This window comes from Talpa europaea (genome assembly GCF_964194135.1).
Source record: "Talpa europaea genome assembly, chromosome: 11".
NCBI lineage: Eukaryota > Metazoa > Chordata > Mammalia > Eulipotyphla > Talpidae > Talpa > Talpa europaea.
In genome coordinates this window covers 102957809-103027141 of record NC_140078.1, presented here as the reverse complement: position 1 = coordinate 103027141, position 69333 = coordinate 102957809, and the positions used below count along the sequence as shown (strand labels likewise).

The following is a 69333-nucleotide window of genomic DNA, read 5'->3' as shown; positions in this document are numbered from 1 at the left end:
AGAGAGCCCCAGAGCTGTGGGAAAACCGGACCCGGCCCGTGCCCCGGCGAGCGCCTGGCTGGGTGACTTGGCGATCACCCGGATCCCGGAGCTCACTGCAGAGCTCGAGCGTCATTTCACAGTAGCCGGGGGTGGGCCCGACGGCCCCGTGCCTTATGCTTACACGGTGGCGGACGGCGACTGCTGCTCAGTACACCGGGGGAAAATCCCTGGAAATCTCACATGCTGCACTGCCTCCTGCCCTGCTCTCCGTCGCCGCGGCGCTGAGCCTTCTGGAAACCCACCACCGCCGTGTCAGGGCTGCTCCACACAGGGGAGAGACTCAGAGCGTGGTGTCAACTGTCATTTTCTCCCTTTCACCCTTAATAATATCTGTGAGATGCTGAGAGGCAGCTAGGTTTAACGGGAAGATCTTGAGTTTAGGGTTACAAAAAAAAAATGAAGCGATAGGTTTATTACTGGAAGAGAACTTCATGATATATTTTGGAGCAAAGAAAAGCAGATACAGCCTATTTTGGGACGGTGATCATAAAAGAGACGACTTTCATTCAACCCCCGCCGCACCGCTCACCGTGTGATCTTACACAACTGAACTTTGCTGAGTCTGTTTTCCAAACTATAAAATTGGGATAACGAAAGGCAACACCCCATGGGTTGTGGCAGGAGGAGGCAAAGGCTCCCCATACCGCACAGACCCAGCAGCGCAGCGTGCTTGAGACGCTCGGCGATGAAGCTGAGACGGCGAGGTCACAGAGAAGAAAGTCGGGGTCCATAGACATCAAGACAGCACCGCGGCCTCTCCCGGGGAGACGGGATGACGGATGGCTCTAGTTGGCTTTCTGCATGCCTGCATGCCCTAAATTGCCACCGTGAACAGCAACGGCTGGTATAGACATAAAATAAAATCCGCCTTGATTATTGTCCTGCTCTATGGCAAGACCACAGCAAATATTTCTAGAACAAGTGGAAGGACATTCATCTGGCCGGGTCCTATCATGTGGGAGATTTCATTCCAATCCAAGCACAGTTCTTTACCTTATGAAGGGTCACCACCCTTCAAGTCTTATAAGCAAGCGGTCCCCTACATGCTCTCAGAATTGTTTCATGAATCGCCGAGAACTGAAACCTTCCCGTTCATGCCGTCTCTCTATCACAGATCACATTTCAAAAACTAAGGCTCATTGACTCCCAGGCGCGAGGGGAGGAGGAGCCGGTGATTCTGCAGAGGACGCAGGCCCGAGGCTGAGTTATCCAGAAGGAATTGGGCTTTTCACATCACAAAGACGAGCCTTTCCTTGGCACCTCTCTCGTGACCCTGTCTCCTTCTCTGTGGGGTCTCAGCCTGTTCTTTGAGCACCGCCATCCGGAAGTCTACGCTGTGTTGCCATCACAAACACCCCCACGTCTCACAGCACAACCCCGTTTAGTTCTCGTGTCGGTTACAGACGCCTGGGTCTGTCGTGGTCACGGGAAGCAAGCTGGGGAGCTCCGTCTCCGCGTCCTTGATGGCTCACCTAGGGCAGAGGGAGCCCAACTCATCTCTGATTTTAAGACAGAAGGGGACAGAAGGGGCTGGAATGACAAAACCCCAGGGCCTGCTGTCTGGCTGGGGGCATGGGGAGGGTCGGGGTGAGCGTGCGGGGCGGGGTGAGGGAGCATTCCCCACAGCCCTGCTTGCTGCGCTTGGCCTGACCGTCCATCGCCACAGCTATAGCGGACTCTCAGGCTTAAAAATAACAGTAAGAAGCCCTTTGAGGAAGGCAGACGGGAAGAGGTGACTCTCCACTTTCCGTGCCTCAACCACTGGCTCTGGGGCTGGAAGCTCTGGCCCATGTCAAGCAGAGCTCCCTTTTAAGCGGCAGTAGTGCCCACTTTGTGGGGGGCAGGAGAACAGGTGCGTTGTTTATCTGCAGCTTTTTCCAGGACTAAATTTACCTGGGAAAGGGATGTGTCCACGCTGTCTTGGAAGCAGCCGCCCATGACTGCAGGCCCAGGCAAGCTCTGCTGGGATCCTCTCCCCACCAACTCTTTTAAGAGCCTCTGGCCAGAAGGAAAATGGGAATCGGATGAAAATGTAGGCCTGCCCCAGACTTTGTGGCTCGATGCACCGATGTCCTAAAAGCCCAAACCTACGAATCCAGAAAGGAGGCAGCAGCTCCTAGCAGGCCAAGGGGGTCTGGCCAAGTGCCCACTGACCTGGGCCCCACCGCTGACCCTCAGTTCCGTCGCCGACTCCAGGCTGGGGCCATGACCTCACACCTCTGACCAGATCTCAGGAAAGCCAGGGTGTGGGGCTGCCGCTGGTGGGTAGGACCCCCGTTTCGGGAGTCTCCTAAGTGCCAGGCCCAAAGTCAAGCGCACTTGCAATGCCGTGGCCGGCATTCTTCCGCCGGTCTTCTGAGCAGGTGACCTCCCCAAGGACGAGTCATCGGCAGGTCAGGGAGCCGAGCCACTGTCCAGAGTCACAGGAGACAGCAGAGCTGGGCCTGATCTCAGGCCTGGCTGTAAAAGAAAAGATCTCAGCAGCCCTGTCTCACGCGCTCTGCTGGCCTAAGGAATTTGTTTTAAAATTCCAAGCAGACCCCGTTCCCGGGGCTATGTCTGTGCAGTGTTGGTTCAGAGAAGTAAAGAACACGCCCAAGTCCTATAGCCAGTTAGTCTCGTGGCCAGGACTTGGGCCCAGGACTGAATGGTCCCACCCCCAGAGCGCCGAGCCCCCCCAACTTGTCTGCCTGTCCAAGGAGACAACCCCATCCCTAGTGACCTTCCACTCAAATTGCACCTTCTTTATAATCAAGCTTTGCCCTGTTTTTGTGTGTTTTTTGTTTTTTTTAAAAGCAGCGTCTGACACTCAGGGCCAGCTTCGAGGCCTGGACGTGTATAAATATCCCCTTCTCTGAGGCAGCTCCGGGGCCTCTGGCGGAGCCTCGGGGTGAAGACGCATCTTCCCCAGGTCTCTTCAGGTCGGCAGAGTTAAAAAAAGACTTGAACTTGCCGCTGAGCTCTGGCTTCGCGTGAATCATAACAGGACTCTTCGTGGGGAGACAGCCGAGTTCTTGGAACCGTAATAGAAGCTGGGGTTTGTCACCTCCGCAGACGCGTCTCAAATCCCCCTCGGCTGCTTGTTTGGGGGCCACGTGATGCTGTCGGAGGGGGGGCTCAGCAGCTGTGTTGCGGCCGACTCAGCGGCCAGACGCCCAGTGGCGTGCACAGCTGCCCGGCCGGGCCGGAGAGGGCCAGAGCGCGGAGGAGGGTCTCCCAAGGGAGGGTCTTGCCTCCCTGCGAGATGGTATCCCAATGACTCACTGACTAAGCAGGCAAAGGGCCCCAGGAGTGGGGGGTGCGGTGACCATATGGGAGCTGTGCAGCCCCAGGACTGGGCTGCGGAGCAGAGGCCGGGCCTGCCTCTGCACTGTCCTCCCCTGCTCCCGGGCTGACTGTGCTTGCTGGCCATTTTTCCTGCCTGGGAGGGGGCAGGGAGGGCGTCCACTGCGCAACGTGACCGGAAGACCCCCAGGGCTCCGTGTGAAGGGTCTGAGAGGAGCAGAGGCTTTGCCCGGAGCGTCGTGTGGGGGAGCTGCCTTCTCCGCCGACCCAAGAGCTGGCCTTCGGGGCCAAAGGTCCTCTGCCCCTGTCGGCACCTAAGAGGACCTGAGCGCCCGTAGTGACCATGGACTCTTGCATGTGAGCTGGATGGTGAAGGGGCTGCGGGGCCCTCGAAGATGGATGAGGCTTTCCAGGCGGGGTAGCGGGGCACACCAGACATTTGAAAGCATGAACTTTTGGCTCTCATCACGCCTGGGATACAGTGCCCAAAGTATTTTCTCACCAGGAAGATCAACAGAGTGGAAAGACCTCAGGCCTGCCCCCGACATGCAGGCGGCATCCTGCTGGGAGCTGGGAGGAGGGATGTGGAGTCAGCCTGGGGCAGCAGAGGGGCGGGCGGGCGAGAGGAGGTCAACTCTGGGAGCGAGGCCCAGCCAGAGGTGGGGCCTCCTGCAATGCAAGGACGTTCCAACGAGGAACGTCAGTGCCTGGTTTTCTTCTTCTTTTAGTTTTTGAACCTTTTTTTATTGCGTGATTTATTGAGGTGACAATGGTTTACAACACTGCACATGATTCAGGGGGTGCAGGTTCACCCTCTTCGGATGTTTGTCCCCACACCCTGTCCACCACCAGAGCCCCACCCCCGCCCCGGTTTTCTTGAGTTTAATCTGCTGATCCAGGCATTTCTTAGGACACACCCAGGAGCTCTACTTTGAGTTTGGGGCACTGTCCCCCTTCTCACTGGCCTCCCAGGGGCTGGCCCTGCCCCAGGCAGAGGGGGTGGAGCCACCCCAGAGTGTCCAGTCTAGTGGGAGAGACGCCACCAACAGTAAGTGGGACCGCGCTGGATGCGGCGCGTGAAGGCTCAGTGGGGAAGCGGGCCCCGCACCCGGCTGGGGGCCTGGGGCTGCCTCTCTGAGGAAGGACTGTTTGGAGGGGACCCGAGGGCAGGTAGAAGTTAGCCCGGCAGCGCCGTGGCAGTGTGCGGGGAGGAAGCTCAGCATTTTCGAGAAACGAGGAAATGGCCAGCGTGGCAGGAGGTGAAACGCCAGAGGGGAGCGGCTCTGGGCGCTGAGGTGGGAGCCGCCAGGGCTGGCCTACTTCCCCTCCTTCCTCTGACGCCCCTCGGTCCTGACGTGCCCAGTGTCTGGGGCAAAGGCAGGCGGCTCCTCCCTGTGGCCCCAGGCCCTTGGCTTCCTTCTCTCCTGGCCACTGAGACCACCACCGTCCAGCCCAGAGGGCTCGGGGAAGGTCCAGGCCCCAGGCCCTTTATGACCTGCTTTCCTCTGATCTCACTTCCTGTGAAGAAATCACCCCACTCGTGACCCCAGCTCCTTAACCCAGTGACTCGAGGTCTCTCACCAGAGTAGGGGCAGACGGACCTCACTGGGGCCACGTGGGGGCGGGCACACGCCCAGGGCCCCAGCTACAGAGGAGCAAAGGACAGGCCCCCCGCAGCAGCTGCAGCACCCCACCCTGCACCACCTCACGCCAAGCACCTTCCTGTGACTCTCCCCCAGCACCCTGTGGGAGGGACTGTTACCAGCGCCGTTTACTCAGGAAACTGAGTCAGAGAGAGGTCAAGCCACTGGCCAAAGGTCACACTTCTTATCCGCATGGGGCTTGGATGAAGCCCGTCTGGCGCGAGCCCAGCTCCTGACCAGGACCCGCTGCCCCCTCGTCTGTCTCTGCTTCTGTCTCTGCGTTGCTCTGTCTGTGTCTCTGTCTCTGCCTGTCTCTGCCTCTGCGTCTCTGGACGTTCGCTCAGACTCCTACGTGGGGCCTGGTCTCGAGGGCGGAACCGGCTTGCCACCCCCTCTTCCTGCGGCCTCAGCGCCCCGGCAGCCCCTCCCCACCGCCTCCCGGGGCCAAGGCCTGCAGCTGGAGCCCCCCACAGCCTGTCACCGGAGGTTTCCCTTTCCCTTCTCTGGGTCTGTCATTCTGTCCCAGGGTACCCCGCTGGCCTGCTGCCACCCCCTGACTCCCAGCCGGGGGGCCGGGCCCCCGCAGGCACTGTGGACACCCAAGGACTGGAGGTCCCTGTCCAAGCTGTGACTCCAGGGATGGGTTCTCTCCTGGAGGACTTCTCACGGGGTGGGGGGGTGGGGTGGAGGTGGCCGGCTTCGCCGTGCCCCACTGGACGTCTCCGCAGGCGGAGAACTCCGTCGTCAGGGCCTGAGCATGCATCTGCCTCCTTTCCTGTTTGGTTTCTCACATCCGAACACGCGCCAGCAGGGCTTGAACCGTCACGGAGCCGCCCAGGGGGCCTGCTACTGCGTAGAGGCGAGGAGGCCCCCAGACGGTGCTCCCCATTCTGGAAAGTGACATCCTCTATGGCATGGCACCCTTGGGGTCTGAGCCACAGGTGCCACCGCAGCCTCGTCTCTCATCGCTCCCTTCACAGAGGCTCCGTGAGGCCCAGGGGAGGCCAGGCCCGGCTGCTCAGCCGGTCCAAGATGGCGCGGCCCAAGGCCCCCGGGGCCTGTCTCCTCAGTGTCCAGGACGCGTTTCCATGGGACCACGGCGCTGCCACTTACCTGGTTTCTCCCTAAAACAGCTGGGACATGACGTGGAGCCTTAGAATTTTTTTGTAAGTAGATCCTACTATCCGTGCGTTTCAATTCAGCACGCAACAGGAACGCGGCAGAAACACTTGCTTTGAGAAACAGGGGGTGTGATGGGCTCAGAGCGATAGGCCAAGGAAATGACAGTGACCACCCCTCGCTTTGGGGCCGGAGTTTACACACCAGATGAACGAAGCCCCCGCCGAGCCCTGTGGGCGTCCGGGGCCTGTTTTATTGGAGATCTCGGCTCCCGCGGTGTTTGGTTCTTTCCTTGGAATTATCTTCAGAAGCAACGTCGGGTCTGACGGTCCTCTCCCAGCCTGAGAATGGCCGAGGTTTCTGTTCTCAAACAAGATTTTGATTTTGGGAGAGTGGACGGTTTTTCAGCGCACATTTGGATGACCAGGGAGGGTGACAATTGTTGGTAAGGGGCTGTGCTGCTCCGGCGCCTGGGATGGGGGGGTGGTATGTATCTGTCCTCCGCACCTGCCGTCGAGGTGGCTCAGCAGTGAGCAGAGCTGAATTTTGTCAAGGGCTGAGGCGAGGAAAGGGCGCCAATGCCTGGCATCATACCAACTTGGAAAAACGTGAAGGGGGCCCTCCCCCGGTGGCGCAGGCGGTTGAGTGCAGCGCTGTGAAGCCGTCCGCCGGCCGGCGAGGGTCCCACAGGGTACTGCAGACCTCTCCTGTCTCCCCACTGGTCCCCTCAGCAGTGGACTTCAGTCAGTCTGCCTGTTCTGCTCCCCACTCTGTCTCTGGGGAGTCTTCTCACCCTCCCGCACATCTGGCCTGTACCCTGGTTCCTGCATAAATAAATAAATATTTAAAAAGAAACAAAACCAGAAGGGCATGCGCTGGCAGAGAGCCTGTTCCTGGTGTCCGTGAAGACAGGTCATAGCAGCCCTGCACAGACTGCCCAGTGAGAGTGGATGCTGGCCGCGGCCCTTGGTGTGGTCCCCCAGAAATGCACCAGCTCCACCCTGCCCATTCCTGGGCATCTTGCTCCCAGATCCAACACTGAGGAGCAGTGGTGGGTTTGGAAAATTCTCCTGTCCTTGTAGTAAACACCCTCAGCAGTTTGGTGAATCTCCTTCCAGACTTAAAACGCATCCACGGAAGGTGTTGGGATGTGGGCTTTACCTTCTGTGTTTGCGGAGGGCGAGAGGTAGTTTATGTGCTGCTCCACTTCAGAAACAGAGAGCACAGCCCACTGCCGTTCTAAATGTATCACCGCACATTTAGCAGCAGTTTGAGTCCAAGCGTTCTGAGTACCTGGGCTCTGGAGGAAATCCCAAGGCAGGAATACCAAAGGTAAGTCCACAAAAATAACACAGAGGACAATTTTTATGGAAAATATGCTTTCATATGTATGGATTCCTATAAATGTATTTTCCCCTTGTTTGAAATGTCCTGGGAGTTTGGTGGATTTGAGTTGGAATCCTAGAGGGGAACAGAGCTTCTATTCCAGCACAGGAGAGCCACACTAAGCCAACCCAGGAGAATGTCAGCACCGGGGTAAACGACCCCCTAGATCCAGGGAGGTGGTGCTTTAGAGGCCAGAAGGGGAAGAGTGATCAGGAAAGGCCTCTCTGAGGAGGTGACCCCTGATTGTGAGACCCGAGATTGTGCAGAGGCCCTGAGGCAGCAGTGACCAGGTGGCCAGGCGACCCTGAGAAGTGAGTCGGAGAGGCAGGCGGGGTCAGAGCTCCTTCGTCACGCAGGTAGCCAGAAGTCCCGGGGCAGGAGTCTGCATTTTATCTAAAGGGAGCGACTTGTTTTGATTTGGTTTTAAACAGCCTCTGTCGAGAATGGGCAGGAGAAGGAAAAGGGCTGAAGCAGGGAGACCAGTCAGGAGCCTCCGATTGTCCATGCAAGAGGGCGTGAGGGTTTGGACCAGGGTCTGTGAAGGAGGGAAGCAAAAGCGTTCAAGATCGCTTTCCCAGGTGGGACCTGGGAGTGATGCTGTGTGTGTGTGTGTGTGTGTGCGCGCATGTGTGTGTGTGTGTGTGTGTGTGTGTGTGTGTGTGTGAGAGAGAGAGAGAGAGAGAGAGAGAGAGAGACCAATGCAGATCATGCCCAGCATTTGCAGTGTGGGTGCCGGTGCCATTTATAGAAACAGAGAAAGAGGGCAAAGAACACGTTAGGTCAGCAGAGGGGTCAGCAAGGCGAGACTGTCTTTTTGGTCCATTTCCCTCTGAAATGACGACGCGGAGCAGGATGTCCGGTCGGCAGTTGGAGACAGGCGTTGAGAGTTTCAAGGACGAGTCTGCCTGAGATGTAAATTTCAAAGTAATCCACACGGAGCTATATTTAAAGCCGAGGGAGCTGACATTGGAAGGTGGCTGTATTTTCCAGTTCTTAAACATCTTGATTGCAAAGTGTCTGAGTGATAAGAAAAAGAACTTAAAGAGAGAGGGGACGGGGGAGAGCAAGCTCCGTTCCAATTTTATCTGCAAGGAGACAAGGTTTTGGCTTCTGCGAGCACTTCTTGAGCGTGTCCCGGAGGTGGCGGCTCCGTGAGCCGCGGGACGTGCACACCACCTGCTGGTCACTTCTGAGCATTCTTCATCGTGCGCTTCAGGGCAGAAGTTTTAGTTCAGGAGTATGAGCTGGCCTGGGAATTCCAAAGAAACAAGGGTCCAGTTGTTGATCTGCTGGCAGGAAGCTCACACCTGTCGCAGGTGCGGTGAAGAGTGAGGAGCAGCAGAGCCAGCGGACTTCAGGCCAGCAGAAGCAAAGGGCCCGTCTGCGCCTCCAGGCTCTCAAGCGACGTGTCCCACAAAAGGCTCTAGGATGGGAATGCTGAGACCCTGCTGTCCACACGGCAGCCCCAAGCCAGCCCTGTGTGCTGGGAGGGCTTGAAGTGCGGCTAAGGGACTGGCTTTCAATTTTTAATTCGTTTCAGTCTAAACAGCCACCTGCAGCCAGTGACCTTCCGGACCATGCAGTTCTGAAGATGAGCTTCCCCAAAGCAGATGACAACCCTAAAACCAACAAGGCGCTGTGCCAGCCAGATGAGATTTTTGGGGGCCTCTAGCACCGAGCAGCTTCCAACAGGTAGTTATGTGCGCTTGGGGACACACCCCGTGGAATCGGTAGAACATTCCACCCTCCATCCTCACTCAATTTTTCATTAATCTCCTGCTGTGAATTCAAAAGGAAAAGCAGGGAATATTCATTAGTAGTGCAAGGCTGTCTCTCTTGAAAACATTCTGTTGGGGATGAATCAGTCAACGTGGTGTTTCGGGTTCTTTACCCCGCCCCCCTTTCTGAGACGGGAGACGGTATCAGCTTATGGTAAGAAAGTGATCCCAGTCAATGAATAATCAAAGGCAAAGCCAAGCAGATGATAAATCCTGGCCCCCAGCCCGCGAAACCACCCACCAAGCAAAGTTGAATAAATCTGTTCGGGCTTAGCATATTTCTCGGGGTAATTGGTTGCAGTTTTCTCAGACTCTTTGCGTGGTGAACCTTCACCGGGGCCGATTCCAAGCTAATGAAACCAAGAATGAAGGAAGTTCTGGCGTCGGTTTGAGTTTCAGGGAAGGCCGTAGCATGGGCCTCGGCAGTGCTGGGAGCAAAATAAGTCGTTCGCGCTCCCGGATCCTGGCTGCGGGCAGCATCTGGCACCTGTTATTTCCCCGATGCAGGTGACTCAGAGGGGGCACTGCAGACTAGCATGTGCGCACACCCGTGGGGTCTCTGTGAGGCGGATGTTGTCACTTTAGAGCACAGGCTTAGGATGAGGAAACACCCTCGGCGTGGTTAGCTGTGTGGGTGCAGAGCCGGGTGGTCTGGGGGTGAGTCTCCGTGACCTTGCTGTGTGTCTCTGTGACCTTGAACAAGGACGTCCTAGCATCTCCGGGCCTCTGGGTTCTTGTCAGTGTGGTGGATGTGAGGCCGTCTGCGCCCTCTGGTGGTGGGGTGTCTGGGGGTGCCGGGGCGCAGCCAGCTGCTACTGTGGTCACCCTGCCCTCGAGAGAGGGAAGACGATTTCGACACAGGTTTTGAGTTCCCCCTGCCGTGGGGTATATCGTGTCCTCCCCATCCTTCCGGACCCACGCGGCGGAAGCCCCGCACTCCAGCATGGGGCCATTCAGAGTCTGTATAGAGGGTTAAGTCGAGGCCGCCAGGACGGCCCTAGTTCGTGGGGTGGACGTCCTGTGAGACAAGGAGGCGTGGACATGGCACAGAGGGGACACCTGTGCCAACCGAGGGCAAGACAGCCCCTGCCGCCGAGGACTGGGCCGGGAGCACCCTCCTGCAGACTCACCCAGGGCCTGCCAGGGCCTCAAGGACGTCGCACGCTTCCGGGGTGCTTGGCTGCAGCACCCACTCTGCCCGGCTCCTCAGCAGGTATTTTATCCTATGCCTTTCCAGACCGGGGTGCGGGGGAAGCTGAGCAGCAGAGTCCTGCACAGGTGAGAGAATCCCCCTGAGCAGAGGCCAGGAGGAGGGACTGGGGCCCCTGTCTCCAGGGCTGGGGGGAGGACCCTGGCGTGTGGGGAGGCAGGGGGCACCCAGCTCTCCAACTGCAAGTCCTGTGTGTGGTTTTCGGACGTTTAAGTGCTGACTGGAGCTCAGCTCTGGCCCTGTCCCCACAGTCCTCAAGAAAGCCAGGGTGCTGTAGAGCCACCCAGGATGTGGTGGGCCCTGGGGTCAGTGCAGGTCCCTCAGGAGGGAAGATTATTCCCCAGGACGCTGGGAGGGGGGCTGCTGGCCGACAGACTCCTGGGCAGCTGGCTTGGGGACTGGCTGCACTGCCTGCCCAGCTCCCTCCAAGGCCACACTTCCCTGGGGTGGGCAGCCCCATCCAGCAACTGGAAGGAGCCTCGATGGCTCTTGTGGCAGCAGCTCAGGACAACGCTGAGGGCCCCCGCAGCCCTGGGGCGGCCACTGGTGCTGGCTGGGACTGGGGTGCAGACACAAATTCGAAGGATCCCGAGGCTTCCACATTGGGGGTGGCGGAGCAGCAGGCCTCGAGGGATGACACAGGATTTTATTTATTTATTCTACGTCTCAGTCTAGCTTTTAGACACCAATCACAGAAACTTTATATTATTTTTTAATTAAATTTTTGTAGATTGCATCATTTTCTGTGGCAGGAGCATTGGTTTACAACACTGGGTGTGATTCAGGGGAAGTCACACTCCTTCCTCCGTGATGCCATGCCTGCTCCAACCCCCGAATCCCCGATTGCTTTCTGTCCACTGGACCCCCCACCCCCTAGGAGTCTGGACTCTGCAGTCAGACTTGTAGGTTCTGATGTGGTTCAGTTTTGTCTGTCCTCTAGTTTCTGTGTGCCCCAGAGGCGCGAGCATGCTTCCCAGAGGCGGCCATGGTCATGGCAGGGAGCTTCCGTCTCTGCTCTGTCGCCTCTGCAGGGAGGCCTGAAGTAGCCGCAGGTTGGGTTTCAGGAGGGGCTGCCTGAGGGGATTGGCGGAAGGGCTGCTGAGAATGGGCACTGTCGGGACGTGGTCCGAGCTAGCCCTCTGCCCTCGGTGTCCCTGGGGCTGGCAGGCAGGAGGGGGTACCCTATTCCTCTGGTGTGGCTCTGGGCCAACTGCCTGCTCTTGTTTTCCGGACCCTCAGCATCCTGGCACAGATGGGGGGCAGCTTCCTCTTTGAGAGTCCTGGTGCTAAGCGAGGGTGACCGAGGCCAGCAGGGAGGCTGCACCCTGGACTTCTCCAGGACAAAGGCAAATGCCTGGGGCCCCAGGCGCCCACCGCATCATCGTGACCGCCTCACCCTGGGCTCGTGGCGGAGGCCCCCCAGCCTTCTCCTGGCGCGGCGCATCCTTTCCCACGTTGCTCCAGAGCATCTCCGAGGCGCGCCCGCGACACAGGAGAGGGTGTGCCGAGGCCCGCTGGGAGAGCAGCCGGCACGATCCCCTCGCATTGCCGGCGGTGCCCCTGGGTCGGAGACCACAGCGCCGGCGCTGTCCCTGCTGCCCGGCTCGCGGGACTCTCAGTGGCCAGACACCCACACGGGTCTCTCAGGAGCCTGGACCCGAGTCTGCTGGGATGCCTGGTCCAGTCGCAGCCCCACATCCAGTTTTCTAAGGTCCCGATACCCAGTAGGGAAGCCATCTGTAGCCCCAAGTTCCTCCATCCTGGCAGGTGACTGATGACCGCCAGACCTGCAAGCTGACCTCTTGACTAGGGCCGGCAGCGCCGGTGGGTGGCCACTGGCGGAAGCGGAGCAGACACTCTGCCGGGCACTGGGAGAGCTGCTGTGCTAATGGGCTCGCTCACTCCTTGCAACACGAGCACTGTCTCATGCCCATTTCACAGGTAAGAAAACCACGGCCCAAGAACATGCAGCGAGTTTAGTGTTGAAAATGGAATTCCAGTCCTACACCGACCAGCCACCACTGTCCGTGATCTTGACCGCCGGACACCGGTCATCCCCACACAGAGGTGTGACGAGGATGGATGCACGAGCAGGAGGCAGGCGTGGAAGCTGGGTGTGTGTTAATAGGGGAACGCAGGCACTAGAACGATGACAGCCTATGTCAAGGGCGTAACCCAGCAAAGACGATTTTGCTCCTCACCTAGCGATCTGACGAAGCGCTCCTGGTGGCTCGCGGCCTTGCGGTGATTCAGGAAGCAAGGTCGTCTCTTCCCAGGGCTCTGCCGTCTCTCTGGGCCCGGGGACCTCACTTCCAGGAGGAAAGGGACAGAAGGAAAAGGATGCCCTCTCTTCTCATCTGCCTTGGCTCAGGAGAGACACCTGTCACTTCTGCACCCATCCCACCGGCCAGCGCTACTCACGTGCCCGCGCACAAGCTGGCCCTGAGTTCTCTCCTGGAAAGACACTTCTCAGCATCAGCTTTGCACCGTGGCATGGACGCGGGTGCATACAATATTTGCTAAGAAGTTCATCCTCTCTCACTGACCGTAAGTTCCTTCAGTGGTTTCACAAAGTAATGTCTGAAACACGTGAGGTCCTTCCAATATGGCGGGTTCCTTCCACTATGACGGGGTTCCCATGGCAACCGCTCCAGGCAGAGCATGTGTGGGGTGCAGATGCTCCACAGCCTGATGTTTTCATCATCTGAAAAGTGAAGGTGTCTGTGGCTCTTTCCTTCATGTCCAGTGTGTGTGTGTGGAGGGCCCATCTCGGCCTTCCCGCAGGCAGGCGGTCCCGAGGGCTCCGGAGGCAGCAGCCCCACGCAGACGCCCACGACTCCCTGGAGAGAGGCTCTCAGAGACACGGTTTCCACACACTGTTTAGAAATACACGGCTGAGAAGTGTGGAAACATGCTGTCCTGGTTTACTCAGCTCGCTCGGTGAGCGCTGCCATTGCCACCAGCTGCTGGGTGTGGAAGTCGTTGAAAAGTGAATCACCCGGCACTGCCGCCACCAGCTCCCAGCAGAAGCTCCCCTGCCCATCTCTTGGTATCATCAGAAAGTTGCTGCTGCTCCAAAAGTTCTAAGAAGCCTAAGAGGGCACCGGTCCCCTCCCCCAGGGGCATTATTCATCCTCTGGCACACGGATCCCCTCTCCTTGCTTGGCAGTATATTGTCGTTTGAAGTCAGGGAGTGTGATGCTGCCATTTTGGTTCTTGTCAGGATTGTGTTGTCTCTTTGGGGCCTTTCATAGTTGCAAAGAAATGTTATGATTTTTTTGGTTCTATTTATGTGAATAAATAGTTTGAAAGAAATAGATTGCCATTGGGATTTTTAAAAAAGATTTATTTTATCATGCATACAAGAGCTGGGGTACAGGCCAGAGGTGCAGGGGTGAGAGATTCACCAGAGACAGAGTGGGGAGCAGAACAGGCAGATCCACTGAAATCCACTGCTGACAGGAGTAGCAGGGAGACAGGAGAGGTCTGCTGTGCCATGTGGGCAGCTCCCTGGCCGCAGATGGAACTCGTGCTGCAGAGACTGCAGACAGCTTCATGGTGCTGAGACTTAACCCCGGGCACCTCCAGGGAGGCCTGCCATTGAGATTTTTGACAGGGATTGTATTGAATCTGTGTATTGCTTTAGGTTACCAATTGTTAACAATGTTGACTCTTCCGATTTATAAGCATGGGGTATCTTTCCATTTCATTGTAGCTTCTATTTATTTTAAAAATGCCAGTGGTTTTCATTGTACAGGTCTTCTACCTCCTAGGTTAACTTTATTTATTCCCAGATGTTTTCTCTGTATTTGGGTGCATTTGTAAATGGTGTTGTTTTCTTAATTTCTCTTTCTGATGGCTCATCGTGTACAGAAATACACCTTGTTTCTGTATATTGATTTTGTAGCCTGCGGCTTTTCTGCATTTATTTCTAATATTTTTTTGTGGAGTCTTAAGGGTTTCCTGTGCAAAAAATCATGTCTGCAAACACTGGTAGTTTTACTTCTTCTTTTCCCGAATGAATGCCTTTTATTTCTCGTTCTTACTCTGGTTAGCACTTTACTATGATGAATGGTTGTTATGAGAGTGTACACCCTTGTCTTGTTCAAGATCTTGGGGAGAAAGCTTTCAGCTTTTCACCATTGGGTATGATGTGGGTTTGTTACATGTGGCTTTTCTTATGTTAAGGTACGTCCCTTTTATAACCCATTTTATTGAGTTTTCTTGAGTTAAATCATAAACGGTTGTTGACTCTTGTCAAATGCCTTTTCTCTATCTATTGAGATGATAATGCAGCATTTTATCCTTCACTTAGTTGACGTGGTATGTCATGTTGACTGATTTGTGTATGTTGAACTAGCCTTGCATCCCATTTGATCATAATAAATGATCCTTTTTATGTATTGTTGAATTTGACTTGCTAAAATTTTGTCAAGGATTTTTGCATCTATGTTCATTGGAGATATTGGTCTGTAGTTTTCCTTTTTTTTAAAAAAATATTTATTTTATTTATATAAGAACCAGGGTACAGGATGCGCGGGAGGGTGAGAGGACTCACCAGAGACAGAGTGGGGAGCAGAACAGGCAGAAGGACTGAAAATACTGCTGAGGGGAGCAGCGGGGAGACAGGAGAGGTCTGCTGCACCATGTGGGTAGCTCCCTGGCTGGCGGGAATGGAACCGGTGCTGCAGAGGCTGCGAACAACTTCACAGTACTGCGCTCAACCGCCTGCACCACCAGGGAGGCCCTAGTTTTCCTTTTGTTGTGGTGTGTTTGTCTCGTTTTAGATTCAGGGTTATGTTGTCTTCATAAAACAAGTTAGGAAATTTTCCATCTTCAGTTTTTTTTTGAAGTGTTTGGATGTTTTTCTCCTATTAACCTCAGTTCTGTGAATTAGAATTTAATACCCTGCTCTCACATAGAGTTATAACTTTCTGGTTCTTTCTATTTACCACCTGCTCAATTTTTGTGAACATTTTTTTAAACTCACATAGGAAAGCTTCTCTCAACATTCCTTTTAAAGTAGGCCTGGCAGGGCTTCCCCGGGGGCGCAACGGTTGAACGCTGGGTTGCGAAGCTGCCGGCGCCGGTTCGATCCCCAGCTGCTCCCCTGCCACCGGAGGAGGGTCCCACATGGCGCGCAGACCTCTCCTGCCGCCCGCTGCTCCCCTCAGCAGTGTCCTTCGGTCCTTCTGCCTGCTCTGCTCCCCGCTCTGGCTCTGGTGATTTCTCTCACCCTCCCGCTCTTCTGACTGTACCCAGTGCTTGTATAAATAAATAAAATAAATAAATAAAAATAAATCTTAAAAAAAATAAATAAAGTAGGCCTGGCGAACTTCAGCTTTTGTTTGTCTGGGAAAACCTGTATTTCTCTGTCATATCTGAAAGATAGCTTTGCTAGATAGAATATTCTTCACAGTGTTGATCTTTGAGTATTTTGAATATATTGTTCCACTCTCTCCTGGCCTGTAGAGTTTCTGCTGAGGTGTCTCGTGATAGCCTGATGGAGTGCCTTTATAGGCTGCATGCTTCCCACGCCCAGCTCACAATCCCTTTAATATTCTTTCTTTGTCACTGACTTGAGTTTCGCTGTTATGCATCTTGGTATAGGTCTCTTTGCACTTAGGTAACTATGCAGCTAAGCTTCATAGACTTGCTCATGCAGTTTCTCCCCAAGTTTGGAAAGTTCTCAGCTATTTTTATTTCTTTTTTTTTTTTTAAGATTTATTTATTTATTTATTTATACATGCACTGGGTACAGTCAGAAGCGCGGGAGGGTGAGAGAATCCACCAGAGCCAGAGCGGGGAGCAGAGCAGGCAGAGGGACCGAAGTACACTGCTGAGGGGAGCAGCGGGCAGCAGGAGAGGTCTGCGCGCCACGCGGGACCCTCCTCCGGTGGCCGGGGAGCAGCCGGGGATCGAACTGGCGCCGCAGAGGCCGCGGGCAGCTTCGCAACCCAGCGCTCAACTGCTGCGCCACCGGGGAGGCCCTCAGCTGTTATTTCTTTGAATAAGTTTTTTTCTCCCTTCTCTCTCTCTTCACCCTCTGGGATCCTCATCATCCTTATGGTGCCTTTCCTAATGGAACTGGATAGATCTTGTAGCACTTCTTCTTCTTTTGTAAATCTTATTTCTCTTTTGCCACCTGATGACTGTCTATGTTTCTAAATTTGAGTTCATCCCTCCATTGGGTCTATTCTAGTACAAAAACTTTCCATAGCATTCTTCATATAATTTATGATGTTGTTCCCATGCTGAACCTCTGTTAATTTTTTATAGTTTAATCTCTTTTATAAAGTACTCCCGCTCATCAAGTTTCTTCCTGAGCTCATTGGATTGCTTTTCTGAGTTTTATTGTCTCTCATTGAGTTTCTTCACGATAACTCTGTTAGGGTCAGTTATCTGTTTGATTTTGGGGGAGTTATTATTCTCTCTCTTTTTATTTCATATCGTTTCACGTTGCTTGTCTGCACATTTGGCTCCATCCACCACGTTTTCTGGCCCAGCTTTCTAATAGGATGCTGTTCTTTGTATTCTCAGTAGGTGGTGCTATGGCTTTAGTTTTTGGTCTGTCTCTGCTCCTAATGTCATTAAGTGCATTACCAACTCCAGCTTGGGGTGGTGGCTTTAGCTGCCTGCTCTGGTTCGACAACCACACTGGTGAGGATGTGAGGTATGTGGAAGGATCCAGTCATTGCCCTGGGCAGGAGAGGGGAATCTGACTCATCTACACTGTCCCACAACCTCCCCTCCTCCTTGGAGTCACTGGGTTGTTGGAACTCCCTGGGGCAATGGCTCTGAGCTGCGGGACTGGAAGTGGTTCCTGCTTTCTGCACACGTTCCTGGTGGAGGTCCCGTCCACAGGCTGCGCCTCGCCTTCAATGCTCTGTGACTCCCTTGGGCTGAGGGTTTGGGGCTTTTTGCTGTCTCTGCCCTCCCCTCTTGGGAACCACAGATCAGGTCGGCTGCTCACAAGTCTGTCTCCCTGATCCATTGTCTCTATGACTGAGATGCACCTTCAGATGCACAGCTGAATGAATCTCTCCTGGTCCTGGTGTGAGAATCGGAGAATTCTGCTGCTCTGTAGTTGATTAATTAGTTGAATTTTAAAGAGGAGCTCCAGAAAGAGAAGTGACTTATGTGCCATATATACCATATCTCTGGGCTCATTCCCTGTGAATGAAATTTTTAATGGTAAACAAATTGTGTGTGAGTAGATGTACGACTAGACTGATATGGACCAGGGATGTTCCTTAGGTGGATGATTCTCCATTTGCATCCAGATTCTTTTTTTCATGCTTCTAGACCCTACTCCGGATCCCTCTTGACTCCACCCTTCCTCAGAGGCTCCTCTTGGTTATTTTAATAGCTAAAAAATTATTCTTTCCCCTTTGAGACTGAAGAGGAATTCATCCTGTGAATAAGAGTCATTTTGCTCTTTTCTCACAGTCTTGTGTAGCATCCCAGGTCTATTTCCCTCAGAAGCTTTACAGCAGAGTCTTTGAAAGCCACTTATTCATCAGGCAAAGGTTAATTTTATTAAAACTGAAAGACAAATTTATAAACCTGTCTAAGTAGGAACACAGTAAAATATGCTAGAAACAGATTCTCAACTGGGGTCCTCCAAAAGTAGAGCCTAGTACAAAGTCTTGCTCATAGCTAGTTCAATGGGGAATGTGGACCTGGGGGAACAGTGACACAGGGAGGCCAGGGGGCAGCAAAGTTTGGAAAACCGGCACCAGGATCGCCTATCACGTGGCTCCCCCACTCTCTGGATAAAGGAGCTTCATGCTTCATCCCACTGGGACTCATCGGGAAACCCTAAGGATTTCATTTCTGAGCCGTGTGCCTGCAGGACAACAGAGGAGCTTCTCTAGATCCAGCTCCTGTCCCTCACTGGTCAAGGCGGGCCTTGTGGGCATAAAGCTCATGCTTTTCCAGCCTGTGCCAAGGCAATCCCAGGTCCCAGAGCAGGATGAATGGTCCAAAGTGCAGGCTGTGTTAGTGTGGCCTAACACTGACCCCCCCCCACAGGGAGGGAGGCCAGTCCTTGCACCATCTGGGGTCAAAAGGATATTGAAATGGTGTGTAGAGGTGCCCTATAGAGCAGATCAGCCCACAGAAGGGCCTCTCAACCCCTCATTATGTGGAATTCTCTCTGAATGCCTCCCGCCCCGCATTTCTACTTGGTCATTTGGGAGTGAGGCAGAGGAAGTTTTCTATATTTTTTTCCTCCTTCCATCCTCCATCCCTCCCTCCGCCCCTTTCCTTTTAAAAAACTAAATATAAATAGAAGTTGCAGTGATGGACTGCCTCACCCCAATGGAAATTCTTTCGTACCGTATCCCTTGGGATCAGTCCCCACGTGGATGTCAGGATGTACACTGCCAATATCCAGACAGGAGGGGAAGCAAATTGTTACTATTGAAAAAAAAAAAATCTGAGTAGTATAATCCAAAACCAAGAAACATTTTAATCTTTTCCAGTGCTTTTTAATCAAAGAATGTCCAAGACTTGGGCTGTGTCCTTGCATGGATGATGGATATTGGCATATAGAATTTGAAACATTTGTCCTGTACATGAGCTAATAGCTGCTTTTCAGGTATTTAGAAATGACAGGTTAATCTCTCACTGGCAAGTTTGGGCATCAAGCCACAGCGTGAGAGGGCTGTTTTCTTGGACTGTATGGGTCCCTGAAGGAGCCCTTGCATTAAATCAGGCGTAGTAATGCCCCTGGCTTTCCTGCAGCCACTATAAGAACAGCCAAGAAAATTGGCGATTCTGTTGTCTATAGACATGTTGGTGGTGATATCTCCATTACATTAGTCCTCACACCTCTTATGAAGGAGAAAGTCCTCTGACATCGACTCTGCTTTCTTTTGAACAACCACTCTCTGTGTGTGTGTGCGCGCGCATTTGTGCATGCGTGCAAAATCAGTTAAAATACATTTTTTAAGATTTATTTTTATTTACTCATGCATACAAGAGCTGCAGTGCAGACCAGAGCTGCTGGGGTGAGAGGACTCACCAGAGACAGAGTGGGGAGGAGAACAGGAAGATCTACTGAAATTCACTGCTGAGGGGAGCAGTGGGGAGACAGGAGAGGTCTGATGCACCCTGAGGGTCTGCTCCCTGGCTGGGGATCGAACTCGTGCTGCAGTGGCTTGATGGCGCCGAGACTTTAACTCCTGTGCCACCAGGGAGGCCCCTAAAATACATTTTAATCTTATATGCATGGGGCAAAATCAATCTTGAAAATAATTGCACTATCCTTTTTGCATGGCCACCTGCAAGTTTAGCACTAAATTTGCTGCCAACCTTTGTATAAGAATGAATGGCATGCATTTTAGGATTCTGACACTTCATTGGGTCTATCTTATTATTGGAACCTGGTTTTCCCTACTCCATTATATATTTGAGCCAGGAAGAAAGTCTTGGGTGTTGGGTAAGCCACCATCCATCCCTGCAGTCAGCATCCACCCGGCAGACAGGCGGCCGCCTGGGCTGTTTACCTGTGTGCACAGGTGCGGCTATGTGGTGGTCAACAGATCAAAGTGCTTCGGTAACGGTTGATCAATAGATGGTGCCTCGATGCCACCACCCCTCAGGTGCTCTCTACTGTGACCCTTCACAGGCTCCCTCCCCCAACGTCCCAGGATCTGGTATCAAAGTTTAACGTCAAGGGCCTCCCCGGTGGCACAGTAGTTGAGCACCAGGTTGCGAAGCTGCCCGCAGCCTCTGCAGCACCAGTTCGATCCCCGGCTGCTCCCCGGTCATCGGAGGTGACCGGAGGGTCCCGCATGGCGCGCAGACCTCTCCTGCCGCCCGCTGCTCCCCTCAGCAGTGTACTTCGGTCCTTCTGCCTGCTCTACTCCCTGCTCTGGCTCTGGTGAATTCTCTCACCCTCCCGCTCTTCTGACTGTACCCAGTGCTTGTATAAATAAATAATTCTTTAAAAAAAAAAGGTTAATGTCAAGCATGCAGGGGTCCCGGGAGCCTGCACCCCCACCATGGCTAACTGGTCTTCTGCTGGCTGAGCATCTGCGGTCTCCCCTGGAGTGGGTCACTCATTTCTGACAATGCCGTCACACAGCTTGGAGCATCAGCTGCCCCCGCCAACCCTGCACTGAGAAACCAGGATCCTGAGCGTTGGAGGCGCAGTATATTTTGAATCCTGGGGCACCCTGAGGAAGCCTGACCTGCCAGGGTGAAGGGAGCGCCCAGAAGACAGAGACCAGCCTCCCTGCTGGTCCTGAGATGCAGGGCTGTGAGCTGGTCCTAACTCAATTTCCAAATCAGAGACATGAAATTGCCATGAAGCTGGGATCACGAGGCAATTCGTATTGGTTACATAAGCATAAGGAATGATTATTGTTCTCGAATTACCCTGTGCACTACCGAGGGTTGGCTTGACCCTAAAACACACCATCAGGAACTGTGGTTTTCCTGGCTCCTCCTAAGTTCAGACGAACGAGGTTTTGGACGGTTCTGTCCCTTCCCCACCTCGCCATTTTGTTCTCTGACGATATCCCACTCCCTAGGACGGGACCTGCACACAGTAGGTGCTTAATAAATGTCTGTTGGAGGAAACCACACTTTCAAAGGGTTCCTTTGTCCTTCTGCTCTGGTAGAAGAAATTGGCAGGCAGAATAGATCTATTTTCTACGTGGCAGCTTCCAGAATCCCCGCCCCTTGTAACAGAAGAAACCTCTGTTGGGAGTTAGAAATCAGCGGTTTCAATTTGCAACCTGTGTTCTTGAGGCAAGCTGCAATTTCCTGATTTATTAAGGCCCCAGCAGAGTTGACCAAAAATTAATCCGCATTATTCGAGGTTGGTAGCTGGGTGGCGGCGGCTCCTGGGACGCGTCCCAACCTGGGCCCCGTCTCGAGGGGCCCGAGGGGCCCAAGCATGAGGCGGCTTCAGACTCGCTCTCCGGCTGCCAGGAGTCTGCGAGCGACTGGGCTCAGGGTGCGTTTCCCTTTGCTTTGCTAAGCCTCATTACGGGCTTCCCTAAACAGCCCTTCCCAGCTGTCTGTTTTCCCCTTTCCTTTCTGAACCCACAACAGCCAAAGTCTCGGAGTAAAACACCAGAGAGAACTGGCAAGAGGTTTACACTCAGCCGGTCTTAGTTGCACTAGGATTGCTCGCGCGGAGTTCAGACCAGCCGAGGGGGGGTCCTGGCCTCTGGGTGGCCGCCGAGGAAGCTGTTTCCGGAGCACTGCAGGTGTGTCTCGGTGTCTCCCGGACGCAGGCTAACTTTCGGGAGGATGATAACAGGGAGACGGGGGTTTGGAGCGATTGGCTGGTTGGAATGAGGCAGAATCATCAACCTACAATATATTCAGTGCAAAAGGCAAGTTTCCCGGCATCATTTTATGCTTATGCACATTATGTTTGCAAATGTGTGAGAAAAAATGGGTGAAAGCTGTGCACACTTAGGCAATTTACCCACGTTCTCGAAGCCTTGGTTTTACCTCTGCGAAGCAGGGTGTGAAGTTTCTCCATCTAGGAAGGCGCGCGCGAGGGGGAGATGAACGGCCTCCGGGAAGTATTTTGCACATTACCCAACATGAGCCCGCGAGCCATTCTTCTTCCTCCTCCACCCCCCTTCCACCCCCTCCAGGGAACTGCGATGGGGCGCCTGGGAGAGAACTGGGGTGGGGTCCGCTGTGGCATCCTGGGGTGGGGGGAGAGGTCAGGCAGGGAGGCGACCTCGGCAGGAAAGACGCTGCTCTCAGACTGTAAGGGCAGGAGCGCGAGCGCGGGCTGGAGCCGAGATGCCCACCTGGGTCTGGTCAAGGCAAGTGAGATGTTCCCAGAACCAGCCACACCTCTTGGGTGCGGTGGAGGCTGCGGTGGAGGCTGTGCCTTCTGCCCCCACACCCCAGTCCCTGGGTCTGCAGCTTTGCGGGGAGGTGACCTACACCCCCTTGGGATCAGGACGGTTCTGCAGGACACCTGCAGTCCTGGCGTGATTATTGACAGCACCCTCTTTACCCTCAAAAGGGCCCCCTTTTTTTAAGGATTTATTTATTTATGCATACAAGAGCTGGGGCACAGGCCAGAGGTGTGGGGGGTGAGAGGATCCACCAGAGACAGAGCGGGGAGCGGAACAGGCAGATTAACCGAAGTACACTGCTGAGGGGAGCAGCGGGGAGACAGGAGAGATCTGCTGCGCCATGTGGGTAGCTCCCTGGCCGACTGGGGATCGAACTCGTGCTGCAGAGGCTGCAGATTGCTCCATAGTGTGGTGCTTAGCCCCTTGCACCACCAGGGAGGCCAAAAGGGTCCCATTTTGGATAAATACCAAGTTTCTCCTTCCCAGAAAGAATAGGGGACAGTGTGAGGGATGGGATGGTGACCCCAGCGCCGAAGTCCTAATCTGCAGCACCTCCAGGCGGCCTGATCTGGAGGTAAGGAGTCATTGACCAGAGTTACTGAGTGAAGATTCAAGATGAGGGGCCGGGCCTCAGTCAGTAAAAAGGGGCCTTGGGCTCAGCACACAAAAGGAGGAGGCACACGAAGCTTCACTTGAGGTGGGCGAGCTCCCACATGCCACTGTAGGCTGGGGGAGGGCATGGGGGGCTCAGAACAGGCCTCCCCCCCCCCGCCGGCCTGCCCACACCGGATCTCCCACTTCCAGCCTCCGGCCTCCAGCCCTGTGGGCACCACTTCCGAGGTCCGCGCCCCGCCTGAGGTCCCGCGGGCACACCCACCAGACACACCTGCCGCTCTCGGGTGTCCCTTCCAAGCGGCGCGTCTGCAGCTGGGGCTGGGGGCGTGGGGGGGCAGGGAAACATTTTCTTCTTTCAGTTCTGAAATAATTTTTTGCTTTTTTCAGTTTCTTAGTAGGTGCGGTGAGTTTGAGCAGGATGTTTTGCTCCCCAAGGGGGAGGAGCGGGGGGGAGGGGCACAGGGCTTCCGACCCCCCGGGGGCTGCTGGTGCTGGGGGTGCAGGGTTCTGGGTGCTTGTTTGGAGAGCGGTTCCAAGAGCAGACCGGCGCGTGCTGATCCTCTTTCTGCCTCCCCTGTGTGGGCCATCCCGGGCCTTCCGGGCAGCGTCAGCCCCGGACACTCCTGAGGGGCCTCCGCCAGGCCCTCAGCGCTCCAGGTCTGGGGCAGGACAGTGGGGCCTGGGAAAGGACTGTGTGGAATCCATCATTTTCAGCGGGGGACATTTTTGCTCCCGGGGCTACCTGCCAGTGTCTGGAGATATTTGGGCGCCTCACTGGGGCGAGGCCAGCGGCGTGGGCACCTGCTGGGTGGAGGCCGGCGCTGCCGGGAAGCCCTCCGTGTGGCAGCCCGGGTGTGCACGCAGCACTTCCACGCAGCGTGTGAGGGCAGGTGAGCCAGGGGCGCTCTCAGGAGGAGGGGACTCCAGGGAGCATTTTCTGGGCGGCCTGCCCGTCGCGGGAGCTCAGAAGAGGGAGTGGTCCCACGAGGCTGCCATCCCTGGCCAAGAAGTAAACAGCAGGCGAGGGCGCACACCTGGGGCTGCCTGGAGCTCCCAAGCACCCGGCGGGCCAGGCAGACGTGGTTGCCTGCACCGGACTCCGGCTAGAAGAGGCGAGGGCGTTTTCCAAATGCCAGCAGTGGGGAGGGCCTGTCTTCCGCCTTTGGGATTCTCGGGCCTGTGGGTGTGTGTGGGCCCAGGTGTGTCCCAGGTGTCATCTGCAAGCCGCTCCCAGCTGCGGAGGGCAGGCGAGGTGCCCCCCATGGGCAGGGAGCCGTTTTCATGGACTGGGACTTCCTCACGAGGCACTGTCTGGGGCGGCTGCAAAATGAGCAATTCTCTGAGCCACCCCCGGCCAAGTGGCAGTGTTTTATAGAGGCTTTAACTGGGCCGAGTCACGCGGCTGGCTCAGATGGCCCAACGTCACCCCTCCTCCTCGTGACACACTCCCTGGAGGCTGATCAGGGAAGGTGCGTTCCCAGGGGAGGAGGAGAAGCTTCAAATGCTCCAGGCCACTTTGTGGGTCTGCTCAGTGGCCGCGCTCCGCGGATGGTGCTCCCCAGGCTTCAGCCTTACTTACGGTGCGGCTGCTGAGCTCGGCGGGAGAACAGCTGCCTTCTCAGCCCCGCCAGGACCCCTGTTTTCCTTTCCCGGAGTTCTCCTCTGTCCTTTGAAAAGACAGGGCTGACATTCTGGCCCTTCCAGGGTTGGGGGGGCAGTGACATGTTGGCTGAGGGGCAGTCCTGGCTCCTCTCTGACTTGGGCAGGTACAGAGAGCTCCTGTGGGTCAGGTGTGGGCACTGGGGCCGGAGATGCCGCGAGGCCAATGATCAGGCGAGGGTGGAGGCATCTGGAACGTGTCACGCCCATTTCAAATGCGATTCTACCGAAACAAAGTCCCAGGAGACTGTAGGAGCCCCCACTGACGGGCTCATCTACTCAGAGAGGCTTCCCTGGATTAGGTAGACGCGGTCCCTGCCTTCTGGGAGGTTATAAGTTAAAATCTCATCCTGAACTGTGACATTTCCTCTGTTGGCTGAAACCAGAATGCTCTGCAAGGAAGCCTGAAGCTCCGCTCCTTCGAGTTTACCCTCTTACACAACAGCCTCGTGGCCAACACAGGTCACTCTTATCTCCTGCCCCCGTCTCAGCACCTGCATTCCCAGGGCACTAGGATTCCTGATCTTTACACACCACTGGGGAACAGGGCTGAGCGCGTGACCTCACATTCCCCTGAACTTAATTCTATGCAACATTCAAAGGGCAGGCCCCCCCCGGGACTTTGTCCACTGCTGGACTGACTCTTGCAGGAAATGCCTCCTCAGTTACAAAACTGAATAAGATGGGGATCCTCGCAGCCCTGTCTTATGGAGGAGAGACTGAGCTGAGTTGCTGTGTTTCAGAAACAGTAACTAGCGCTGTGGGGACGCTAATGCTGTGCTGGGCTCTGCTAGAAGAGCTCCCTCCGTGCACCTTCATCTGCTCCTCATAATAGACCTTTGAGGCAGACAGCAAGATCATCTCCCTTTGTAGAGCATGGAGGCTCAGAGAGGTTAAGCAGCTTGCCCAGGTCCCACAGCAGACAGGCCGAGGAGCTGCTCGGGGAACAAGCCATCTAACTGTAGGCTGTATGTGGTATGTGTCTCCTCGCCTTATCCATCCAACTTCATGTTGCTTTATTCAGCCCTTACTCGAATGCTATGAATTTGGTATTATGAGCCAGTCTGTAGGGAGCAGGGATGGCTGATGTGTAGTGTCTGCCAATATCCATGGTGTCAATATTCCTGCTCCGGCCAATTTCAAGCTACCGAGCTGACACTGGTGACTACAGAGTTGGGAAGAGACTTCAGTAGCTCTCCACAATACGCTATTGCCAGCAGATGGACACTGTGCATGGAAATAACTTCAAGACCACACAGAATAGTATACTGTAGTAGAATATGAGGAAACGATGAATTTTGAGTGTTTAATGATTTTATTTTTAATAAAATGCATTTGGCAATCAGGGAAGTGAACAAAGGATGTGACTGAGTCATTCCCACAACATGATCCAAACTTTGTGCATAAGAGGAAACTCTCCACCCCACTGATGGGCTTAAGTGTTTATGTAACAGTGTAATTCCCATCCAAAGTGGAGGTTCCAGGTTCCCCGCCCCACCTAAGGAAGGGTGGAGCTGAGCCAGGGGAAGCTTGAAAGAACCTGGGCGAGAAGGCTGGAGGAGGAGGCCCGGAGGAGGCACGTGGAGCGGAGACATGTGAAGAAGGTGCTCTTGCTTCTGGGCCTGGGGCTGGCACCAGGGACTTGGGGGGCTGGGAAGGACACACTTTGAGAGACAGAGACGTGGGTGTGCGACCGGGGGAGGCCGACAGTGGCAGCCTTTATCTTGACTTGTACTTTTGTTTTCCTCTGTTGATCCCAGACTTGCCTGGCCCCTCCTGTCCCTTTCCTATGGGGCCCCACCACAAGCTGCCTTGGACTTGGGGCAGCTTTCAGGCCTCAGTAGCCCCACTTCGGGGCAACCCTATTTGACTGGGCATTTACCCACAAGGGGATGGGTAGCTTTGGGTGCTTCATTTGAAAACTATATTGTTTCTCTTCTCTCTATTGCACACTAATTCTATTAAAGTTCTTTCTATTGAGGGTCTTATGCACCAAGAATATATTTTGTCTTTTTGTGGTGGCTGGCAGAACCCATTTAGACCATGCAGGTGTGGGGGCCCGATCCTGCCTGCGAACATTTATTTGATCAAAAAAGAGTAAACTGTCGCAGTGGGTAGCTTCAGAGACAGGTTTGGGGGCGCCAAGAGGATTTCCTTTATCTTATCACACCTCTGCACCCTTTGCTTTTTTACAACCATCACATCACATTATACTTTTACAGTTAAATTATTTAATGAAGTTTTTTTAAAATGGGAAACTAGAATCAGGAGATGAGAAATGAGTTTTCTATAAACTCATGAGTCTGGTGGTGGAATATGATAGCTGTAAAGGTTGAGGAATGTTGGGTTCCTCACTTAACCCCTGGTGGTGCAGGGTTCAGTCTCAGTGCTATCAACGAGCGCCAGCCACTGCGGCCTGAGTTTGATCCCCGGCCAGGGAGCTACCCCCACGGCGCGGCGGACCTCTCCTGCCTCCCCGCTGCCCCCTTCGGCAGTGCATTTCAAGACATCTGCCTGTTCCACGGCCCACGCTGTCTCTGGTGGATCCTCTCACCCACCGCACCCCACCTCTGGCCTGCACCCCAGCTCTTGCATGCGTAAATAAATAAATCTTTAAAAAATTGGCGCGGCCACCCACTCACATGGTTAAAAACGACGCATTCAATGAAAAAGAACAATGAGCACGGAGCCAGCCCGAGTCTGGCGGCCAGTGCCCGGGTGCCCGGGTGCCCGGCGGGTGCGGGGGCGGCCCCTGGGGGCGGCGCCCGGCCAGCGCGGAGCGGCTCCTCCGGCCGTTCTGGCGGCCGCGTGAGGTTCCCCGGGGGGCCGGCGTCCCCGCCCTGGCTCCCGCCTCCCGCCTTCCGCGCCGCCGGGGCCGCGGGGGACCCCGGGGTCCCCGCGGAGCGCGGCCGGCGGCGCGGTGGGGGCGCGGGGCGCGGGGCGCGGGGCGCGGGGGCCCCGCCAGGGGGCGCTGCGCGCGGCGGGCGGCGGCGGCGGGCGCGGCGGGGCCGCTCTCGGCGGGCGCGGGCGCGGGCGGGGGCGGCGCGTCACGTGACCCGCGCTTCCTGCTCGGCCGCCGCCGCCGCCGAGTCCGCCGCGTCGCGCCGGCCGAGGAGCCGTTGGGGTCCGGGCCAGGCCCGGCCGCCGCCGCCGCCGCCATGCTGGCGCTCATCTCCCGCCTGCTCGACTGGTTCCGCTCGCTCTTCTGGAAGGAGGAGATGGAGCTCACGCTCGTGGGGCTGCAGTACTCGGGCAAGACCACCTTCGTCAATGTCATCGCGGTGCGTGCGCGGCCCGCGGCGGCCGGGCCTGGGCGCGGCGGGGCCCGCGCTGCGCGGGCGGGGGCGGGGCGGGGGGCGCGGGCGGGGGGCGCGGGCGGGGTGCCGTCCCCGGGGTGAGGGGGTGCGTGGAGGGGGGCCGTCCCCGGGGTGAGGGGGTGCGTGGCGGGGTACCGTCCCCGGGGTGAGGGGCGCAGGCGGGGTGCCGTCCCCGGGGTGAGGGGCGCGGGCGGGGTGCCGTCCCCGGGGTGAGGGGCGCAGGCGGGGTGCCATCCCCGGGGTGAGGGGCGCAGGCGGGGTGCCGTCCCCGGGGTGAGGGGCGCAGGCGGGGTGCCGTCCCCGGGGTGAGGGGCGCGGGCGGGGTGCCGTCCCCGGGGTGAGGGGCGCAGGCGGGGTGCCGTCCCCGGGGTGAGGGGGTGCGTGGCGGGGTGCCGTCCCCGGGGTGAGGGGCGCGGGCCGGGGTGCCGTCCCCGGGGTGAGGGGGTGCGTGGCGGGGTGCCGTCCCCGGGGTGAGGGGCGCGGGCGGGGTGCCGTCCCCGGGGTGAGGGGCGCAGGCGGGGTGCCGTCCCCGGGGTGAGGGGCGCGGGCGGGGTGCCGTCCCCGGGGTGAGGGGCGCGGGCGGGGTGCCGTCCCCGGGGTGAGGGGCGCAGGCGGGGTGCCGTCCCCGGGGTGAGGGGCGCAGGCGGGGTGCCGTCCCCGGGGTGAGGGGCGCGGGCGGGGTGCCGTCCCCGGGGTGAGGGGCGCAGGCGGGGTGCCGTCCCCGGGGTGAGGGGCGCAGGCGGGGTGCCGTCCCCGGGGTGAGGGGGTGCGTGGCGGGGTGCCGTCCCCGGGGTGAGGGGCGCGGGCCGGGGTGCCGTCCCCGGGGTGAGGGGCGCAGGCGGGGTGCCGTCCCCGGGGTGAGGGGGTGCGTGGCGGGGTGCCGTCCCCGGGGTGAGGGGCGCGGGCCGGGGTGCCGTCCCCGGGGTGAGGGGCGCGGGCCGGGGTGCCGTCCCCGGGGTGAGGGGGTGCGTGGCGGGGTGCCGTCCCCGGGGTGAGGGGCGCGGGCCGGGGTGCCGTCCCCGGGTGGGGGCGCAGGGCGGGGAGTCGCCGCCGGCAGCGAAGGGCCCCCTGGCCGGTCTGGCCCGAAGGGAGGACGCGGCCTGCGCGCGGGCTCGGAGGGGAGACGCGGGGCCCGTCCCGTTTTCGGGGCGCGGGGCTTGGGGCTGCCTGGCCTTGGCCCTGTGGGCAGCCGCTCGCTCGCCGGGGGTCAGAGCCCCGCCCGTGCGGGGCCGGAGTGGGGGGGCCCGAATCAGCCCGGTTTGGCCCCCGCTCAGGCCCCGCGGGACCCAGGCCGAGCTGACCGGGCGGCGGGCGGGGGGGGGGTCCCTGCGTGACCCCAGCTCTCTCCACGGGCGGGGGACGCGCGGGCTCCTCGCGCGGGGACGAGGGAAGGCGCTGGGCCCGCGGGGAGGACCGGGAGCCGCGGGAGGTGTCCCGGGGCGGGAGGGGGAGGGGGAGGGCGGGGAAGGGGGTGACTGGAGTTGCTGCTCGGCTGCCGGGGAGGAGGCGGGAGGTGGGGTCGGTCTGTCTTTCCAGCCCCGAGTTTCCGCGGCCGGGTGTGAGCGGCGGGGCTTGCGCTTGTCGGGGCTGAGCCCTGGGCTGTCCTGAGGGCGGCGGGGCTCTCCCGTGGGTGCTGTGGAAACCTCGCTTAGGCGCTCGCCTGCTGCCCGACCGGTTTGGCGACGGGCGTGATGCACACGCAGCTCCTGTGAGAGGCCGCGAGTGCGGGGCTTGTGACTCTGAGTCCTCCCGTGAGTGACGCTGGAGAGCCCGAGCCCAGCCCCCGGGCATCCTCGGAGGAGGTTCTGAGTGGCAGCGCCCGCTTCACCCCTGGTCCCGGGAGGGCGGGGTGTCTCCCATCGTGAGGCCGGCAAGGGAGGCTTTGGGGGAGGCTCCAGTGTCTCTTTTATGGGAAAGGCCAGCCCGCGCAGCTGCTCCGCCGGCTGTAAAGTTTGTGATACTCCCTGGAGGTGGGGAATGGCTTGTGACTCCCACCCTCCCGATAAGGCTGGGTTAACGTCAAGCGCAGGGGGGTGCATCGGGGGTGCATCGGCGCCGTTCTGTGTTGCTTCAGGGAAGCCATGACGCTCGTGGAGTCGAGAACAGTTGGGCACATCTTCGGGGAACTTCTTGCTGATTTTCATGCTTAGGTACTTTGTGGACGGTGTTGCTTAGTAAGGCGAGCCGAGCGTGAGCTGAGGCCAGGCGGTCTGGCTCTGCCAGCGAGCAGCTCTGTCTCCCGCCCAGCCCCTGCTCCCTCCCCGTGAGCTGGTGACGGAGCTGGTGACCGCCCGGCTCCTTAGCGCTGCTCCGGGAGGAGGGGCCTGGCGGCGGTGAAGTGACCAGCATCCTGACTGCAGGCAGGGGCTGGGTGAATGGTCACTCTTGTTGTTTCTGTTTGGTAAGTTGTGTAGAGGAGAAACCGTGTTTTGAAAATTATTAGACAGCAGCTAGCCGGGTCAGTCCTCTTTTGAACCCCTGTGAGCCTCCGCCTGGGCTGTGCCCTGAAACCGCTTCATGTCCTGACCTCCTGTCCCTCGCTTGTGCGTTCTTTTACTCAACAACAAAACTTCCAGGACGCTGTTGAACTCAAAGTGAACCGCTGTCTTTTAAATGTTGTTCTGGGATGATAATGCTGTGGATAGAGTCTCTTAAGACAAAAGCCTGGACTGTAATTGATGGGCCTTTCAGATGCAAAAAAAAAAATCTTCAATTTCAAACTTATTTTAAACTCAGACTCTAACCTCATCTGTGATTCTTACAGAATACCTTGAGGAAGAAGACAAGGTTAGTCATTAGAGGGGACAGTTACAGACCTTTAGATAGAAACAGTGTGTCCAAAATGGTAACTTTAACCTTATCTGTCTTGTATGTCTTGTATTTTGTTTGAAATGTCTCCTTTCTAGGCTTGGAATTGCAGATGTAGTGAGCACTTTCTGTCACTTTGATTTACAATTAACAACATTGTAGGCATGAAAGATTTCAGGTGAAGCCAACTTTCTTTTGGTAAAAGTTAACCTTTTGTAAATATTGAATTAAAATGGGACTGTCTTTTGCCTTAAAAGTTAATACAAATTTAATAGAAGTCATTTAACTGACTGGAAAGGTCTCTGAAGCTGAATTACTTATATGTAGGGTTTGTCCACTTTGAAATCACTTTACCTAAAGAGAAGTTTTTTTTTTTGTTTTTGTTTTTTTAAAGATTTGTTTATTTATATATACAAGCACTGGGTACAGTCAGAAGTGTGGGAGGATGAGATAATTCACCAGAGCCAGAGCGAGGAACAGAACAGGCAGGCTGACGAAATACACTGCTGAGGGGAGCAGCGGGCGTGGCAGGAGAGGTCTGCGCACCATGTGGGACCCTTGCCCAGCGGCCGGGAATCAAACCGGCTCTGCAGATGCTGCGGGCAGCTTCCCAACCGCTGCGCCACCGGGGAGGCCCCTAAAGAGAAGTTGAGTTGTAAAATGCAGACTTTTATGGCCTTAAAACAGAAATATATATATTTCTGATATGTGGATAGATAGATCAATACCTCACATTAGTGAGTATTTTATGTATTGTATAAAGTGTCAGAATGTAGTGATGCATTTTATATAGACCCTTGATATACACAGTGTCCTCCTCCTTTGTCTTAGACGTGAGAAAAGAAGCACAAGCGGCTGTGAAATTTCTGGTTCTTGTCAAGGACTGAAATGCTGGAGGTTGTTGCCGAGTTTTCCTGTCGTTATTGCACAACAGATCATGTGCCCTATATGTGTATGTATGTTGAGTAATTTTTGTTGTTAACTGAGACTCTTAGATGTGTAATAGGATGACTGCTAAGAAAGTCTTACAGGATTTATCACCATGTTGTAGGCTATGTTTTGCACAGTGTGTATTTTTAAAATGAGTGACTGTATGAAAATTTATCCACATTTTTGTGAAGTGTTGATACCTGATGGGTTAATCCTAAGGAAAGTTTTTTCCTGCAAACTTGTCTACCCAAAAGGAGATACTTTGGAAGATTGTAGTAATTGAACCTATGATAATTTTTAAGAGTTTGTAGACTCAGGCAGGCTCAGTCAAGTCCCTCAGGCAGCGGAGCTCATATGGTGGAGGAAAAATTAGAACCCAAGGCCTGTCACTGTGTGCTTTTCCTGTCTGCCTTGGTAGATCCAGCTGAGACTAGAACTGCAGAGCTGTGAATGGGAAATCTTAGTCCTTTAAAAATCTTTTTTTGTAATTAGGTTCTCTCTCTCTCTCTCTCTCTCTGTGTGTGTGTGTGTATAAACAAATGGAGGAAGGAATGATACTTTCTGCAAAGTAGGTGTAATATTATTTAGATAACTACTAACAGGCATTACTGGGTTATTGAACGATGCTTAATATCTTTAAAAAATGGAAATAATTCTGTTTGGTGTTTATTATTTAATGATTTTGGGGTAAGAATGGCAAAAACCAGTTTTTACAGACAGTGTGCTGTAGTCAAGTCTAAAAGTTTACGGGCCTCCCCGGTGGCGCAGCGGTTGAGCGCTGGGTTGCGAAGCTGCCCGCGGCCTCTGCAGCGCCGGTTCGATCCCCGGCTGCTCCCCGGCCACCACCGGAGGAGGGTCCCACATGGCGCGCAGACCTCTCCTGCTCCCCTCAGCAGTGTACTTCGGTCCTTCTGCCTGCTCTGCTCCCCGCTCTGGCTCTGGTGAATTCTCTCACCCTCCCGCGCTTCTGACTGTACCCAGTGCATGTATAAACAAAACAAACAAACAAATAAATAAATAAAAGCATGCCTCTATTAAAAAAAAAAATTAAAAAAATAAAATAAAAGTTTAACAAATCTGAGATTTTCCTGTAAAGTTGCCTCCCAGTGAGGCAGGTCAAATTCAGATCCCACGTCAGGGGGCCCGAGGCGTTGGGCCTGGAGCACCTCTGTACCTCCTCTCCCCACCATCCAGGTGTTTATCCAGGCAGACATAGAGTTCCAGCAGCAGATGCCCTTGCTAAGAAGCTGTTCCAATGCAGTCATACTTTTTAAAGGAGATACAGGCTGTTAGACAACTTAAAGCACTTAACTTTCTGAAATAAAGTGGATAGTCACCAAACATGGATACAAAATGCATTGCACATAGCTACTTAAATGTTACTTTTAGAAGATTTTTTTCCCCCCATTATCAAAATACTAACAGGCGAGTGGTAGAACATTGGAAAGCATAGTACAAAGTGCAAGAAGCCACTCATCTCCCACCCGCTGCTAACTACTGTCAAAATTTTGAAATGCTTTAAAAAAAGTTTTGAGACAAGATTATTCATAACGTTTGCATACGCTTTGCTTCTTTTAATTGTGGTCTGTGCATTTCTCGACATACCAGGCCATTTTTTTTTTTTTTAATAGAGGCATGTTTTATTTATTTATTTATTTTCTTTTTTTTGTTTGTTTGTTCTGTTTATACATGCACTGGGTACAGTCAGAAGCGCGGGAGGGTGAGAGAATTCCCCAGAGCCAGAGCGGGGAGCAGAGCAGGCAGAAGGACCGAAGGACACTGCTGAGGGGAGCAGCGGGCGGCAGCAGCGGGCGGCAGGAGAGGTCTACGCGCCATGTGGGACCCTCCTCCGGTGGCCGGGGAGCAGCCGGGGATGGAACTGGCGCCGCAGAGGCCGCGGGCAGCTTTGCAACCCAGCGCTCAACCGCTGTGCCACTGGGGAGGCCCCATACAAGGCCATTTTTAAGGCCTTGGTAATGTGTTCCCGTGTGGCCTGTCTTGTGGGCGGGCTATCCATTGGGCCATTTCTTTGTTGCTGGACATTGCGTGGCTTCCAGGGTTTGCTGTTGCATGTCACCTGCGCTTCTGGAAGGCGCGCTCCAGCCTGGCAGTGCTGGGCGAGGCGTGTGCGTCTGCTCCGTGTCTGATGGCCTGCGCACTGCAGAAAGGTGTGCTGCCGCTGCGGTCCTCGGGCTGACTTCACCTGCGCCGGGGCAGGCCCGGGCAGGCCGCTAAGGGCTTTGTCCTTCGGCACCTTTAGGGCAGAACGACTTAGTTTTGTTGCTAAGGTGAAGTGAGTCCGCAGTATTTTTCAAGTATCTTTTTAGATCATTACTGTCTGCAAGTTTAATGTCCAAAGAAGTAACTGTTCATGTTTAGGCAGCTGCTGAGACTGCACTGCATGAACATAATTCCTTTCCAATTTTTTTATTTTTATTGCAGGCAGGCCCTATAAGTGCAGCCCATTTCCTCTGACTGTCGCATCCGATGGGCTTTGAGCTTACTGGGCGAGGGGCCTGCTGTCTGTGTTCAGAGTCCTGGCGTGCGCCTGCAGCCTTTCCCAGGTCCCGTCCTAGTGTTATGGGTGCTGCTGTCTCTTGCGGAGGCAGCAGCGTGGGGGCAAATCAAAAATACTATTTTCTAAGCCAGAGTCTTTGAAACTTAGCCAGAGGGATCACTTTTTGAGGCTGTGTCATTGGATTTTTTAAGTTCATAACTTCAGTATTGTTTATAATTTTATAAAAGTTGATTCATGTCCTTTGAGCATGTAAATAGGAAAAACATTAACCTGTTTGCCAAGTAGGTCAAAATTAAATGATAATTTAAGGCATTTAGTTTTTCTGAGATGAGGTAAACCAGATTGAAATCGCTAATGGAATAATTTGAGTTAATTGCTTTCTTCAAAGTTAAAATCACAAGTCTTACCTTCTATTGTGTGTTTTTTTCCCTTAAGGTTATTCTGTTTCTTAAATAAGGTATTGGATCTTGCATTTGGGTCAGATCTTATAGTTTGCCCAGTTTTATGCACTAGGAAAGCATTATTTCCATGTCCTGAAAAGAACTTAATTTTAAAATTCAACAAAGTGTTAGGGTTCGTTTCAAGTTCGTTTAAAAAAAAAACTACAGTGCAGGCAAAATAATTTCAGATTTCAGGTATCTACGTAGTGACATTTCTGCTTCAACATTGAGGTCTTGAAAAAAAATTGAGGCCTTTTGTTTTAAACTGGCTTGGAAAGGTAATCATTTGCCGTAAAAAAGCAGTTTGGGTGCTGATTGGTAAAGGTCTGAAAATGTAGTCTCTTGTGCCAGCTGACTTGGCGCTGACTACTCCCACGCCAGCCGAGCAGAGCCGCGTGCGTGCGTGCGTGCGTGCGTGTGAACTGGCCTGCAGGCGGGGACGCCGGCCGGGGCTGGCAGGGAAAGCTGCCCCGGGAGTGGCGCGGCCGAGCAGGTGTGAACAGAGCCCGACTTCAGGTTCCGACCCTGACTTCCAAGTGTGCTCGTGCTGTTTTTGGCAAGTGACTTAACCCCTCCGTTTAGAAGACGCAGTGAAGGTAGTTTCTGCCTCCCGGAGCTGGTGGGGTGTTAACACCGGGGAAGTGCGGCCTGAGGGTCAGCGCCCCCTGCGACACCTCGGGTGGGGCCCACACCTCGGGTGGGGCCCGGCGCTCCGTCCACTGTCCTCCTCCGCAGGCCTGGAGCTTGCCTCGCGCACTGGGTGTGCAAGTCCAGCTTTGAATGTGCAGGCATGACTGTATTTAAAATAATATGAAATGATGAAAATAGCCTCTTTATGAACGCACAGTTCTGCGGGAATGCTCAGGATGCGTGTTCTGGGGTAGGGCAGATGTGGGATGGGGGTTGACTTGGCTGCACTGTGTTTCCCTTGAGACGGTCGCATTTCCCCCTCTGAGATGATCCCAGAAGAGCCTCACGGGGCAGCGGAGATTAAAGCGGTGTTGCCTGCGTACAGTAGGGTGGCCCCCATCAGCACCCCCTCAGCAGCCTGCCCCCACCCATCAGCCGGCCCCCGCCTCAGTGACAACGCTGTCAGCAGTGGTTTCCGTGCTTTAAACACAGTGTTTCTGGCCTCTTAGGATCCAAGTTGGGATTTCCATCAGGTGTCAGGGGATCCTGTAAGTAGCACTAGGCCAGGTTAGTTTTCTTTCTTACCTGGTCACCTTGCTGAGCATATCCCGCGCAGCTGAGGAGGCACGAGCTGCCACTGTCTGGGAGGCTAGCTCGGAGGTCGTTGCTAGCCTTCCCTCTGTGTCAACTGCCTTCCTTCGATTTCAGCACACACAGGCTGTCCAGGGAAACTTGTGTTAGTGCAACAGGTGACCCTCCTCTGAAAGGCCGTGGCCGCCGTGCCTGGCCCTTGCTGGGTGGACAGTCCTGGGCTTACGTGCAGTGCAGGGTGGGAACAACATGGCGCAGTGGGTCCAGAGTTCAGCTCCAGCTCCTCCACCCCAATGCTCTTGTGTGTGTAAAAGGGACGAGCTTGGTGGATCGAGCTGCGGGTGCTTCTGTTGGCATCGCTGCTGCTTGGCAAGTCACAGCTCTTCCAAGTCCGTCACTGACCTGGTCTGGAAGTCAGAGGTGACTTGAGTCCCATGCGTGTTTTTTGCTCCCTCAGGCTCTTATCAGATGCTGTAAGTCTCCTTTACTCTGCTACTGGTAGCTGTAAGAGCCCCTGTATTACCCTTCTTATCAACACTTGTAAATACTAGTGTTGTGGGGGGACAGACATCAGAGGGGAGCATGAATTTGCCAGTGATGATTAGCAAGGCGGCGTGAGTGGGCTGGCCGAGCAGGCCTCGGGATCAGCGCGCCTGACGCTGGTGAGGACGGAGAGAGACTCCCTCAGAACCGAGCTCTTCTGCCCGCAACGTGTCTCCCCGCGGGAGCGGGAGCACAGCTGGCGCGTCTGCCCTGCGAGGCCCCACTCTCCTCCCAGGGGAGGTCAGCTGGCCCCTGCGCCGTTTTCATAGCACTCTGCTTAGCAGTGGATGGCTTTGTGCCACTTACCTGTCCGGCTGTCTCTGGCCCGGACCGCGCGCTTCCTTATTATCTGTGCTTCTCACTGCCGCTCTGGGCCTGGCTGGGCCAGTCCTTGCTCCGTAATTAACAGCGGGAGGCATTGTAGGGCAGTGTTCAAGGCTGGGGCTTGGGTAGATCTGCCAGAGCTCTGTCCCCCCAAAGCCTCACCTTCCTGCTGGCTGGCGTGCGTGCACACCAGGTCCGTCGGCGCCGTGCCCGGCGTGCAGCGGGTGCGCCGTGGCTGAAGCCTGCCACTGATGTTGATGGATATTTGGGGATCAGGAGAGGAGCCTGTGGCCCAGTTAGTTCGTTGATGAAATGGAGGCGCCCCCCTCCCCCCATTTGAGCGCCCAGTGCTCCGCAGGGGATGGAGGTGCCTGAGTTCCAGGAGGGAGGTGTCCTGGGTGTGGGACCATTCGTCTTGATGACGGTTTTCCGTGACTGAGAGACCCGAAACGGACAGGCAGCCCCTCTGGGTGTGCTGGGATGTCCGGGGCAACCTGTTGAAAACATGGCCAGTCCCTTTGCTTGCCTTCCTGCTCGCCAGCCTGTTGTAGTGTTCCGGGAGGAGAGCGCCGTGGCTCAAGGCTGGTGTTTCACTGCGCAGCTGGGGAGAGTAGAGCCGGGGTCTGCGCGCACTGCCCGGGGGGCGCCTGGCGCGCCCGCGGTTCCTGTTGGGTGCTGGGCGCAGGCTTCCGCATCGGGAAGGAGTGACCGCGGCCAGGCGCAGGCGAGCATACTCGGCCTGCGGAGTCCTGTGGGGCAGGAGCGGGTGACGTCAGGGCTTTGTGGTTCCGACCTGGGTTCAAGCCCCAGATTTCTACTTTCTAGCCCTGTGTGTGAGCTGTGACCTTGCTCCCAAGCTTTCTTTTCTGTGAGATGAGCCAGCACAGTGATGGTTTCCTGCCGCGCCCACTTCCCTCGGCAGCGTCCCCTGGGCTGGGGTGCCCGAAGGCATGCTCTGCTCTCCAGCTTCCTCCTCTGCTTACTCTCTCCGCGCTCCCTGCAGAGGTAGCAGGCTGGGTGGAGGTAGCAGGCGGGGTGTCGGCAGCTCCTGAATAAATGACCACGTCCGAACCTAGAAGGCGCCGAGGCTTGGGCCCCGAGGCGTGTGCGAGTGTGACTCAGGGTCTCCCGGTGCCCCCACCCCCACCCCAGTGTCCTCGCCAAGCGGTGCTCAGACCCGCTGCGCCTGGCGTTGTCGTGGTGGGTGGTGTGTCTGCAGGAACCGGCAGCCAAGGGCGGGACCAGCCGGCCACGCTGGAGACCGGGGGGCGGGGCGGGCGCCCTGCTCAAGTATGCGCTGCTCGGGCCTAATAAGCTGCTGTTAGGAAATTAGCAGCCGTTTCCTGTTTGAAAAAGGAAACGCTACAGTGAGGGAAACACCCAGGGATCCACCTGCGGTTGCTGGGTGAGGAGTCAGGGCTGCAGGCAGGCAGGCGCCGCCCAGTCGTGCCAGGCCAGGTTGAGTGATGGGTGCCCCAGCTCGGTGCTCCAGGGCCTGACATCACATTCGTGGTGATGTGTCTCCCTGTGGAGCAGGGTCTCAGGGGCTTCATTTACCTCCCAGATGGAAAAGGGAGGTCCTGTGACCTGCCCTGGCGCGCCGGGAGGCTCGCTCCATCTGGAAGCAGCAGTGGAAGCCACGGGGGAACCCTAACCTGCCCCTGGGTAACGTCTCAGTAAAGTCTCTGACATTTGTTTAATTGTGACTCTAGTGGCCGCCAGGGCTGTTACCCGTGGGCGGTGATGTTTATTTCCCCGGGTATAGAACGAGGCGGACTCTGAGAATTGGGTCAGATGCGCGTCACCAGGTAGAGTTCTTCCTGGCCCAGAGAACTGTCCCTGTGCCTTCCCTTCGAGAAGCAGCAGAAGTAGTCAGCGGGCGATGCTGGACCTGGGGTCCCGCGTGAGCCAGCTCAGTTCTTCAGGCCTGAGCGAAGCGTGCAGCCCCAGGGCCTGGCCATCGCCTTTCAGGGCTGGGGATGGCCGCGGCCACGGCGCCGGCCTCCCGAAGATGTGGTTCCCTGTGCCCTCCGCTGCGGGGATGAGGGTGGCACTTGTTAAAATAATGCTCTGCTGTTGGCTCACCAGGAACGAAGCCTCGTGGCTAAAATCCGCTGCAGATTAATTGTATTTTTAATTCTGTGTCGTGAGTGTTGGAGTACTTTCTAGATTGTTTAAAACCGAGCCGGGAGAGGAAAGACACTCTGAGGGGAGCAGCCTATAGGTGTGGAACTGTGGGAATTTGGGGCCAGAATAACTGGCTCCCAGGCAGCATCAATGGGTCCCCCCCGGAAAACTCCTCGGGGGGCTGGTCTCCCCCCGCCCCGCACCCTCTGCCCGCCAGCCTTTGGGTGAACAGAGTCGACAGTCGGGGCCGTTCAGCGGTGACAGCTGCGCCTTCACCAAGGGCCGTCGGCCCAACGCGACTGCAGCTCCAGGACTGCCCGACCTTGCGGAGGGCGTGCGTGTTCTGGCCAGGGGCCCCTCTTCTGGCTCCGGGGGCCGTCTCGGGTCGTTGTCCTTGTTTCAGGACGGCGTGCCAGACTGTTCGAGAATCGAAACCACTGTTTGGTACCAACCGGGGTGGTGCCAGACGCGAGTCGGGGGGCTGTTCTTACTGGGGGAGGGGCTCGTGGAGGCGGCACTTCTTCCCTGAGTGGCAGAGCTCGCCGGGGACATCACTTGGGCCTGGGCATTTGTTTTGAAAAAGATTCAAGATTACGAATCCCATTTCTTTGGTGGCTTGAGAACTGTTTAAACAGGTCAGGTGGCTTGTGGCTCTGGAGGAGCGGGCCCTCCCCCTGGGGCTGCGGGCTCTGCGCAGGCCTGGTGTCTGCTCTTACCCTCCCGTTGGCGTCGGCGTCAGCGTTGCGGGGAGCTGCCCTCCGCCCCTCCTGGGGGCAGCTCCTGCTCCTCAGCTGCTCTCGGCAGCTTGTGAGCTCTGTCATTTCAGAGAATCAGTCTTCCTTGTATGGGGTTTCTGTTCCCAACTAAGTTTTCCTTCTGCTTTGGGTTCATCTCGCCCTGCCCCTGTCATCGCGGCGCCGCTGGGGTGCTGCGGGGTGCAGGGCGTGGGGCTTGCCTTTGGCAGACTGGCCTCAGCACCGTCAGTTTCGGGAGCTGCCGTCCTCGTGCAGGGATTTACAGAAATAAAAGAGAAACGATGTTTTCCCTTGAGTGGGATCTCCGCTCTGCACAGCGCCATGGCGCGTGGTCGGCCATGGTTGTGTGGGGCGTGTTTCTGTAACAGGGTGGTCCCCAGGAAAGGGGGAGGTTCCCTGCCCCACCCAAGGGAGGGTGGAGCTGAGCAGGAAGAGGAGAAGCTGCAGAAGAGACTGAGGAAGGAAGCAGGATGGAGCCAGGAAACCTGGAGGAGGCGCATGGAGCCTAGAGACATGTAAAGAAACTGCGCTTGTCTTTTGGTCACAGACTGGGTGACACAGATGTGGGTGAGACCCATGGGGAGGTGACCATGGCAGCTTTTATCTTGATGTTGATTTTGCTCTTTTCCTTCCGGGCTTGTCCGGTTGTTTGTGACCCTTTTCTGTGGGTCCCCACTGGAAGATGCTTTAGACTTGTGGCAGGCTTTGGGGCCTTGCTCTGGGCCGATCCCATATGGATGGACTTTTACCCACGAGGGGACGGGTAACTTTGGGTGCTTCATTTAGAAACTAGACTCTTTGCCTTACCTGTATTGTTTCCTAGTTTTATTAAAGTTCCTTCCCATTAAAGTCTCATATGTTTTGTGTTGATGCGGCGGATGGCAGAACCCATTTAGAATAGGCAGGTTTGCGGGGTTTTGGGCTGCCCCTCTCCCTGTCCTACAACATTTCCTCTTGTCCTGACGTACTGAATTGTTAATTTATGACCTTTTTTCCTACTACAAACATGTAAGTCTCGATTTCCTTCTGAACACTGCATTAGCTGCGTCCCGCACATTTTGACGTATTTTTCAATTTGTTTAAAATATTTTCTTAACATTTTTGTGATTTCCTCTTTACCCTAATGGGAGTTCTCAGGCTCCCGATTGAAATTGTGGGGTTGGGAACACTTTAATCCTCAGGAGGTGTCTCTAAAGGAGATTGCTGCCAAGCAGCTCTGTTGGTATTTGCAGGCAGTAAGGATTAATGAGTTGTTTCAGAAGAGCTGAATATGATGACAGGCATTTAATTAGTAGTTAGAGTTCCCTGTGCCATTATCCTTTATAAAAAGTTCTTATCTAGAGAATTTTAACTGTGATCCTCAGTTTTCATAGCCTAATGTCAGAAAAATAAACTATGACTCACTCAGTGTTACTCTGCTACCCCAAAAGATCGGTTTTAAATTCATGTTGTTACTGTGGAGTGTCCTAGACGCGGGCCATCTACACAAGACCTGTCAATACTTAATTTGGAGAGAAAGTCTCCATTCCCAGACCCACTTGGCAGACCTGGCTGCTTGCCAGGTTACCATCGGTAACCCCGTCCAAGCTGCAAAGCAAAAGGCCTAGGGAAGTTAACACTAAAACTAGGGGACTTGCCTTTTGGGCCCTTAGTGTTCAGGTTGATTCCCGAACCAGCCACCCCGAAGTTATCAAGAACCCCCTGAGGGCAGAGGTGGGTGGGCAAGTGTAGGCTGGAGGGAGGCCGGGTGTCGTCTGGCGGGTGGATGGCTCTGTTCGCCTCCCACATGGTGGGAACACTTTGCTGAAGGCCAGCTGTTGGGAGAGCAGACTTCTCAGGTAGCTCAGCCTCAGGAAAGGAGCAAAGGGCGGAGCAAACACTTGAGTGATGGAGGCGGTGAGCAGGCTGTGGTTCCTGGGTGGCAGCTGCAAGGCCAGTGGGGCAGCCCTGGCTCAGCAGGAGGGGGTGTGATGCGAGCTCTGTCACTGTAAGGGCCAGTCCTGTAGCTGGGACTGCAGCTTGGATTTCCACGCTCGCTGTCTAGTGGGGCAGCATGTAGGTGTTTGCCAGGAGCTGTCTGTTCTCCTGCGTGATTCAAAGTGGTCTTTAGAGACCATCACCCCCACCCCGTGATGTCACCTGTGCTTTCAGTAGCAAACAGTCACTGTATGGTTTTGTGTGTTTGTTTCCTAGTTTTCCTTTCTCCTCAGTGGCTGATCAGTGAGTGAATGAGGACAGAGGCCTCTGGTCTGCATTCGGAAGCAGCGCAGCACAGCGGCGATCTGCGAAGGGGGCTGGGAGTCGGCAGTGGGCACCAGAGCACCCCTCAGAGCCCAGCTTGTGGCCGGTCAGGTGACAGCCTCTGGCCTTGACCACTGTCTGCACAGTGGTCTGTCCCTCCCAGAAGCTTGCGATGCCTTTCCAGCGCTGGCTACAGAGAATCTTTTTTTTTTTTTTTTTTTTTTAAAGATTTATTTATTTATTTATACAAGCACTGGGTACAGTCAGAAGCGCGGGAGGGTGAGAGAATTCACCAGAGCCAGAGCGGGGAGCAGAGCAGGCAGAAGGACCGAAGTACACTGCTGAGGGGAGCAGCGGACGGCAGGAGAGGTCTGCGCGCCATGTGGGACCCTCCTCCGGGGCCGGGGAGCAGCTGGGGATCAAACCAGTGCTGCAGAGGCTGCGGGCAGCTTCGCAACCCAGCGCTCAACCGCTGCGCCACCGGGGAGGCCCTACAGAGACTCTTTTAACAGGTGCTTTTAAACTGCCGTCCTGTGGGAAGGAATTACGTTTGATTTTCCGATTTTTAAATAAATATTAAAACTATGGAGTAGATTTTGTAATGTCAGTTTTAAAGCCCAAGGGCTTTTATACCAAAACTATAAAACACGGATTTTTCTGTTGAGAGCTTTTTGTAACTTACTGTCCTTTTGGATTATTAAAGGACAGAACAATTAGCAAAGACTTGTTCCTGAACTGGTTGTCACAGTTCCTTATGATGGGTGTATTCGGGGATGTCCCTGTTGGCATAGTACGGGATGGTAGCGATGGGCTAATTTCTCTTCTAATTCTAGTGGTTCTTTCGTGTGCTATAGAGTAAGGGGATTCTTCATCATCCTGATTTTAAAGATTGTCGTGAAAATGTTCTACTTGGAACTGGGCTCAGAGTTACAGAGACACTGCCTGGATAAAGCGTTGCTGAGAAGCCCCGGGCACCCTTGTGGGGTGGTGCTGTTCGCCCCGGGCCTCATCCACCTCGTTGTTCCCGGGCCATGTGTCCCCTCGGGGGCGCGAGACTCAGCACGTGGCCCTTGGGTGTGGACACCGGGTGTCCAGCCTGAGATGAGGGTGTTCTCGTACCGGCTTCATCACCCACAAATGATACAGCACAGATTTTGTTCTTTCGTGTCTTGTTGGCTGACTCGATGATGTCAGTGACAGCGTTTTTGGTCTTTTATGACATAGACATTTTTAAAAGTCCCCACTTCCCTTGTAATCGGATCTTCCTCATCTGGGCGTCTGATGTGTCCTCATGAGTAGCTGGAGTGTGTGTGTTCTCAGCTGAAATTCCAACGCAGGACTGACTCCTCCTGCCGCCTGCGCTGCCTTGTCCTGGTAACCTTGTGGTTCAGTCAGGGTGACGGCTGGCTGCTTCCTGCAACTGACAGGCGACCTGTGGGGAGACACTTGAAGACCATAGACTTTTGCTGCTTCCCAGCCAGATTTCTTCCTAGATCTGGTATCTGCCCACTGCTCATTTTAAGTCCTTCACCAGCTAATAGAGGCTGTCGTTCCTTTTCCTTGCTAACAGTGGCAATGTCAGAGTAATATTACCACCAGCTCCACTTCCTCGAGAGCTGCAAGAAGCATACCGGTGGTACTCATTTAAAAATGAGTGTTGGCAGGGCCTCCCCAGTGGTGCAGCGGTTGAGCGCTGGGCTGTGAAGCTGCCCGCAGCCTCTGCAGGGCTGGTTCGATCCCCGGCCGCCGGGTGAGGGTCCCACATGGCGCACAGACCTCTCCTGCTGCCCGCTGCTCCCCTCAGCAGTGTACTTCGTCAGTCTGCCTGTTCTGTTCCCCACTCTGGCTCTGGTGAATTCTCTCGCCCTCCCATGCTTCTGACTGTACCCAGTGCTTGTATAAATAAATAAATAAATAAATCTTTAAAAAAAAAAAATGAGTGTTGGCAGTAATAATTGCACATTTGAGTCAAAAGGTCTTGGAAAGAAGATATGTATATATTGCCATGTCTTCTGACTTGTGAAGTGTGTGAATTTTGCAATTAAAAAAATGAGGCCTAGTGTGTGTGTGAAAATAACAAAACCAAACACCCTGCTTAGCATGTGAAAATAGTTCCTTCTGGCCAAGAGCAGAAACTTAGTGTGAGGCTTTTGTTATGCTCCCCTTTCATTCTGTCTTACACAGCAGCCTGCTGTCCAAAGCCTTAGAAAAAGAAGGCCTTTAGAGAAAAACTGAAGACATTTGTCAAGCCGGTATTTTTCCTCTTCTCTTCCAGGCTGATTGGATTGGCTCAGACTGCTCCTGTAGATGGGCAGCTCAGACAAAGAGAAATTTCTTTTCCCAGCTGGTTCCCAGCTTGCTTTCAGCATCCATTCATGCACGGGAGCAGTTGTGAAGCCTAATCTCTCCCCTGAGGAGCTGCTTTAGGGTGCTGAGATGCAGGAGGGCTGTCAGGGGTCCACTTGGGCAAGTGAGCTAGCCTCAGTTTCCTTGCCTGAAAAATGAGGGCAGTGCTACCTATTTCATAGGGTTGCTGTGAGAATTAAACAATTTAACACTGATTAATATTTATTACACGTTCCGAACAGTGCTTGGTGTTATTTGTTAAATTTGTTAAAGTAAATAAAATACACAATTAGCTAGTAATTTTTGAAGATCCGTTTGTTTCCTGAGTTGCTCGTCCCAGCTGAGTGTATTTCAGCAGAAGAGAAACACGCTCTTAGTTCCCCAGAGCACAGCTGCCGGCTGAGGCTTCGCTCTTGAATGGGGGCTTGAGAAGTGACGGTTAAGATTTGACAAGAAGAAGATGCTCCCAAGACTCTGTAAAGTCCTCTGTCGCAAATCATGCATGAAAGTCAAGAAAACATTAGTTACAGCACCACCCCACTAGTCGCTGGCGGGGCTGCGGTATTCCAGGGCGCCCCTGGCTTTCTTCGGGGTTCATCCCCCCTCTCCTCCCTGTTACTTCTCCCTGTTAGCCATTTCATTAATGCTCCAGGGCTGTGGAGTCAGACCACAGACTTCATGCTCCAGAGCCGAGCGCTTGAGAACACCTTGCCGTCCTGCTGACGTTCTCGGGCTCAGAACCCAAGGGCTTGATTCCCTCATTTTCAGATTTGCAGGTGCGCGGTAGCCACTGAGTTAGGGGGAGTTATTGTTAGCCTCTGCCAGCAGTGAGAAGTAACAGGGAGGGAGAGGAGCGTTGTTACTGGGCAGGATGAAGGGCACCCCAAAACCCCCAAACCTGCCTACCCTGAGTAGGTTGCCATCCACCGCATCCAGACAAAACCTGCTCTAGTGCGTAAGACCTTCACCGGGAGGGAACTTTAGTGCAGTCAGTGGGCAGTGAAGAGACGAGGGGAGAAAGGAAAGAATAGACAACATCGTTTCCAAATCCAGCACCCAAAGTTACCCATCCCCTCGTGGGTAAAATCTTCCCAAACAGGGTTGGCCCCAGGCGGGGCCCCTTGAGGCGGGAACTTCTGCCCCAAGTCTAAGGAACCGGCCAGAACCGGCCAGAGACGGCTGCAAGGAAAAAGACGAAGATAAAGGCTGCCATTGTCGGCCTCCCCACGGCTCTCCCCCACGGCTCTCTTCCAAGGGTCTCCTTCCAGGTCCCCCAAGTTCCTGGTGCCAGTCCCAGGCCGAGAAGCAAGCGCGGCTCTCCGCCCGGCCTGCCCCCGGCGCCCGTCGGCCTTCCCCAGCCCCTCTAGCTTCTCCTCCTCCTCGCTCGGCCCCTCCCTTCCCGGGCGGGCAGGAATCCTGGACCCCCCCCCTTTCCCTGGGGACCCCCGTTACAGAATGAACATCTGATAGAGCCGGGGCACCCCGGGGTCCCGCAGCCCCCTCCAGTAACTGAAGGGCTGGTGCTGCAACTACTGTTCGCGTCGCAGACCCGAGCCGCCCGGGGCCTGCAGGGCTGTGTGATGGGGTTTCCTCCCGTGCAGCTGCTGCCGTCACCTCCCCTGCGGACAGCCAGGACACGGTCAGTCACGTTGCGTGGGCTGCGCGCAGTGTGCCAAGTGCGGACTGTGTTTTAGAAAGCATTTTGAAGGCTGAAGCTGCCTTTTGGAAGGACAAGCTAGTTGAAAAGTTGAGCTGCTGTTGCCGGCTGCTTCGGTGTGTGAGACGCCCGCTTCCTCGGAGGCCAAGGCGGCCCTCTCGCAAGGCCTCTCCTAGGAGATTAATGAAGGGCTTATTGCAGTGGAAATTTTTGAGGAAAATGTAATCCACCACCATAGAGCAGTGCGACCTTGGGGCTTTATTTCCTGTTTCATAAAATGGCGGTGACGATGGCCGCTGCCGCCGCCGCGGCGTGTTTTACATTGTGGTAAAGTGCACGCACCATACACTTTGCCATTTTCACTTTTTAAGGGTGTCGTTCGGTGGTATTCAGTGCATTCACATCGTCCCGTGTCCGTCCCCAGTATCCATTTGCAGAACACGTTTGTCCTCCCAGACTGACGTTCTGTGCCCCTGAGCGGTCCCTCCCCTCCTCAGCCGTTGGCAGCCACCGTGTTCTTTCTGCCCTTAAGGATCCAGCGATCGAAGGCGCACCCCATAGGGCTAGCATCATGCCGTGCTCGTCTTTTCGTGACTGGCTTATTCCATGTGGCCTGTTCAGGTGTCGTGTCCCTGGAACCACACGGCACGTGGTGTTTCCCCGCTGGCTTCCTGCGTGTAATTGTGCGTTTAAGATTTGTCCATCGTTTTAGTGCCTTGGTAGCTCACTTCTTTTTGTGCTGAATAAATGTTCGGTTATCTGGGTGTAGTCATTTATTTATCCATTCATTTACTGAGGGGTATTTTGGTTGCTTCCAAGTTTTTAGCAAGTATGAGTGAAGTTGCTGTAAACAGCTGATGCAGGTTTTTGTGTTGATTTAAGTTTTCCACACCTTTGGGTAAATATCAAGGAGCCTAATCCCAGGATTGTATGGTAAGAATATGTTTGGTGTTGTAAGAAACTGCGAACTGTCTTCCAGAGTGACTGTACCAGTTGCATTCCTGCTGGCAAGAAGTGAGGAGAGTCCTGTTCCTCCAACTCTTGGTGTTATCCGTGCAAGAGCTTTGGCCACTCTGTAGGAGTGGGGTGGCGTGTCAGGGTTTTTATTTGCATTTTCATGATGCCCTGTGACATGGGGCATCTTTGCACACGCTTGGTTACTGTCTCTGTGTGTTCTTTGGCGAGGCTCCAAGGTCTTTGGCTCAGTGTTTGTGACTGGATTGCTTGTTTTCGTGTTGCTGGGTTTCAGGAGCTCTTTGTATATTGTGGATAGCCAACTTTTATTGGTCTCTTTTGCAAATATTTTTCCTAGTTTGTGGCTTGTCTTCTCTCCTGACACTGTCTTTGCCAAGCAGGGATTTTTATTTTAATGAAGTCCAGTTTATTAATTGTTTTTATGAATTGTCTTTGGTGTCACCTGGCCCCATTTTTTTCAGTCATGTTATCTTTTTTTGTTGGGGATATAATAGTTTTGAAATCATGACTAGATTTCCATATATGTATGTGTAAGTTCTGAGCATGGTGTGTCTAATCTAAGTGGAAGTAGTGATAATGGTTGTGTTAAATCATTCTGAAACTCCACTGAGCAGGGGAGGAAATAGTAGAAGTTTTAGAATTTAGTAGAATTCATTGTGCTCAAACTTGCAGACATTTGTGGAATGTGTGTGTAGCCAGTATAAGGTCACGGCAAACAATTGGCAAGTGTCAGAGCCTTGAAGAGAGTCCCGTTTGCTTGACCAGCCCCTTGTTGAGACATTTCATATCCTGTGCTGTTTACTATGTAATTTCTGTAAGATTCAGGCCAACTGAGAAATTACTGTTGTGTCTATGAAACGTAAATCTGTAGTATGTAAACTCAGACTTAACTGAGGCTCATTAGCTGCCCTTCACCTTTGCTGTCAAGGTAGGAATGTCACTAGGAATGGGAGGACTCGGCGTGGGCCTTAGATACGTAGGTGCAGGGCCCAGCGCAAGCCCAGTGCGTGGAAGGCGGCGCTTCATAGTGCTGAAACATCAAGAGTTGGTGAAGGACAGTCCTCAAAGTAATACACTTTCTGTAAGCCCAGTCACTATGTGAACAGTGATTCATTTCTAAAGCTTGTCTCCATGAATTAAGACAATTAAAAAAAATTCCAAATTCTCCACCTGCTGTATATGATGACACCCACTGTCAGCAGCAGTGATCGGAGTGATTCGCCTTCAGGAATAAACAGCCTCGTGGAAATGAATGAGGACTCGGGCCTGGAACTGCCCCCAGCGGACTTTGGCAGAGCTCTTCAAGGGAGTTGGGAAAGGTTGGATTTTTAAATGGGAGTTAGGTGATTACTGGTTGTCCGGTTATAAAAAGAAACTTTCTTGCATTGTGTAATCCGATTCGCAGTGGGTGCATAGTTTAAATTTGGAAAAAACCATATAGCTGCTATTAGAAGATATTTCAGTCGAAGACAGGAAGGTCATAAGCTGAAAGGAGAACAGAGTTGATCACAGAGCAGGGAGACCCACATGACAAACCGTTTTATAAGCCTTGTTCAAAGATAAACCTGGAAAAGTTACTCAGTGGTGAATTTTGAGTGATTGTCAAAATTATATAAATAGTAAAAGTGATCAAGTTTTCTTTTGATTTTCTTCTGGTTTGTGAAGTGTGTGTGTCGTGGGGGAAGCAATACATTTCCATGTGTATTTGTGATGCACAATATTTTTTTTTTTAGCTTAAGGAAATGTAGAAAATGACCTTAGTTTCAGAAATACCTTTTTTAAAATGGGAGAATTTATCTTCGAAAACTGTGATTACAAGGAATGCTTCCTTAAAGCGGCTGTTAGCCACCCCCAGAAGTCATGTGCTGCGGTGGCCCCGCGCCACCGGGTGTTGGTCAGAGGCTTGGCCCCGCCCGCGCCTCCCGGCCGGCCTTTCAGTATAACGTTCTGTTTTCTCCCGCAGTCGGGTCAGTTCAGCGAAGACATGATTCCCACGGTCGGCTTCAACATGAGGAAGGTCACCAAGGGCAACGTCACGATAAAGGTCAGCACCCCTGTCCCCGCCCCCTGCCCCCAACCGCCTGGTCCCCGCAGCCGCGCCAGCGCGGGCTTGTCCAGTTTCCCTGTCCTTCCCTGGGCCCCCGGTCTCCACTTCGGTGAGTCGACATGCTCTGGAGGAGGGCGAGCCGTTGCTCTCCTCTCTCTAGCAGTTGAGAACAGGTCGGGGGGAGATGTCAGTGAGTGCCCACAAAACCTGCAGATGGAAACGGACCCCAGAAACTTGGCCTGTGCTGCTAGACGTGAGAGCTGGGGTTGCGGCGTTCCCGGGAAATGCCGTCGTGCCTCAGAGAAGTGGAATTTGGGATTTCATTATTTTATGGACATTTTGGGATTGAAAGGCAATGATTTATTATTTGTAACACTGGAAATGTAGTGTTTCAATTGTGGTAGCAGGTCCTGTGACCTGTTCTGCCTTTCTTTACAGCTGCGGTTGCTGTGTAGCCAGGGCCTCGCACAGCCCCTGCGCAGCCCTCACAGAGTAGGCACCACAATGAAATTACTGTGGCCTGTATAGGATTAAGATAACTTTATAGAAGAAAGACTCCCGGGTAGAAACATTGGCCGCGTTATTACAGAATAATCCAGGTGACTTTGCAGTAATGTCCCGTCAGGACACGCAACGCGTGGCTTCCGAGCGCACTCTGTGTTCACATCTGGGTGATGCATGTTTTGTAGATTTTAAAAAGATGTGTATTTGCAGTATTATGAATGTATTAGTGAGTAAGCAAAGGAGGTGTTGTGCCAAACCAAATCCTTGTTTAAGCAGAACAACAGAGCGAGAGTACAACGTCTGGTGATGTTCTGTGAGCGTCAGGTTTAGAAATGACCCCAAAACTCCCAAAAGAGCTTGTCTGGGCCCTGGTTTTCAAGGGCAGCCTGGCTCTCACTGCCATGAGCCTCCTGCCCGAACTTTCTTCCCCCATGTGGTGCTCGAAATGTCCTCTCAAGAATTGTCTGTCTTGTTTTAAAGATCTGGGACATAGGAGGCCAGCCCCGCTTCCGGAGCATGTGGGAACGGTACTGCAGAGGAGTCAATGCCATTGTGTAAGCACCCCTCGCCCCACCCCCGCGCGGGGAGTCCCTCCGTCTATAAGTGACCCCCCCTCCTCCGCCGGCTGTGGCAGAGCCAGCTTAGGCTCCAGAGAAAAAACTGTTTTTAAAACTTCCAAAGGCTCGACTTTTATTTCAGACAGTGACAGTCTCCCTAGAGGCCTTCTTAGGGTAATCCTGCCAGCGTGAGACTTAACAGTTGAGTCATAGGTGAGGGTTTTTTAAAATGTTTTTGGTTTATGCAACTAAGAGCCAAGGGATATAAATGTCTTCCAGTCACATACATTTGTTCTCATGAACCATCTTTTTAAAATTAATTTTATCCCGAATTTTATTTTGATTAACAATTTAAACAGTATAAATCTTAAGAAAATTAGAAGTCTTCATTTCAGTTGTGCTCACTAAAGCTCATGGAGAAGGTATGTTGAGATCAATTTATTTCTTTAAAAGTTACATGATAGATGCTGCAGATCGTGAGAAGATAGAAGCTTCTCGAAATGAGCTCCATAACCTTCTAGATAAGCCTCAGTTACAAGGAATTCCAGTAAGTATGGCGCCCGTGCTGTAAGTACATGACTGCAGACTTGGGGGTTTCGATCAGCTGCCCTGCGGGGTTCGGCAGCCACAGGAGAGGAGCCAGCATGCCGAGAGGCGCAGCCGCTCTACCTGCAGGACGGCCCGCGCAGTTTGGGTCTCGCCTGCGGTGCTGGGCCGTGTGCCTGTTTCCTTACGTGGAAGTTGACTGTCGTTATGTTTTCTTTTTAAAGGTGCTAGTCCTTGGAAACAAGAGAGATCTTCCTAATGCCTTGGATGAGAAACAGCTCATCGAAAAAATGTATGTCTTAAAGAATGAATGATGGCGCTGAACAATTCTGCTTTCAGATGATCGCTCTACCCACTGCTTTGCTGACCACCGGCCTGTTCAGTGATGATTGTAGCATGGTTTCCGTAGATGAACTTGGCCCGCCCGAGAAGTGAATCCCTAAAGTTCTAGTAGTAACAAGTAATTAAGTGAGACGCAGAATGAGTGATGAGTACTGCTGCGCTTTTAAGCACAGACTTACTTTGTTAATTCTGCTTCTTGTAGGAATCTGTCCGCTATTCAGGATAGAGAAATTTGCTGCTATTCAATTTCTTGCAAAGAAAAGGATAATATAGGTAAGAAAGACTGTTTGGGAAGTCATGGCTGTGAGTGGGAGGGTGTCTAGGGAGGGCGTCCTGCAGTTCACTGTCTCCATTCCTGCGCAAGCGGCTTCCTTCACGCCACGCTGCTGCTTTGCCTCAGGGTCTAGCGCAATCGCCATCTCTTTTGGCAACAGACAGCGCGTCCTGACCCGGCTGCGTGCCCCTTGAAGACATGACTGCAACAAAGGCCTGAGTTAAGCCTTCATGTGTTATCAATTTATTGTGTTAATTTTTGCAGAACTAGCACCCAGCAGTGCTGTGTAACAAAGTGGCCGGTTGAAGGAACACTTCTTACATGTGGTCTGTAGGCGCTCTGTCAGGTTTTCAGTGACTCAGCAAGGGTGTCCTGCAACAGGCCAGCGCGCCCTGGGAGGCACTGGCCGCTAGTACCCTTCACCTGCTTATTGTCCGCCTTCATTTCCTGGGCCTGCCGTAGCTGGGCACCACAAACTTAGAACAGCAGGCATGTTTTCTCTCGTGTTTGGGAGCCAAGAGGTCTGAATCTGGGGGGAGCGGGGAGTGGGGGCCCTTTCGGGCCCCTCCCAGTGTTGGCCTTCCTGGGCCTTCCTCGGCTCATGGATGCCTCACTCGAGTCTCCGCCTCTGGTTCCGCACGCCCTCTCCTCTGTGCAGGCCTCTGTCTGTTCCCTCTTCATGTACCATCCCCTGGCCTCGCTCCCTGTGTCTAAAGAGACCCTGTTTCCAAGTAAGTCACATTCTGAGGTTACAAGTACTGGTGAATGTCCAGGGTACACCGTGCAAGCAGTTCAGTGTCCTTAAAGGATCAGTGTGTGTGGCTTGACTTTAGTCCCTAAACTCACTTGGTAAGAGAGTATTTAATTTTATTTTTATTTTTATTTTTTTTTTTTGCTGTGATTTTTTTTTTTATTTTTCTTTCTTTCTTTTTTTTTTTTTTTTATAAATTTTATTGTTATATTCCCCATACAATTGCAGCCCCCCCATTCTGACCCCAATCCCTCCCCTCCCGCCCCCGCCCTCCTAAAAGTGTCTCTGGTTCATAGTTTTTTGTTGATTTTGATTTTCACTTTCTTATATTCATTTTCCTGGTCCCTTATTTAAGTTTTCTAGATTCCTGCTATGAGTGAGACCATCCGGTATTTTTCTTTTTCTTTTTGGCTTATTTCGCTGAGCATGATCCCTTCCAGCGCCATCCGTGTTGCTGCAAATTGCATGTGTTTATCTTTTTTGAATGCTGAGTAATATTCCATGGTGTATATGTACCACATCTTCTTGATCCAGTCATCTATCTTTGGGCATTTGGGTTGTTTCCAAAGCTTAGCTATTGTAAACAGTGCTGCTATAAACATAGGGGTGCAGGTGTTCTTTGGAATGGATGTTTCTGTGTCCTTTGGGTAAATACCTAGGAGTGGAATTGCTGGATCCTATGGAAGCTCTATGTTTAGTAGGTCCAGAAATCTCCACACAGCTCTCCACAGTGGTTGGACCAGTTTGCACTCCCACCAACAGTGCAGAAGAGTTCCTTTTTCTCCACACCCTCGCCAACATTTGTTGTTGCTAGTTTTTTTAATATGTGCCATTCTCACTGGTGTAAGATGCTATCTCATGGTAGTTTTGATTTGCATTTCCCTGATGACAAGTGATGTTGAACATTTTTTCATATGCCTGTTGGCCATTTGCATTTCCTCTTCAGAGAAGTTTCTTTTTAGCTCTTCTGCCCATTTTTTGACAGGATTACTTTCTTTGTTGTTGTTGAGTCTCATCAGCTCTGCAGATTTTTGTGATCAGTCCTTTATCATTAGTGTTGGGTGCAAAAATGTTCTCCCAGTTGGTGGGGTTTCTCTTTGTTTTTGTTATTGTCTCTTTTGCTGTGCAAAATATATAGAAGGAAATATAGGCAAAACACTACGGGATTTGCACATCAAAGACATCTTTACAGACACATCACCCAAAGCAGTGATAGTGAAGGCAAAGATAAACAGCTGGGACTACATCAAAGTATTTAATTTTAAACGTGTGTTGGAATAAAATTCAATAAATAGTGGTCATACAGTGTGCCTCAAGCAGATTTTCTGAGCTCTTCCTTCAGCCTTCAGTCAGGATGTGTTGGTTCCATCATACTTCGCTTTTCCCTAGTGAATTCCAGCCTGTCTCTCACCCTGCCCCGTGCCGTGACGAGCGCGGCGTGTGCGTTCTGGGCTGATTCTGGGCGCCCTTTAAAGCCTGCTGGAGCCAGGCTGGGTCCCTGCAGTTGACTGATGGACACGGATTCTCCTTTAGTAAATAAAAGAGAATGTGACTTGATGTACTGGGGTTTTTTAGTGGACTTGCGCACCTGTGGTTACTTAGAGCTTATTTAAAAACTTGTTTCCTATGTTGGGGGGAGCTCCTGTTAGATTTTAAAGTGTGCCCCTGAGTGCGCCGGCTCACACTCGGGGCCGTCCGGAGACGTCTGGCTGTGTCTGCGGGCATGTGGGGGTGTCTTACTGAGGGTGCTGCTGGCTTCTGGTCGGTGAGCCAGAGGGGTTCTCGACGCCCGGCAGCGCCTACGGAGGTCTTGCCTGACGTGGCGTTCTCACTGCAGCTGAGCACCATGGTGCAGTGTGGTGCGCAGCGCTGTAAGTCCTCTACTCTCTTGTGTCACTGCTGCTGCTTAAAAATAAAAAAAAAGGCTTTGTAGGGAAGGGGCAAATCCTTGTCTTGTCACCAGGACTCACTAGCCAGATTCCTGAAAACAAGTCTCCCGACATCATTCAGGAAGCGCGAGGCGGGTGTGCCGGGCGGCTCCTTCCACGGTGTGAGGCCCTGCCTACGGTCTCTGCAGAGCTCCTGCTCCCCCAGCGCCACCCTGTCCAGGGAGCCGGCTGCTGGCGTGGACTCGCAGGCGAGCACCGTGCATGTGGCAATGCCCGCACAAACGCACGGCGAGAGGATTGCACTCCTGGGTGCGCACGGGCGCAGAGCACCCTCCTGGACTTCAACTCCTGTGGCGTCTTAGCAGAGACTTAGGAATTTACTAAACTGCTCCCGAGACGTGTGCTGGTGACAGCGCTGTGTGCGTGCTCGCTGCTTCCTGGGGGTGTGCAGTGAGGAGCCGAGCTTAAAGCTCCCCAGTAACTTCCTATGGGCTGGGGAGTAACGGCCAGCCTTCTTCACTTCCTAGAGCTGACTCCTACTTCCCCGGCCTAGCCCTGTGGTTCTCGCCCAAGGGCACTGTGGCTCCCCAGGGCACACTGGGCAGTGTGTGCACACATTTTTTTAGTTGTAGTAACTGAGGAGGGGAGGGCATGATGGAGGCTGCAGAACAGGCTGCCGCGTGCAAGAAAGGCCTTCTCTTCCCAGCAGAGCCACGCACAGCCCAAAACGCCAACAGGCCCGCTCTGCCCTGACAGGAGTGACGGTCCCTCCCCCGTCCCTGTGCATCCCGTCCCTTCCACTCAGTCCTTGTGTCTAGCGACCCCCCACCCCCCAATGCACACACTCTTGCATCTTGTCCTGTTGATATCATCTAAGAGCTCCTGAGGGCAGAGGTTTTCCCACACCTTCCACTCCCTGTGCTTCCTGGCCCTCTTGGCCAGCAGAGTATGGGGTGGCCAGAAGAGCACACGCTGACTCTCCCCGGTTTGATTTCTCCCCATCCCTTGGATCGGCCTCTTGGGGCTTGGGTGACAGCGGCGTGGACACAGGCAAGCAGGAGGCGGCCTGGCGTGTGCGTCACAGTGGCCACGTTGGCAGGGTCGGCTCTGATACTCAGTTCCCCGAGTGTCCTTAACGCCTTCGTTTTTTTCCCTCCACCTTTAGATATCACACTTCAGTGGCTTATTCAACATTCAAAATCTAGAAGAAGCTGAAGCGCCTCCTGAAGTCTTCCAGTCCTTCCTGGCTTTCCTCCTAGAATTATTGTCCGTTCCGCTCAAGTACTTCCCAGAATACGGTCCTTCCTAAACCCAAGAAATTGCCTTTTCCAGAATTTATTTCTCATGTGCACTGCTGAAGACACGCGTCCCTAACCCTTCACCAAGAATCAGCCGCAGCGGCATGGTAGTCAGCACCTCGAAAAGGCTCCTTTCACGTATTTGTCTCAAACAGCGTGTAGAGCTTTTTTAAAATACACACCTGACCATCTTAAATCAAGGAAATTGCATATTTCTGTTCTGGTCTTTCTGGGCCAGATTTTTATATCGGTTTTCAGTACACGTGTCTCCAGTGTTCCAGCGTAGAGTCCAGTAGCTTCATCCTGACGCTGACGAGGCAGCATGAATTTCTAGTGCCACACACAGTATTTAGAAACCTTTAGCCTGACTCACGTGGGATATAAATATAATGTTTATTTATCTCACAAATGCATGTGAAATGTCTAATTACACCTTAGGGACTGGAGCGCAGTCTGCAAGGCGTGGGCGCGGGCCCCAGATCTGCCCTGTCGCTCCTGCGGGGCCGGGCAGCTCTGCTCTGAGGCTGCTCCCCAGAGCGCGCGCGAGGGGTCGGCACGCTGTTTCGTATCTGTCCAGATCATTCTCTCTTTTCTCTTTTTTTTCTGGTTCAGCACACTTTTCTAAGGGGTTGGGAATCGCACATTTTCTCAAAAGCTTTCGTGGGTTCCGAGCATTACAGCCTGTATAATAAAACCTGTTCTGAACTCCGCTTGTCCTTGCTCTCCAGTCACCGCCCGGGGCTCCACCTGACACTCTACCCGGACTTTTTATATCCGTTGGAAAGTTGACTTTCAGCACAATAGACACTTACAAACAAATGAAAATTCTTATTTTTCTCTCCTGTCGATGTCAGTGGCACTTTTTTGGTCTGGTGCGGTGAGATACCATGATTCTTGGGACCCTGCTTTTACCTAATGTCGCCCCTAATATCGCCCTGCGCAGTGCCCGTAGGGAGGCCAGGGACTGAGGCCGCGGGTCTGCGGCTGCGCTGCCGGGCTCCGGGCACCGAGGGGGCTCACGGGAGTGGCTGGCTAGTGTGGCAACCTCTGCTGGAGGGGGACCCGCGGGTGCCAGCTGGGTGACCCGACAGCCCGCGCAGTGGCCCAGCCCCTGGGTGAGCAGCGTTCCTTAGAGGGCGCACCAGCTCCCAGACCGCGCCACGGCCTTAACCCTGCTCTGTGCGAGATGCCCAGCTGTGTAGGGACTCCACCTGCTCCTCCCCAGTGGCTCCCGGGAGTAGAGCCGCGGCCTGGGAATGAGTTCTGTCCATCCTGGGAAGCCTGTCGCGCGCTCCCTGCTGGGAGGCTGGCCTGTGGTGGAGGGGCAGGGGGAGTGCGGCCGGCGCTGGGGCCTCGCTGGGCCCAGTGAACCTTCTGTCCGCTCGTCGCTTCCAGCACCTGCAGACACCCACACACTACTGCCCCCGGCGCCGGTGCACTAACCAGCCTCTGCATGTGAAACCTGACAGTTACTGAACTTTGTAAATACGTGAAGTTTTTTATTTAGATGGATGCATTTTTGTCTGTTTACTGCTCTTCTCAGCTTTATTCAATAAACTTGCATTTTGAGGGTTGTATCGACAATTTTAACTTAAAATGTGCATCATGAGGGAAGGTGCTGACTTGGGAAGGGGATGGAAGAAGGTCTCTCTGAGCAGGCGCCGTAGACTGCGCTGGAAAGAAATCAGCTCAGCTCTCGAAGAATTGGGTCTGTGGGCTAGTTAAGATAGAAATAAACTTTTAAAATATCAAGAATTGACACTGTGGTTTTTTTTTTTTTTTTAATTTATTTATACAAGCACTGGGTACAGTCAGAGGCGCGGGAGGGTGAGAGAATTCACCAGAGTCAGAGCGGGGAACAGAGCAGGCAGAAGGACCGGAGTACACTGCTGAGGGGAGCAGCGGGCGGCAGGAGAGGTCTGCGCGCCACGCGGGACCCTCCTCCGGTGGCCGGGGAGCAGCCGGGGATCGAACCGGCGCCGCAGAGGCTGCAGGCAGCTTTGCAACCCAGTGCTCTACCGCTGCGCCACCGGGGAGGCCCAAGAATTGATACTGTGTTTTTTTTTTGGGGGGGGTGGAAGGTGGACATGCTGTAAACTGTTGTGATATGCTAACATTGGGATTTTTGAAAGTGGCAAGAGCTAGTTAAGCATTTTATTATCCAGCTGTTTTCAAAAGCACAAACTCTACGAATAAACAGAAATCATGAGACATGCCTTAGTGACTGAGTTCCAGAATGAAGAGACTTTACACATGAGAAACAGTGACTTTCCCCCTAAGGCACCTTTTTTTTTTTAAAGACTTAGGTGTGCATACACGATCCCTGGGGTGGGCCAGAGGTGCCGGGCATGAGAGGGCTCACCAGAGACAAAAGAGTGGGGAGCAGAACGGGCGGATCTACTGAAATAACACAGCTGAGGGGAGCCTGGCCTCCGTCCACCGATCATCCTGCCCAGCCAGTCCTCGCCTCGTCGGCCACCTGGATGTGTGGTTGAGTGTCTGGGATGGAAGTTCCTGGAAGGTCATGTTTAAGCCTCTTGACTGCGTCGGCACAACAGCTGGTCAAGCTGTCAGCCCGGTCTTCTACAAAGGGCTTCTTGAGGGGAGAGAGGCAGACTGGGGAGTCTGAGGGGGGGTGGGGAATGCGGTGTCCATGGAGCTGATGGACCCTTGACTCTCAGTGTATACCTGCTTTCAGCCACTACGATTAAAATCCACCTGTTGGCTTTTGCCAGGTAATCTGTACTCTGGCCACTCGAGTGTTGGCTGTTTCTGACCGAGGACATGCCGGCCTGTGCATCCTGCCCAGTACGGTCAGTTACACTAAATCCTGTAGTTCGGCAGTTCCTGCCTCCTGGCATCTGGCAGATGGAGAGCTGGAGTGGAAATTCACGGGCCGCAGGCGCCGCCAAACCCGGAACATCGGCGGCCAGTGCTCTAATGTGCCTTTCAACAGGGAAACCACTGCGCCCAGAGTTCGAAGTATTTTAATTTTGTGACAAACTGAAGGCTGTGCCTTCAGCACATGGGGCTGACGATTGTTGGAAGAGAAGAGAAGAAGCAAACCCACTTCCCTGCAGCCGCCCATGCGGGCTGCCCACTGCAGGTGCTTCCTGTGGATTGGTAAATATCCCCCCACCCCCACTTACTGTTTCACATTCAGCCGTGCGTAAAACGGGGGCCCTTGTCAGGGCTCTCTCCTCCATACTCCGGGCCCATGCGACCAGGGCCGCAACAGGGCGGAGTGGCTGGGAGTGACAGCAGGAGCTGTTCTTCGTTACTCCCCTTCTTTCACTAGCTCGCAGGCAGTTCTTACTTTCCTCAACAACTGAGGACTTGAATGCAGATTTCCCCGCAGGCACCAGGAGCAGGGCCTGCAAGCCTCATGGCGCTGGGGCCGGCAGGTCTGGGATTGCGGAAAGAAGGGATCCGTCGGCCCAGAATTGTCAGCCTGAATGATCCGGGGTTGTGGGCTCTGCCAGGTGTGGCTTGGCATTGGGGGGATGGGCTCCTCTTCTGGCTGTTAGCAGTGCCCGAGGGGAGTGACTGAAGCCCCAGCTCCTGGTTTTCCCATCTGGAAAATGGAGAGCCTTTCTAGCTTGATTCCTCTCGCTCCCCGGCTGTGGTACCAGAGGTATGGAAGCAGGAAGCAGAGAGAGCCATGAAGATGCCCCCTCCTCTGTGTGAACATGCTAACAGGCTCGAGGACAATCCCCAACTCCAGAAATGCTTGCACTTTTAACAGTTAAGGGATGGGGCCGCAGAATTTTACAGAATGATGCAATGATAGGAAATGGCTGCACACACAGGGGCTGATGTCTTGAAAGCCATTAGAAATTGGAAAGCATTTCTCCAGACGGCAGGCTAAGGTTTTCTTCAGTGTGTCGTGTGAAAAGATCTGTGCCTGCCGCCGGTTTGGGGGGAAATGGTTTGGAGCTACTGCTTAACGCTTTATACCTGCTGTTTTGTGAGGTTCTGTTGGATTGTAGTGATTGCTTGAAGAAATGTGGAACAGTTAGAAAGCACTTCCTTTAAAGTAAGGACGGTGGGCCGTGGCGGGGAGTCCCAGCAAAACCCGAGGGTTCCGTTTTGCACACGGGAAGTAGAACTACAGTTCTAATTACAGTGTCCTGGAACAGATCCTCTGCCCCAGTCGAGTCACGCAATGTGCTCTCGTGACTGCATTTTAAGAGCCTCGCAGGCCTCCCTGGTGGTGCGGGCGGTTGGTTGAGTGCAGTGCTGTGAAGCTGTCCGCAGCCTCTGCAGTGCTGGTTCGATCCCCTGCGGAGCAACCCACATGGCGAGCAGCCCTCTCCTGTCTCGCCCGCTGCTCCCCTCAGCAGTGTACTTCGTCAGTCTGCCTGTTCTGTTCCCCACTCTGTCTCTGGTGAATCCTCTCACCCTCCCGCGCATCTGGACTGTTCCCTGGCTCTTGTATAAATAAAATAAATCTTAAAAAAATAAAAGCCTCTCATGTCTGTCCACTGTCCACCCAATGCCTGCATTATTTGCTCTTCCTGCATTTTCTCTGAGGGCAAAATGCTATAATTTGTTGTGTCACCAGCTAATTCCTGTAAGTGGCTGCTCTCCTCACCCTTCACAGGAAGGTTGAAAATCGGTGTAGTTCTGGATGCACCCACAACCCAAGGGCAGGGCGTGGGGCAGGCCTGACGAGGTGAGTTCTGGGTAGATCATGGCAGCATGTGACTTGGTCAAACAAGGCCGGAAAGGACACGCACTGCTTTTTTCCTAAGTTCCTTTATTTTGAGTAAGTTGACTTTTTAGTAGGTAGGTAGGTCCATGAATCAAAAATTGAAAATAGGGCCTCCCCTGGTGGCGCAGCGGTTGAGCGCTGGGCTGGGAAGCTGCCCACAGCCTCTGCAGCGCCGGTTTGATCCCCGGCTGCTCCCCGGCCACCGGCGAGGGTCCCACATGGCGCGCAGACCTCTCCTGCCGCCCGCTGCTCCCCTCAGCAGTGGACTTCGGTCCTTCTGCCTGCTCTGCTCCCCACTCTGGCTCTGGTGAATTCTCTCACCCTCTCGCGCTTCTGACTGTACCCAGAGCTTGTATAAATAAATAAATAAATCTTTAAAAAAAAATTGAAAATACTTAAAGCCATGAAATCCTGATCCCACGACTGCATCTGAGTAGCTGTCCCTTCACCACCAGAGGAGGGGGAAACTTTGTGTTAATTTTTATTCATCATTCTAGTGTTTTTTAGAATGCAAACTGCAAAGTAAATAGAAATAAATATGCTTTGAAGATCACACTCAGAAAAAACTAGCCAACTGATTTAAACAAGGCTTTCAAAACTGAACTGGTTTCTCCACTTACTGGTGCATCTTTCTAGCAAGAAGCAGAGTTCCTCCTCAGCCATGGTGTGTGGGTTCTTCTCAGTTTACACGCGTTGGTCAACACCCGGGTGGTTTATCACCTGTGGCCTGTCTACGCAGCCCCGCCATGTGCCTGTGCAGCAACCCAGGCTGCGTCCGTCAGTGTGGACACGTGACAGCCCTTCCCTGCTTCTGTCCCCCGTGTCATGCCAACTCAGTGTATGTGGTATGTGGATAACTTTTGGATTTCCACCTGTCAAACAGATGGGGATGATAATGTGTACTATTCAGTGTTTTTTTTTTTTTTAATAGAGGCATGTTTTATTTATTTATTTGTTTGTTTGTTTGTTTGTTTTGTTTATACAAGCACTGGGTACAGTCAGAAGCACGGGAGGGTGAGAGGATTCACCAGAGCCAGAGCGGGGAGCAGAGCAGGCAGAGGGACCGAATTACACTGCTGAGGGGAGCAGCGGGTGGCAGGAGAGGTCTGTGCGCCATGTGGGACCCTCGCGGTGGCCGGGGAGCAGCCGGGGATCGAACCAGCATCGCAGAGGCTGCGGGCAGCTTTGCAACCCAGCGCTCAACCGCTGTGCCACCGGGGAGGCCCTACTATTCAGTTTTAAACCAAGTGTGAAATTTAGCTTTTCTTACCAAGCTCATGAAACAGGACCACCTTTCTTCTGGAAGGGATTTTTTTTTTTAAAGATTTATTTATTTATACAAGAGCTGGGGTCTAGGCCAGAGGTGCGGGAGGGTGAGAGGATTCACCAGAGACAGGTGGGGAGCAGAACAGGCAGATCCACTGAAATACACTGCTGAGGGGAGCAGGGGGTGAAGCAGGACAGGTCTGCCTCACCATGTGGGCATCTCCCTGGCTGGCCGGGAATCGAACCCGTGCTGCAGAGGCTGTGGACAGCTTCACAGCACTGTGTTCAACCCCCTGAGCCACTGCAGAGGCCCTGGAGGGTATAGAATTTTTTCGCTTGAGTTTCTAGTCCCTTTATGCAGCAAGCGTGTCTTGCTTCAGAAACAGGAATGAGTTTCACAAGGCTTCATACATGACTCGATCTTTAAGAATCCGGCTTTGGATAACAATTCCTAACTTCTTAGAGGAGGAAATCTCTCCTCGCCGGCTATCTCAACCCTGCTATTTAACAGCTCGCCCTGAGCAGCCTCTCAAAGGAGGATCCTTTGAGGTCAGACTTTTGTGGCTTTGCTGCTTAGGGTGATTCACCACCCACCTTCGCAAGACTGGTTCGGAAAACTGGTGTGGGCCTGTTTCCAGGGACGGCTGTCTACAAAGGCTACGAGCCGGCCATCGAAGCCTGAGGCAAATGGGATCTGCATGACCTTGTGGGATGTGACCCCCCATCGCAGAGATCCAGGACCTTGATGGAGTTAGGATGGAGTAGCTTCAGCGTCAGCCCTTCGCACACGCGTTGGACTTGAGAAGTCCCAGCTTTTTAGTTGAGCTTAGACTGCATTTCTGCCCTCCTCCTGTTTTACACTTGTCTGTCTTCGATCTTTTCTCTATGCTAGAGCCCTGGAAACAGGAGGGGCTTAGTTTTTTAACTCACCCAGCTGTGCAACTTGGGTGTGTATGTTCCTGGGACCTGGACTCGATGCTGGACTCGATGCTTCAAAAGGAGGGGTTAAGAGTAACACTGTGGGCTCACGCCCGGAGTGGCTGTCCGTCCACTGCATGCGCTGCCAGGAGCCTGCTGAGCCCTGCGCTCAGCGCCCGGCCTGTACAGAGGAGGAAACAGCCTCAGAACAGCACCTTCCAAGGTCACTCAGAGGGCAGAGCTGCCACTGGGACAGGCCTGGCAATCTCACTGCCCAGTCTAGGTTCTGAGCTGGTGACTCCCCCAACCCCCAAGCCATTTTTACTACCTAGTGCATTTAGGCGCCGCCCTGGCGGTGCAGGGGTTGAAGACAGCCCTCCCCAGCCGTGCGCAGACACCGCAGCGCGAGTTCGGGTCCCAGCCCGCCAGGGAGCTACCCACACGGTGCAGCAGACCCCTATCAGCTCCCCGCTGCTCCCCTCGGCAGTGGGTCTCAGTGGACGGCCTGTTCTGCTCCCCACTCTGTCTCTGGTGAGTCCTCTCGCCCCCACACCGCCGGCCTGCGCCCCAGCTCTTGTGTGCATAAATAAATCAATCTTAAAAATCAAACAAAGTGCATCTGGCTTTCTTTTCCGTCAGCGCGTGGCGCTCGGGGAGGGGCTGCGGGGAAGCCGGCGCCAGCACGCAGCATCCTCGAGCTCATCTGTAAGTTCGGGGTTTCCTCATGGAATGGGGGGCGGTCTGCGTCTCCCCGCCGCTGCTCCCGGCGAGGGGGCCCGTCCGGGCGGAAGGGCGAGCGCCCAGCAGTTTCCTCCCTCTGGGTCACCTTAACCGGAGACGAGACACCTGCAGCGGCCCCGCCCCGGGCTGCGCCCTGCGGGGCGCCGAGGCCCAGGCGGCTCGGGGCGGGGGGCCGGCGCGGGGGCCGGGCAGGGGTCTCCCGCCTGTGAACGCCCCCGGGCTCGCGGGGTCCGCGGGGGCCCGAAGGGTCCCGGGCCGCAGACGGCGCGGCCGGCGGGCGGGCTCCGCGCGCGTCTTCCGGCGGCCGGGCGGGGCGCGGGCGGGGCCGCAGCTCCCCCGGGCGGTGTCCGAGCCCCGCGGCCCCCAGGCCCGGCCGCCCCGCCCCGCCCCGCCCCCGCCGCGCCGGCGGAGCAGGGCCCGCGCCCCGCGGCTCGGAGGGCGGCTCCGGCCGGCGCCCGCCTCCTCGGGCCCCGCTCGGCCGCGCGCCTCAGGCCGGGCGGGGGACGGGGCGGCGCGAGAGACCCGGCGGGGGCCACCCGCCCGCCCGCGACCCTCGGGGGACCCCGCCCCGCCCCGCCCCTCAGCGCCGCCTCCCCTGCGGGCGCGGCCTGGGCGCGCTCTGCCCCGTGCCGCGCCGCCATTGGCCGCAAGTTCGCGCCCCGCGCCCGACCGGCCAGCGCCCGCCACGCCAGCGGGGCCCCTGGACGGCGCGGGGCGGGGCCCTGGACGGCGCGGGGCGGGGCCCTGGACGGCGCGGGGCGGGGCCCTGGACGGCGCGGGGCGGGGCCCTGGACGGCGCGGGGCGGGGTCCTGGACGGCGCGGGGCGGGGCCCCTGGACGGTGCTGGGCGTCTGGGGGCGGGCCCGCCGGCTCGGGGGCGGGCCTGAGGCGTCGGGGGGCGGTGAGAGGCGTAGGGGGCGGGGCCTGCGGGGAGGGGCCGTGCGGGGCGGGGATGCGGCGCGGCCTGAGGCGTTTGGGGGCGGGGCCCGCCGACTCCGGGGCGGGGCCTGCGGGCGGGGCTGCGGCGCGGCCTATGGCGCGGGCGGGAGGCCGGGCGGCGCCCCGCGAGGCCGGGCCGGGCCGGGCCAATCCCCGCGGCCGGGCGGGCGCGGGGCCGGGCCGCCGGCCGGCCGGGCCGGGCCGGGCCGGGCCGGGGCGGGGCGGGGCGGGGCGGGGGGGCGCGGGCCGGTTCCGGGTGCGTCACGGCGCCCCTTAAAGGGGCCGCGCGCGGCGCGGGGAGGATGCGCGGCGCGGCGCGCGGCCATGCGCTGGCGGGCGCTCGTGCTGGCGCTGCTGCTGCTGCGCCTCGGCCTGCACGCGGCGCTCTGGCTGGCCTGCGCGCTGGCGCCCGGCCCCGGCCCGCGCGCGCGCTTCCCGCCCGGCCGCGGCGCCCCGCGCCCCCGTTCCGCCGCGGGCCCGGGCGAGGGCCCGGGGCCGCCCGCGGGGCCGGCGGGGCCGGCGTGGCTGCGGCCGGCGGGGCGCGGCGCGGGCCGGCGCGGCGCGGGCGCGTGCGGGCCGCGGCCCTGGGGCGCCGTGCTGGGCGGCCGCGCCCGCGACGAGTACGAGCGGCGCTACAGCCGGGCCTTCCCGCCGCAGCTGCGCGCGCGGATGCGCGACCGGGCGCGGGGCATGTTCGCCTTCGGCTACGACAGCTACATGGCGCACGCCTTCCCGCAGGACGAGCTCAACCCCATCCACTGCCGCGGCCGCGGCCCGGACCGCGGGGACCCGTGAGTGCGCGCCCCGGGACCCCGACCCCGGACCCCCGACCCCGGGACCCCGGACCCCGGGCCCCGCCCCGCGACCCCGGACCCCGGGACCCCGCGACCCCGGACCCCGGGCCCCAGGCCCCAGGCCCCGCCCCGCGACCCCGGACCCCAGCCCCCCGCGACCCCGGGCCCCAGGCCCCGCCCTGGGACACCGGACCCCAGGCCCCAGCCCCCCGGGACCCCGGACCCTGGGACTCCTCTGACCCCGGACCCCAAGCCCCGCCCCGCGACCCCGGACCCCAGCCCCCCCGCGACCCCGCGACCCCGGACCCCAGGCCCCAGGCCCCGGACCCCAGGCCCCAGGCCCCGCCCCGCGACCCCGGACCCCGGGCCCCAGGCCCCGCCTCGCGACCCCGGACCCCGGGCCCCAGGCCCCGCCCCGCGACCCCGGACCCCAGCCCCCCGCGACCCCGGACCCCAGGCCCCGCCCCGGGACCCCGGACCCCAGGCCCCGCCCCGGGACCCCGGACCCCAGCCCCCCGCGACCCCGGACCCCAGGTCCCGCCCTGGGACACCGGACCCCAGGCCCCAGCCCCCCGGGACCCCGGACCCCATCCCCCCGCTACCCCGGACCCCATCCCCCCGCTACCCTGGACCCTGGGACTCCTCTGACCCCGGACCCCAAGCCCCGCCCCGCGACCCCGGACCCCAGGCCCCAGCCCCCCGGGACCCCGGACCCCATCCCCCCGCTACCCTGGACCCTGGGACTCCTCTGACCCGGGACCCCAAGCCCCGCCCCGCGACCCCGGACCCCAGGCCCCAGCTCCCCGCGACCCCGGACTAAGGCCGCCCGGGCTGGAGTGCGAGGGGCCGGCCTGACCGCAGGACGGCGGGCGGGGTGTGGGGGGGGACGGCCCCTTCTCGCCCCGCCCCGGACCCGCTCCACCCGCACCCCGGGGTGCTCGGCCTTGGCGCCTGGGCCGGGGAGGGAGCCCCGCGCGGCCGCCAGGGCCCGGCCGGGCAGCGGTTTGACAGCCGGTCCCCAGGGAGGGAGGGCCCCGCGGGCCGCCCCGGGTGGCCGTCTCCGGGGGTCTCCGGGGGTCTCCGGGGGTCTCCGGGGTCTCGGCCGGCTTCTGACAGCCTCGGGCCCCGGGGAGGCTGCGCGCCGTCCTGCTCGGCGCCTGGACTTTACACCCGCGCCCTGCTGCCCGTCGGGGTTGTTTGGGGAGAAAAATGTTGAAATCTGAAGGGAAAAAAGCCTAAAATCCTGCCGGCCAGCAGGCCCGGCCCCTTCCTGCCCCCAGCGCCCTCGGCTCGCACCTGGCGCAGCCCCTGTGCTGGCCCGGGCGCCCTCGCCCCCCTGCGCGGGCCCAGAGGGGCCCCAGCACCCCCTTCCCCCCTCCGGGAGCTCTCCCCTGGGGTGAGGCAGGCAGCCGGCCTGGGCCCCCTGGCCTGGGTGGCGGTGGGCGGGGATGGGCGGGGATGGTGTTGGGGTGCTTTTATGCCTTTTTATTTATTTTTTTGACATTGTAAAGGGAGGGTCTCTTAGGAAAGGGGGCGGGGAAGCCAGGAGGCCCGCGCGGCCGCAGGTGGGCAGGGCCGCAGGTGGGCAGGGCCGCAGGTGGGCAGGGCCGCAGGTGGGCAGAGCCGCTGCTCGCGAGGAAAGGGTTTGGGAGCAGACGCGCCTGTGGCTGCAGCTGGGCAGAGCTGATGCAGGGCTTCTCCTGCGGCACCCCGGGGACCCTCCGGAGCGCCGGGGCCTTCCCGCCAGGATGAGGTCTCTGGGGGCGGCTCGGGGGTTGCTTGTACAGTAACCGTGTGGGGACCCTGAGGTCAGGCTGCCTGGCCATGTCTCTGGGGAGGGCCTTGTGCTCTGGGCACCCTTTCCTGTTTCTGGGGCGATCCCGCGAGGCTGACCTGCCCGCCTGCCGGCCCCGAGGAGGCGGGTGTTAACGTGAAGTGCGTGGAACCTGAACACTGGAGAAGCAGCAAGCCTTCCGTCAGCCACAGGCCTCCCGCCGCCAGCCCGGTACCTCCCCGGCCCGGGTGGCAGCGTCCAGTGTGTCTCCGAGTGCGGGGGGTTACCCTTGCCCGTCTCGCGGGCGGTGGCGACGGTCAGCCCGGGACTCGGCCGCTGAAACAGAAACAGGCCTCGGCGAACAGGCCACACGAGCCCGGCCCCGGCCCGCGCCTGCTCTGCCCCTACCCCCAGGCCCCGGGGCTGCGGGTCACACTTGTGACTGTTGGAAAATCGCGTCTTCTGCATCCCCAGCCTGGCCCCTGCCGACTGGCCCCCTCCCCAGCCTTCAGCCCCTGCATCGGGACTGTGGGCCGCCGGCTCTGGGCGGGCGCGGGCGGTCAGGGGGGCCTTGCTCGCGGGTTGTGAGCTTCGTGACCAGATTGACCCGTAGGCGCCGCGGTTGCCCGCTTCTCCGTGCTGGGTGGCTGGAGGCGGGGACGGTCACCGTGGGGGCACGGGGCAGCCACTGAGGAGAGGCGTGCAGGAACGCGGGCCGACTGGATGCCGGGACGGAGCCGCAGTCCGCCTGGCCAGGCGGCGGGAGGGTCTGTGGGGTCTGTGGGGGGCCTGCCGGGTTTTCCGGAGCCTGTGTCTTCCTTCCTTCCCCTCCCCCGCTCCCGGTTCTGTTTCGGCCCCTGGTGAAAGGGGCGTGGCACCGTGTGGTGGGGCCGCAGCGCCTGTCCTGGGGTGGCTCGTCTGGGGGAGAGGCGCGGAGGCACCGGCTTGGGTCCTGCAAGTCCGCGTTCAGCGTGTGGCTCCTGCAGGCGCTTGCTGTCGGCGGCCGCGGGGCAGCCCTGGTTGGGAGACGCGCTGGACCGGGCCCTTCTGCTCGGAACCTAGCAGGAGAAGCACAGCAGCCAGGGCGGCCCTCCAGCCGGGGCCTGGGCGGCTGGAGGGCCAGTGGGCGCAGGTCGGTGTGACTCGGGAGACGGCGGGGCCCTGGGGCCCTGCCTTCCAGCACCTTCCGGCTGGGAGGCTCTGCGCTGAACGTTCCCATGAGCCAGGCTTCTCAGCACAGGCCTGGGATCGCACCACGTGGGCCGGGCAGAAGCGTCGAGTTGGCAGAACGAGTGTGAGTGTGGGGCCCCCAGTGGGCGTGGCCCTTCCCCGCTCTCTGCCCCTTTCCCTTCCAGCCCCTTGGGGTGCCCATGGGAGCCCACAGTGTCCGTTTGCGGAGGGCCTCTGGCAGGGCCTGCCCTGCTTGGAGAGGGCCAGGAGGCTTCTCTGTCCATGGCGCCATGGCACAGCACAGCCTGGCCGGGGCCCCTGCGGGGTCTTGAGGGGGCAGGACCAGCCTTGGGGCCTCGCCTGGGGGAGGTTGGCACCTGCCAGAGCCCCGGGGCTGCAGCGCGGCCAGGGTTGACGGCAGCGTCAGGGCCTTCGGGAAAGTGAGAGGGGCCTTTTCCCTCGTGAACATTAAACGTGATCTCTGCGGCTGTCGGTCCTTCCTTCACTGTCTCCGAGGCTCCTCCTGGCCTGCGGGAGGGCGGGTGAGTGAGCACCGGGGCTCGGCGCGGCCTTGCAGTCCCTGCCTGGGCTGGGCTGCTCTTCCTCTCCCGGCGTCCTCTGACCCCGTCCACTGGCTTCGCCCCGTCGCGGGCTGGAGGGGGCTTCAGAGGGGAACGGGACTCGCTGGGCTGGGGCAGGGGCGGGCCTGCCTCCTCGCTCCCGTTGGGGGGAAGGCCGCTCCGGTGCAGGGTCCACTTTTGAACCCTCCTTGGGGTGAAGGAGGAGCTTGAGCAGGGGTGCCAGGAAGGCCAGTGACATCCCACCAGGCCCGGAGTGATGCAGAAGCTGCGACCGCTGTGCGCCCCGGGGGCATTGCTCCGTGAGGGAGCGGCAGGGCTTGTGTGCAGCCTTCTTCCCAGCGGCGCCAGACCCGAGTTTTGAAGCTGGACGGAGTGATGGCTTGTGGGGATGGAGTCTCAGCAGGGCAGAGGACGGTTGGCTGCCTCCGCCTCCCACGCCCCTGCCTCCACCCGCTGGGACCCTCAGGACGTGACCTGGGGAGCAGCCCTGCCATCCCGTCCCCCCCCGCGCAGCCCCCCGCCTGTGCCGCCGATGGGTGTTCCGTTTCTGCGGCTGCTTTCTCTAATAAAGTGCTTTTATTTAACTTGCATCTCGTTTCTTTTTCAGTTCAAACCTGAACATCAACGACGTCCTAGGGAACTACTCGCTGACCCTCGTGGACGCGCTGGACACTCTGGCGGTGAGTGCTCAGCCCCACTCTGCTGTTCTGGGTTCGCTGCGATCAGCGCTCTGGAGGGGTTGCCCTCCTGCCCCAGGGCTGGGTCCTGGGAAACCTGGAGCAGTGTAGTCATTGCCCTGAGGGCTGTTGTTTATTCAGAAAAGCATTGAAGATTATATGAGGAGAGACGAGATTCCCTTTAAAAAAATGCAGGAAATGTAATTGTTTTTAGGGAACTCACTTTTCTCTTTTTTTGTTAAAGATTTATTTATTTATGCATACAAGAACTGGGGTGTAGTCCAGAATTGCGGGGGTGAGGGGATTCACCAGAGACAGAGGGGGGAGCAGAACAGGCAGACTGACGAAACCCACCGCTGCGGGGAGCAGGGGGAGACAGGAGAGGTCTGCTGCGCCGTGTGGGTAGCCTCCTGGCGGGGATGGAACGTGCTGCAGGGGCTGTGGACAGCTTCACAGTGCTGAGACTTAACCCCTGCACCACCAGGGAGGCCCCCTAGGGAACCCACTTTTCTTCCAGTTTCCCACTTTTTATTCCCTCACAGAATGCAGAGAGAATTCCATGGGCGTCCACAGTCACTGCGGTTAAGAGTTGTATGTGCAGGAGCAGGGCCCGGCTGGCAGGCCCTGAGTGCACCCACGTCTGAGCCCTGGTCTGGCTGCTCGCAGGCCCCTGCACAGAGATGCCTCTCCTTTGCTTGCTGGGATTTGTGGGGGCTGCCAGACTGCTGCTGCCCATGGCTCCTCACCCGAGATTTCCTTCTCGCCTCCGGGG

At 56.0% G+C, this 69333-nt stretch overlaps 2 protein-coding genes across 2 annotated transcripts in view; both read left to right on the top strand.

Annotated features, from left to right (window-relative positions):
- Positions 1 to 27735: 27735 nt before the first annotated feature.
- On the top strand, positions 27736 to 54904 carry ARL8B (ARF like GTPase 8B; the record flags this gene model as incomplete). Its single annotated transcript, XM_084248291.1, has 7 exons — positions 27736 to 27858; positions 48743 to 48823; positions 49811 to 49884; positions 50341 to 50434; positions 50658 to 50725; positions 50978 to 51048; positions 54855 to 54904. The coding sequence occupies 7 exons, from the start codon at positions 27736 to 27738 to the stop codon at positions 54902 to 54904; spliced, it is 561 nt and encodes a 186-aa protein (XP_084104417.1).
- An 8985-nt stretch (positions 54905 to 63889) lies between these two features.
- The window catches only part of EDEM1 (ER degradation enhancing alpha-mannosidase like protein 1), a gene marked incomplete at both ends in the record, with an annotated part of 17832 nt that continues 12388 nt past the window's right edge, over positions 63890 to 69333 (top strand). Inside the window, 2 exons of the mRNA XM_084246896.1 lie at positions 63890 to 64356; positions 68492 to 68564. Coding sequence (XP_084103022.1) covers positions 63890 to 64356; positions 68492 to 68564 — 540 coding nt within the window. The remainder of the gene's footprint in view (positions 64357 to 68491; positions 68565 to 69333) is intronic.